The sequence below is a fragment of the Sminthopsis crassicaudata genome, chromosome 5 (assembly GCF_048593235.1).
Source record: "Sminthopsis crassicaudata isolate SCR6 chromosome 5, ASM4859323v1, whole genome shotgun sequence".
Classification (NCBI taxonomy): Eukaryota; Metazoa; Chordata; class Mammalia; order Dasyuromorphia; family Dasyuridae; genus Sminthopsis; species Sminthopsis crassicaudata.
In genome coordinates, this window is record NC_133621.1 from 233,567,379 (window position 1) to 233,639,467 (window position 72,089).

General features: G+C 35.3%; 1 protein-coding gene and 2 non-coding genes across 7 annotated transcripts; all 3 read left to right on the forward strand.

The window, feature by feature from the left end:
* Positions 1 to 10,465: 10,465 nt before the first annotated feature.
* On the forward strand, positions 10,466 to 43,385 carry LOC141544406 (KAT8 regulatory NSL complex subunit 2-like). 5 transcript variants are annotated; one of them, XR_012482596.1, is made up of 11 exons: positions 10,466 to 10,560; positions 11,381 to 11,639; positions 18,144 to 18,322; positions 18,982 to 19,096; positions 22,979 to 23,146; positions 23,381 to 23,543; positions 24,550 to 24,646; positions 28,868 to 29,121; positions 35,752 to 36,025; positions 39,955 to 40,074; positions 42,690 to 42,707. XR_012482596.1 is itself a non-coding variant. In XM_074270523.1 (9 exons), exons 1-9 carry the CDS (start codon positions 11,308 to 11,310, stop codon positions 42,825 to 42,827), a joined length of 1,566 nt encoding a protein of 521 aa, XP_074126624.1. In that variant the 5' UTR covers positions 11,188 to 11,307; the 3' UTR covers positions 42,828 to 43,385. The 5 variants fall into 5 exon arrangements, 1 of the variants encoding a protein (XP_074126624.1); XR_012482597.1 differs by having other exon boundaries at positions 10,555 to 11,133; XR_012482595.1 differs by lacking the exon at positions 10,466 to 10,560 and adding an exon at positions 10,563 to 10,917.
* On the forward strand, positions 24,743 to 24,879 carry LOC141545254 (small nucleolar RNA SNORA2/SNORA34 family). The gene has a single exon (XR_012482940.1). It is a non-coding gene; the product is annotated as a small nucleolar RNA SNORA2/SNORA34 family (small nucleolar RNA).
* Positions 38,556 to 38,691, forward strand: LOC141545253 (small nucleolar RNA SNORA2/SNORA34 family). The gene has a single exon (XR_012482939.1). It is a non-coding gene; the product is annotated as a small nucleolar RNA SNORA2/SNORA34 family (small nucleolar RNA).
* Positions 43,386 to 72,089: the final 28,704 nt, after the last annotated feature.

The following is a 72,089-nucleotide window of genomic DNA, read 5'->3' on the forward strand; positions in this document are numbered from 1 at the left end:
TTATTTCAGCCACCCTTCTAATCTCTGCCCATTGGGAGAAGTAACAGACTCTTGGGGTAAAACACTCAGGGTGCATGTACCTTTTTCAATGCCAGACCTTTCCCAGATTAAGGAAAAACTTGGTTGTTACTCTGAGGACTAAATATATTGAAGATTTTAAGCCCTTCAATTGATCTTACCTTGGGATATATTAATATCATTATCTCCTCCTGCTATACCAGAGAGGAGAAAAACTGGATTTTAGCCCAGAAGTTTAGGGATGATATGACTTGAGTCCTCCTCCTCCTCCTCTAATAGATACCTCCCAAAGGCTTTTGCTATCCAAGTTGCCAATCCTAAATGGGATTACCAGCAGGGAAGCAGATATATAGAAGGGATCATTTTCTAATATGCTTCACTGAAGTCATGAAAAAGGCAATTAAGAAACAGGTTATGAAAAATTGAAGGAAGTTACCCAAGTTGCTGAGGAAAATCCTGCCCTCTTTCAGGAGTGCCTTGTAGGTAATCACTAACCTGAACCCCATTAATCCAGAGGGGACCAGTGTCCTCAACATGCATTTTGTTAGTTATTCTGCCCCAGACGTTTGGAAGAAGCTGCAGAAGTTAACCATAAGTCCTCAAACTCCCAGACACAACTGTTGAAGACAGCGTTTGGAATTTTTAACAATAGAGACCAAGCTACAAAGGATAGGCTCAATTTTTAGCCAATTCCAATTTGTGCTTCAGATGCTCCTGCCAAGATATCTCCTACCCCCCAGGTCCGTATCCTAACTGCAAACAGGAGGAGCACTAGAAGGGAGATTATCCACAGAGGGGTCTAGTCATCTCTTCCCAATATCCTGTCCTCCAGTTTCTTCAGCACCAGGAATGACAGTGCTCCCCTTTACTGCATCAAAATGTCCAACTGCAGGGTAATTTTGTATTTGATAGATAAGTCCACTGATTTTCTTCTTGACAGGGGAGCCTCATATTCTGTTCTGTCCTGCTACTCTGGCCCCATCTGCTCCTTCTCTACATAGGGTGATGGGAATCGAAAGAAAACTTAGGAACTGTTTGGAGACCTTCTCTTTGCCTTGCCAATTTGGTGACCTGTTCAAACACTCTTGTTATCTCCTCCTATCCTGCCTCTTTTGTTGGGGTATGATGACGGTGAAATTGGGGACCCAATTTTCCCTTCCCAGAACTCTGGGTGCACTTTTTGTGCTTTTCTCAAAGCCCTCTTGAAGAGTACTAGATAAGGGGCACCTAAATGAAAGGTTTAATTGAGGTCTAGTGGCAGGTTCAGGGTACAGGGAGTCAAATAGAGCTGCAACCCCTTTGGATTCAGCGGGGCAAGAGTCCTCTGTAAAGGAAAACCTAGATTGATAAAAGAGGTTTATTATGGATTTTGGAAGTAAGGTTAAAAGGCAGGAAGATACCAGAGCCAGGGTTGGCTCCAGTGGATAGAAATTCTTGACATGGCTGCCGTAAGGATGCCATGTTTGGGACTTCTGCAAAGAGTAGACTCCAGTTTAGCCCTTTTTATAATAGGGGGGCTTTAGACCATCTGAAGGGGCCTGTCCCAGGTTGGCTTCCAGCTTGAGCTTTAGCCAGAGTTAGAATTTGAATTCAATGTTTTTTTGGGTTTTTTTGCTTCACTAAAAATTTTTTTAAATTAATTTTATAATTATAAATTTTTTTGACAGTATATATGCATGAATAATTTTTTAATAACATTATCCCTTGTATTCATTTATCCAAATTTTCCCCTCCCTTCTTCTACTCCCTCCCCTAGATGACAGGCAATCCCATACATTTTACATGTGTTACAGTATAACCTATATACAATATATGTGTGTAAATCCAATTTTCTTGTTGCACGTTAAGTATTGGATTCTGAAGGTATAAGTAACCTGGGTAGACAGTAGCACTAATATTTTACATTCAATTCCCAGTGTTCCTTCTCTGGGTGTAGTTGTTTCTGTCCATCATTGATCAACTGGAAGTGAGTTGGATCTTCTTTATATTGAAGATATCCACTTCCATCAGAATACGTCCTTATGCAATATTGTTGTTGAAGTGTATAGTGATCTTCTGGTTCTGCTCATTTCACTCAGCATCAGTTCATGCAAGTCTCTCCAAGCCTTTCTGAATTCATCCTGCTGGTCATTTCTTACAGAGCAATAATATTCCATAACCTTCATATACCATAATTTACCCAACCATTCTCCAATTGATGGACATCCATTCGCTACAAACATTTTGGCACATACAGGTCCCTTTCCCATCTTTAGTATTTCTTTGGGATATAAGCCCAGTAGTAGCACTGCTGGATCAAAGGGTATGCACAGTTTGATAACTTTTTGGGCATAATTCCAAATTGCTCTTCAGAATGGCTGGATTCTTTCACAACTCCACCAACAATGTATCAGTGTCCCAGTTTTCCCACATCCCCTCCAACATTCATCATTATTTGTTCCTGTCATCTTAGCCAATCTGACAGGTGTGTAATGATACCTCAGAGTTGTCTTAATTTGCATTTCTCTAATCAGTAGTGATTTGGAACACTCTTTCATATGAGTGGTTATAGTTTCAATTTCATTATCTGAAAATTGTCTGTTCATATCCTTTGACCATTTATCAATTGGAAAATGGTTTGATTTCTTATAAATTAGGATCAATTCTCTATATATTTTGGAAATGAGACCTTTGTCAGAACCTTTAACTGTAAAAATATTTTCCCAATTTGTTACTTCCCTTCTAAGCTTGTTTGCATTAGTATTGTTTGTACAGGAACTTTTTAGTTTCATGTAATCAAAATCTTCTATTTTGTGATCAATAATGATCTCTAGTTCTCCTCTGGTCACAAATGCCTTCCTCCTCCTCCACAGGTCTGAGAGGTAATCTATCCTATGTTCCTCTAATCTATTTATGATCTCATTCTTTATGCCTAAATGTACCCATTTTGATCTTATCTTGGTATATGATGTTAAGTGTGGATCCATATCTAATTTCTGGCATACTAATTTCTAGTTTTCCCAACAGTTTTTTTTCAAATAATGGAATTCAGTGGGTTTTTAGATAAGGAGGAAACTGTGCTTGGGGGTGAGGTCCCTTCCCTGAGGCAGAGTCCTAGGAGGTTTTAAGAAATCTGGGAGGGGAAGTAGATTCCTGTGTCTGGTTCCATGGAACCTCTGGGTGGGCTACTCATGCTAATGAGGGAAAGGAAAGGGGGAACCCTGTTTCTCTGCGCAAAGATCCCATGAGGCTGAGCTGTTAGTGGGGACTGGGCCTGGATATTCAAAGGGTGCTTTTGACCAGGATTTGTGAATCAAGATCAGTCATGGGCAGTCAGAGAGGAATCTTAAAGAGACTCAACTCCACTCCAGTTTTAGCGCACCTTGGGAATCCAGTGTTCCCTCATAGGCACCAGTATCAAATGAAGCCAGAGGCCAGAGAAGAATTGCAACCTCTGATTGAAAAATTTCTTAAGCACAAGCTTTTAGTTCCTTTTTAGTCTCTCTGTAATACTCTTATCCTCCCCTATGGGAGGAATTCCTTATGGAATAGGACTGTTAATGAGGCAGTTATTCCTATTCATCCCATTGTTCCTAATTCCTATACTATCCTGACTCAGATCCTAGGGAACACACAATGGTTTTCTATTTTAGATTTTAAAGATGCTTTCTTTTGCATACCACTCACAATTTCTTTTTGCCTTTGAATAAGCAAATCAGAGGGAACCTAATTCCCACTAATTAACATGGACAGTACTATCTCAGGCCTTTTGAGACAGCCCCCACTTCTTTGGATAGGTACTGACTAAAGATTGAAGAGATCTAGAGCTGCCTTAATAGCAGCCTCATCCAGTATGTTGACATCCTGATCAACCAGAGAGGATTTTCTGCTGCTGCCATAAAATCGGTTAGCTTTCTGGGCTCCTGAGGCTATAAAGTATCTTTGTCTAAGGTCCACATTGCCTGTCAGTCTGTTAAGTATTGGGGAATACTTAATGAATTAGCTCCTACCCCTCCTTTGCTCACAGTGGAGAGGAAACAGATGATCTTATCACTCTCTGAAACCCGCCTCAAAGAAACAACAACTACTTTCCTAGGTATGGATGGATTTTGTAGAATCTGTATACCTAACTTTGGGATTATTGCCAAGTCCCTCTGTGATTCTATTCATGGTCCTGACACGCTTTCCTTTGACTGGGTCCCTGATTAGATCAAGGCTTTTATGACCCTGAAAGCTAAACTGACCTCTGCCTCAGTGCCAGCCCTGCCTAATTTAGAAAAGCCTTTTATTCTGTATATTGATAAAAGGTGGGGGCAAGCCTTAGGAGTCTTAACTTAGTCCCTGGGATCTGATCCCAGGTCTATTGCTTACTTCTCAAAGCAACTTGACTTGATGTCCTTGGGGTGGCTCTCCTGCCTTAAAGCAGTGTCTGCTACAGCCTTTCTAATTGAGGAAGCCTCCAAGCTTATCCTAGACCAACCATTGTAATGAGTCAAAGGAAAGGAGAAACCCCGTTTCTTGGCACTAAGATCCCATGAGGCGCAGTGTCTCCTGTAAATGAATTTATAGGCCCGAAAACCTAGATTGATAAATAAAAGGTTTATTGTAGGAATTTGGAAGTAAAGTTCAGTTAGAAAGCAGCCAGGGCCAAAGGTGGCCGTTGGGCGGGCAGGAACCCTTACATGGCTGGAAGGATACCATGTGTTGGGGGGGAGGGGCTCCTGCAAAGAGAGAGCTCTGGCTGTTTCTTTTATACTTAGAAGATGATGGGCAGTACCCCAAGTTCTTGGCGGGCTTTTCAATTAGCTCAGGTCAGGTGAGGGCTGGGGGAAGCTGAGCTGATAGTGGGGCTGGGCCCAGATATTCAAAGGGTGCCTTTGACCAGGATTTGTGAATCAAGGTCAGCCATGGGCAGTCAGAGAGGAATCTTAAAGGGACCTCAACCCCCATCAATTGGAGATTCTAACTCTCCACTGGGTTCAAAGCATTCTAGAAGCCAAAGGTTATCAGTAGCTTGCTAGTGGGAGGCTTACCAGCTATCAGGATCTCCTTTTAGACACCCCTGACTTGACTCTCTGGGTGTGCCACACTCTCAACTCTGCCACCCTGCTCCCTGACAGTAGTTAGTCAGTTGATGTCATTCACACAAGAGTCTATTCCAGTCAATCTGACTTGAGGGACATTCCTCTGGACAACCCAGATAGTGAATAATTTACTGATAGATTCAGTTTTCTTGAAAATGGGGAAAGGAGGAGTAGGTAGATGGCATAGTGGATAGAGCACCAGCCCTGAAGTGAGGAGAACCCGAGTTCAAATCTGGTCTCAGACATTTAACACTTCCTAGCTGTGTGACCCTGGGCAAGTCACTTAACCCCAATTGCCTCAGGGGGGAAAAAAGAATAAAAAAATGGGAAAGAAAGGCAGGTTATTCTGTGGTAATCTTCAATAGCACCTTGGAGACTAAGTCACTCTCCCCTGAGACGTCTGCCCAGAGGATCTGATGAGAACAAAACTCTGAATCTCTGCCCTGTAAAGTTATGTAAAATTACCAACAAAAAGTTATACAAACTCAAATGGTCTTACATCCTCTGGAGACAGGTTGAGTCTCCAGAGAATGTCTCTTTTCATATACAAACTCAAATGGTTTTGCCTATTCTTAGATTCCTGTATAAAATACACCTTCAGAAAATGTCTCTTTGCAAAATCACTTCTCTCTTGAGAATGATGTTGCCCACCAAAGAATCCTTTATCTTGGTGTCTCTTTAACAGTAAAAGCCCTTTTTATCACAGCCTTTGAGTAAGCGAATTTCCTTCCCTGCTCCTTGGAGAGCAAGAAAAACTCTCAATCCTGCCACACCTCTCCTTCCCTACCCTGTCCTCATTAGATTGAACCCATTGCCCTAACTGGAGCTTTAGAATTGGGGAAAGGAATGAGTACACAAGGGAAATTCTACAATTACTACAAGCTCTACATGGACCTAAAGAGGTTTCTCTTATGTTTTGTAGAATTTTTTGAGAAGGGGGGCTCATTCCAGGCCATGGGTAACAGGCTTGCAGATTTAGCTGCTCATGCTACTGCCTGACACCTTTGATTTCCCCAACTCCTTGAGGCTTACACTCCCTCATATCACCCAGGAACAGACCCCTGCTAAAGAAAGGGGATACATTCTTCCCTCTTCTGTGTGGTTTCAACCACCCTCAGACTACCTTTGAATCCCAGAGGCCAGTCAGTGGAAACTACAGAGTAGGGAAAGAATGCCTTCTAAATCCTTTTTACTGGTCACAATCTGGAAGAAACAATTAGACAGGTCTGCTAGGCCTGCTTGGCCTGCTTGGGCTGCTTGGCTTTGCCCAAATAAATCCTGAAGAGGCTTTTAAACCCACCCACTCCCTCTTCTGAGGCCCATCTGGAAGAGGAATACATACCCAGGGAAGGATTGGCAGATAGATTTTACACATATACCCCCTTGCAGGGGCTTCAAACTACTTTTGGTTTTTGTTAACACTTTTACTAATGAATAGTGTCCTTTCCGTGTAGAACTAAAAAAACCCAAGAAGTATCAAAGTATTTACTAAAAGAAATACCTCATTTCGGCCTGCTCAGCTCTTTATAGAGCAGGAATGGTCCAGTCTTCACTTCTCAAATAACCCAAGTTATAGCTAAGACATTTAAGATTACTTATTTCCATTCTTCTTGGCATTCTCAGTCTTCTGGAAAGGTGGAGAAAAATGTAATTACATCTTCAAGCCAGTCAAACTGTACCTGGAGACTCATGAGAATTGGGTGAATAATCTTCAATTAGGACTATTTAGAGTCCACATTGCACCTCAGGAGAATTTTAAGTTTATCACCCTTTGAATTTTTGTGTGGGAGGCCCTTCTTAACCTCTGAGAATCTTGTAGATTCAGACCAGTATCTTATTATTCAGTTTGCCACACAGCTTGGTCCAAGTCCCAAGATGTTTATTTGCATATAAACATCTCCCTAAACCCACCAATGCTCATGCTCACACCCCACTAAATCTGGGAGACATGGTATAATTGAAATCTTAGAAGGCCCAAGGTACAGACTTCTTGAATAAAAAATGCAAGAATCATATAGGGTCATTCTGACTATTACAACTTCAGTTAAACTCCTGGAAACACTGAAAATATCCTGGATGAATAATGGCAAACTCACTCTAGGTCATAAACTTCCAACTACTTGTTCAATTTGAATACTACCATCTATCTAATTCTGAGGCTTGGCACCCTAGTATGTCACTGCCACCATCTTCAAGTTCTATGTCTTCCCTCCTCAGTCTCTGGACTCCACTAGGCAGGCTAGCTTTACACCATTTATTAGCCTGAAGCAGCTTCAGAAGATGAGACCTTTGTTACTTTGCCCCAAATGAATTTAGGTCCCAGCTTCTTGAGAGGGAAATGGTGTGGTATAGCTCCTGGGGAGGATATAGCAATAATCTTCAGGCCACCTGGTTTTGGGAATGCTGTAGTTCCACAAACAATGTTGGTTGTCAGATAACAATCTGTTGGTCAGTAATAACAAACTTTCTGAGACAATATGAGGTGTATAACAGATCATTCCTCAACTCTATCTCTAAGACCACCCCTCGTTTCTACCTCTAAACCATAAAAAATATTAGTATGTGAAGCACTTGATCTCTAACTTTTTCTTATAATTTATATTCCTGCTTCTGATGCTTTTCTAACTTTTTTTGGAACTTTGACAGCTGTTAGCAGCTTTAAAATTTTTTTTGCTCCTTAACTTGGAGACAAACTGAGTTTGCAAATTCTTTCTCTATACCTGTAACACCAACCTGGGGACCCTAACACTGTTGGAGTATCTTACTCAACAATAGTGGTAGAAAAGGTGGAAAGTATAAAGGAAAGTGAGTATTCAAATTTTTGCTGCATTATGGAATATTATTGTTCTGTAAGAAAGGAACAACAGGAGGAATACAGAGAGGCTTGGAGAGACTTACATCAACTGATGCTGAGTTAAACGAGCAGAACTAGGGGATCATTACACACTTCAACAATGATACTGTATGAGGATGTATTCTGATGGAAGTGGATATCTTCAACATAGAGAAGAACTAATCCAATTCCAATTGATCAGTGATGGACAGAATCAGCTACACCCAGAAAAGGAACACTGGGAAATGAGTGTAAACTGTGAGCATTGGTTTTGTTTTGTTTTGTTTTGTTTCTCTTCCCAGATTATTTTTACCTTGCGAATACAATCCTTCCTTTGCAACAACAACAACAACAAAATTCGGTTTTGCACACATATATTGTACCTAGGATATACTATAACATATTTAATATGTATGGGAATGCCTGCCATCTAGGGGAGGGGGTGGAGGGAAGGAGGGGAAAAACTCGGAACAGAAGCGAGTACAAGGGATAATATAAAAAAAAAAAAAAAATTACCTATGCACATGTACTGTCAAAGAAAATGTTATAATTATAAAAATAAAAAACAAAATAAAATATAAAAAAAAATTTAAAAATTTTTTTGCTGCAAAGGATAGGATCTTGTCTTCAGGACATAGCTTCTTTCACTGATGCCTATTAAAATGAAGATAATGAGGCTCCTCCTCTCACTAGATTATTGTGAGAACCAAATGAGGTAATATATTGTGCTATAGAAATATTATAATTGCTATTAAAATAGTTTGCATTCTTTTTTTCTTCCCATGGGGTTTATTCAACCTGCCTTTGAGTGTCCATGGATCTTACTTAAGACTTGTAGCATTTGTTCTGAGATTTACAGAACAATACAAGAGAATTCGTTAAAAAATAAAAAACAAAAACCCGAGTACCAAAATGGATGGAAACTTTTTCTGTGGCTTATTCAGTTGTAGTTGCCTAGAGGGCTGAGAGTTTGGGCGACTTGCATTAGCTCACAAGCAATATGTCGATGTTGAGGAATAAAACATCCCAACAACGTTTGGGGGTCCCCAGGTCCTTGTTGCAAATATGGTGAAAGAATTGGCAGACCCAATCTCCAAGTTAAGGGGCAAAGGTTTATTAAGGAGAAAAGAATTAGCAGAGTGCTAAGAGGCAGAGGACAATTTTATCTAGCTTTCTATCATTGGCATGCTGATTTTATGGTCCAGAGATAGGACAGAGGTTACCAGGATTCAATTCTTGCTAACCATGACGAGGGGAGCCCCGAAATTCTTTCTCCCTCTCTCGGATTTTGGGGGTAAAACTTGGGAAACTCCCTCAGAGAAGCTCTCCCCTGAGAGATCTGTCCAGCGAATCAAGAAACAGTGGTTTCTTTCTGTTATCCGGGTGGGACTAGTTGAGTCCAGGACTACTACTTAGACCGAGCTGGAGATTGAGATTTCTATCCAATTCTATTGAGTTGGAGATTAGTCCAGGGACACTCATTCAATTCCAAATTTCTCTATTCTGATTCCAACTCAAACTGCTCCCAGCCCCCATCAAGAGCTGCCCATATAACATGCTTTCTTCAACTCAATCCCTTACAGAAGACCTACAAGCTGGAATTATGCCAAGGAAGCTCTCTCTCTCCTTGGCATAGCTGCGACCCTCTGCCCCCTGAAAAGGCAATCTTTCAGGGTTACTCCCTCTACCTCTCTATCGGGTTTTCTCTGCTGTTGCCACTAAGGAAGTCAGCCTGAAAAAGCTGATTTCTCAGTTCTAATCATAAACTTCTTTTGGCAGTTTAACTTTTTGAATTCCCAAATTCATTTATAAAGGACGCGTCCCAACCAGAAGGAGGTTCACACAACTCCCTGCCCTGCACCGAATCTCATCGTTTTTTGGCTCTCTGACCGGGAATCGGGCCCAACCTCATCAACCAGGGAGATTATTAGTCAGCAATGAATTGAGGGATGGTCTGAATTTTATTATCATTGACCAGAGCAATGAACTGAGGAGTGGTCTCCAGAATTAAATGGTTGTTTTTAGATTGGGAGTTGTGAAAAGTCCCTGAGGCAGACTCCAAAACCAGAAGATCTAGGATTTACTCATTGTTAGAACAGAAGCCCCCCTAAAATCAGGGTACCACAAAATCATATTAAATCATCAGGAATTGCTGCTTACTCCCAGGTCTTCCGGGTTTTTAGGCAGGCTCACTGAGTCCTACTCGAGGCTGCTTATTTCTGAGTTCAAGCCAAGAAAACATTCAGACTTTTATTAAGGCTCAAGTGGCGCCAAGGTAGTTACAATCTACAGCTCCCCGTTGGGAAATTCCAAACGGAAGTCGTAACTGCAGCCCTGAACCTGGTTAAAAACGGCGCGGCCTCAGCAGGACTATTAAAAGCCCGCGAATCTTTGATCCTCCCGTCACTCCCGCCACCCATAAACTCTCAACTGCAGAGAGACATCCGTTCCAGTTACTCCTCCCATGCCCCCCCCCCCGCTTATTTATTCCCGGCGCAACACCCTCCCAGTCTGATGGACGTGAGCATTCTGCCAATGGTGTGGCCGTATCCTCTTGCTAAGAATCCAATTGGTGTCTAGGGGGCGGGGTGAGCAAGCTAGAGGTAGGTGGGGATCCACAAGAGAGTTATCTGCAAGGCCGTTGAGGTAAGATGGCGACTCTGGCCAGTTTGCTCTTCTGGTGGCCGGGTGGCGTCTTTGTCTTTTCTCTTCGGCTCCACCGGGGTCTGGGCGATTGACTTCAAGTGGCGGTGGCCTTCGACGGGGCTTTAACTTTTTTTTTCCTCCCCTGCTTGTCCCCTTGCCCATGAAAAGGATTTTCTGGACGCCCCGAGCCCTGGGTCAAAATGGCGATCGCTGGAGTCTTCGTGGGCTGGCTGGACTCGGGGTTGGGGGAGGGTTGGGCTTGGTTGTGTGTGTGGAACAAAGCTTCGGGGAGGGAGTCCGACGGCGCGGTGAACTAAAAGGCCTCGCGCGGCCGGGAGAGGGCAAGCCAGGGCGGAGGTAGGGGGCATACCCTCGAGAGCTTCCTTGGCTTTTTCCTATGAAAGGAACGTGGGAAGAGTGAGGGCAGGGGAGCAGAGCCAAGCCGAGCCCTGGTTAAGTCTCTGCGGAGGCCTCCCCCTTTTCCCCCGAGAAAGGGAAGCCACGGCTATACCGAGCTCTCAGGGAATTCTTTGGAGACTCCTGGGCAGGAGGCCCTTAGTAGACCGACATAGAGTAGGTGAAACTTCCCTTTCCTTTTTTTTTTTTTTTTTTTTTTTTTAAGGGAGAGAGACAGAGAGAGATTGAGGTAGAAACTCGGAGAGAGGGAAGGAGAGAAAGAGAAAGGGTGGTTCTTGGAATGTGAATGCGGACGCTTGCCCGGGTTGGGCGGCGAGTGGGGGCAGGGCTATGAAAGATCCCTGGCCTCCCCGACCTCTCAATGTAGAGTCTCTCTCCCCCCTTCCCACCTTTGCTTTCGAAGGTGTTGGTATGAACAGAATTCGGATCCACGTCCTGCCATCGAATCGGGGGCGCGTCAACCCAGTGCCCAGATCTCAGGAGCCCCAGTCTTGTTCCTTCACACACCGCCCATGCTCCCAGCCCCGTCTCGAAGGGCAAGAGTTTTGCATTAAACATATCCTTGAAGACAGGAATGCGCCTTTCAAGCAGTGCAGCTACATATCTACCAAGAATGGAAAGAGATGTCCTAACGCTGGCCCTAAGCCCGAGAAGAAAGATGGGTATGTGAGTTTTTTGTTTTTTTTCTTTTTCTTTTCTTGATTTTTTTTTTCTTTTTTTAAAATAAGGTTTCATTTTGGGATAGGATGGTGCTTTGAGGAAGGAGCCTTGTGGTTTTTTTCATTGTGGTACATTGGGTATAGAGAGACTGGGAGCTGAAGGTGGTGCATGCTGGCTATTGATTATGATGTTATTTTCTAAGTGACAGTGGAGCTGTTGAATATTTTATTAGGTAATGCAAAGTGTTCTGTAAAAGCAGAATGGATCGAGTACTCTTAAAAGTATCTCTTTTACTTTTAACATTAATAATGAACTTTGAACTAACATTCATCTTTCTACATTTCTTAATGTCAAGGTACCACTTATTTCTTAGCCTCAAAAAAACGATGTGAGGAAGTACTTTGAAAAACACTTTCCCAAAAAAATGTTATTGTAAATATATTAGTGAGCTTGTAACAGCTTATGGTAAAAATAAATTTTACTTATTTTTCTGTTCAGGTTTTGTAATTCCCTTGTTAGATTTTTATCCATCATACTAGGAAGTCGCATATAGGGGTGGCAAGCTGATTAAAAGAAACAATACCATATTATTGAGACAATTTTAGGTATTTTTCTTGAGATTGAACAATCCTCAGGTTGATAGTTACACAGTATCTTTTATGAAAGAGAAACCGAGTGCAATGAAATTAAATATTGCCCAAAATGTTTTCTATATACACCTGTATAGTACTTCATTTGTTAATGTTGCTAATGCTGATTATCTATTGAGACTATCTTTTCAGAAGTTAGGCTTGAGATACCTTAATTGTATATATTGATAATGTTCTTTATCTATATCAAGACACATGCCTTTTTTTCAGAAGTCCTAATTGATTTGCATGGATTCACCCATATAGTTCATTCTGTCTCTCTTTTGACTAGTTATTTATATTGACCTTTGCATAGAGCTTCACCATTTTCAGATGAAGTTAAGTGATCTTTATGAACATTAACCTTTTGATTTTGTTTTCCTTATTGCCTTTTTTTTTAGGGACTTGGCACTTTTTTTTCCCCCTGAGGCTGGGGTTAAGTGACTTGCCCAGGGTCACACAGCTTCTTTAAATATCTGAGGCCAGATTTGAACTGGGGTCCTCCTGAATTCAGGGCTGGTGCTCTATCCACTGCGCCACCTAGCTGCCCCCTTGGCACTTTTTTTAAAGCAATCCTTGAAAATTACTGGCCTCTCACCCATAACATAATTTCATTGAGATGATAACCTTTTTTTCTAATCAAAAGGCCCTATTTTGTCCTTTTTCAGAGATGCTTTTTACTTTTCCTTCCCTGCTTAGCATGGTGGGGTGGGGGCATTGTCTGAAGTTGTAATAAGAACAAGAAGCAAGTATGTTACAGGAATAATCAAAGCAAGAAATATCATTAAGGTTTTTTTTTTTTTTTTTTTAAATCAAGGAGTGGAAAAGGTTCAGAAGTCACGAACTAATGTAAACTAATGTACAGTTTTGTGTAAACAACAAAGTGGATAAAAACAACATTGTAGGGCACTTAGTTGCATGGAAATAATGGTATAAATAAGGCTTTGAATGTCTCAGAAAAAGTTTCATGAATTTTAATGGATTTTATATGGAATTAACTAAAGTCACCTTGCAGTGATATTTTCAGTCAATCAGGAAGCATATTATTAAATGTCTATGTGGCAAGGACTGTGCTGAATATTGTGGATGCAAAGAAAGGCAAAATTAATTCCTCCTTTAGAAGTGTACATTTTAGTAGAGAAGATGACATCTAAATAATTAGGTATCTGGGAGGTATTTACTGTTCATAGTAGACAGAAAGTTATCTCAAAGGGAAGGTAGCAGTAGCTGAAGGATTTTGAGAAAACCTTTAAAAAAAAAAAAAAAAAGGACTTTTAAAGGAAGCCAAGGAAACTAAGAGGCTAAGGTGAGAGGGGCAGAGAATTCCAGGTATGGGAAATAGTGAATGCAAAGGCACAAAGATAGGAGATGGAGCATCACCTTGGAAATAAGTAGGTAGGTCTGGTCAGTGAAAGAACTTAGGAACAGAGGAAGGAGTCTGATTATATATGAGTTGATGCTTTATATGTCAAATAAAGAAGTTTATATTTGATTGTGGAGTTAAATAGGGATCCACTGGAGCTCATAGACCAGGCAAGGGGAAAATGATAATGGTCATATCAAATTTGTGCTTTAAAAAAAAAAAAGAAAATGTAGAATGGGAAGAGATTTGAGGTAAGGAGATTGTAATTAGGAGACTGCAGCACAAATTGGGACCATGTCTTTCATCGTGCATAGGACATGTAAGGGAATCTTGAAGGACTGAGGACCTTTATGATATTTTTGTCTTTTTTATTGATTACTGGCTAGTTGAACATGGTCTTGAATGTGACCTCAAAGCTTTTCCAATTTGAAAGACTTATTTTGGAAAAATCAGAATCAATGAAGTATTATTATTAGGAGTTATTACTAATAATATCTCTTGATTCTCATATTCTTTCATAGTGTAATTTAAGATAATTTCCTCTTATCTTTTTAGCATACTTCTATAATAGTTAATTAGAAATTGAGTATCTGCTGTGTGAGTAATGATATACTTTGGATAGGATATACTTATCTATAAAATGAAATGTAAAATCTGTAAAATGATCTTTTAATATAATTTTCAAGGAATCTATTAGTTGAATAAGGTTTTGTACCTTCTGTATTGTTATTCTCCTTTCCTTGCTTTTTATTTATATGTTCTTCCTTAAACTTAATTTTTTTCTTCCAGGAATTCCTATAAAATATATGGCAAATCTGATGACTTTTCTTGTAGATGGTAGTGAAATTATTAGTTTTTTCTTCTGGACTTACATCTTGAATAGCTTGGCTCTGTGGTATTTATCATTTGTCCAAAATTTTTCCTAATTACTGTGTTCCTAGACCTAGCTCTGCAGGTTTCTGAGTGGGGATGTTAGTCACAGTTGTACTCTCTTGGCCATCTTTGACTACATCCTGCTTCAGTAAGAGCAGGAAGGGCAAGAGGATATTTTAATGCTTAGATTAGGAGAATCCTGAACCCAGGGCCTCTGAGATTCCTGATACTCCATAGAGGGCCTTTAAGCTCCAGAACACTAGAATCCAGTTTCTTAAATGTTTTTGACCTCATGTGGGGTCTTGTTAACTGGGGGTTGTGAAATTATGATTTGTTTGTGTATTGCTGTTAAGGTTTGTTTTTTGGTTGAAGCAATTGGAATTAGTGACTTGCCTAGGGTCACATAGCTAGCCAGTAAGTGTTAAATTCTGAGACAGGATTTGAACTCAAGTCTTCCTGACCCTAGGGCTGGTCTATTCACTGTTCCATCTAGCTGCTCTCATGATTTATTAGCAGTAAATGTTTGATTTGTATATCTATTTATATTTACTATAAATAATTTGTCTTATACAAGTTTCTCAAGCAAAAAGGGGTCCTGTGAGTAGAAAAAATTTAAGAAGATCTGCTTCAGAATATCAAAGATCATTGAGAATGATGGACAGAGGTAGCTACACCCAGAGAAGAAACACTGGGAAGTGAATGTAAATTGTTAGCACTAATATCTGTCTGCCCAGGTTACATGTACCTTCGGAATCTAATGCTTATTGTGCAACAAGAAAATGATATTCACACACATGTATTGTATCTAGGTTATATTGTAACACATGTAAAATGTATGGGATTGCCTGTCATCAGGGGGAGGGAATAGAGGGAGGGGGGGATAATTTGGAAAAATGAATACAAGGGATAATATTTTATATATATATATATATATATACACACATATATATATATATTAAAAAAAAAAAAGATCATTGAGAGGGGCAGCTAAGTGGTGTAATGGATAAAGCACCAGCTCTGAAGTAAAATCTGGCCTTAGATACTCAATATTTCCTAGCTGTGTGACCCTGGGTAAGTCACTTAACCCCAATTGCCTTAATCAAAAAAAAAAAAAAAATCAAAGAAAGACCTAACCCTAATAACTAGAGATCAATTGACAAACATTGAGGGTCAGCCTCAATAAGAGTTTAGCAAGGATCAAAACCTGGTGCTGGCACAAAGTCAGGAATTAAGAGTGCTGAATCAAAGAAGGCATTGACCAGCATGTAAATTATGCTAAAAGATCTACCAAAAAAAAAATCACTAATTGCATGGAAAGACAAAAAAAAGTTATGGATTTTCCACAAGGATATCTATACCTAGAAGAAATAAAGCAAGAGATTGGAAAAAAATTTCTGAAGTAAAACTCTCCCTTTCCCCAAGACAATAAGCAATTCAATATAGGTTAATATCTCCATATTCATCATGCTGCACATGGAAGTCTGATCAAAAGGGATAAAAAAAACTAGAAAGAAAAAGCAAGCAAGCAAACTATAGTAGTAACAACAAAGATGAAAATACTATGCTGAGATTCATTTTTCAGTCTTCATAGTTTTCTCTCTTCTCTAAATAGCTCATTCTATCACAAATCTATTAAAATTGCTTTGAAGCAGAACTAGATCATTGTACACAGCAACAAGGTTATGGGATGATCAATTCTGATGTGGCTCTTTTCAACAATTTTAAGTCTGTTCTAATGATCTTGTGATATTAACAACCATTTATGTCCAGAGAGAGAGGGACTGTGGGAACTGAGGGTAGATTACAACATAGCATTTTCACGCTTTTTGTTGTGGTTTGCTTGAATTTTATTCTCTCTCTCTCTCTCTCTCTCTCTCTCTCTCTCTCTCTCTCTCTCTCTCTCTCTCTCTCTCTCTCTCTCTTTCTCTCTCTCTCTCTCTCTTTCTTTGTCTTAGGTGTGAGGTCAGAATTGTTTTGATTAGCATCTTTTTTTTTTTCCCTTTTCCCTGAGGCTGGGGTTAAGTGACTTGCCCAGGGTCACACAGCTAGGAAGTATTAAGTGTCTGAGACCAGATTTTAACTCGGGTCCTCCTGAATTCAGGGCTGGTGCTCTATCCATTGCATCATCTAGCTGCCTCTTTGATTAGCATCTTTAATGATGATTATAGATAGCTTTGATTTCTAACATTCACTTTTTAAAAATATTGAGTTCCACATTCTCTCCCTCCTTTTCTTCCTATCCTGAGAAGGTACTTTAACATAAGTTATATATGTACAAGCCATTTCCATATTAGCCCTGTTGTGAAAGACCACCAAAAAACCCCCCCCCAAAAAACCACGAAAAAAAAAAGTGGAAAATAACATGCTTCAATCTGCATCCAGGCTGCATTAGTTCTTTCTCTGGATGTGGATAGCATTTTTCATCATGAGTGCTTTAGAAATGTCTTGGATCATTTCATTGTACAACAATGCTGTAATTGTGTACAATGTTCTCCTGGTTCTGTTTGTGTCAATTTCTGAAAGTTCTCTTCTCCCTCCCTTCCCCCAGGCAATTGGGATTAAGTGACTTGCCCAGGGTCACACAGCTAAGGAAGTATTAAGTGTCTGAGACCAGATTTGAACTCAGGTCCTCCTGACTTTAGAGCTGGTGCTCTATCCATTGCATCATCTAGCTGCCACTAATTTATGAAGTTTTTCTAAAATCATCTGGTTTGACATTTTTTTAATAGCTTAGTAATATTCCATTACAATCACATGCCGTAAATTGTTCAACCATCCTCCATTGATGGGCATTTTCTCGGTGTCCAATTCCTGGTCACCACCAAAAAAGCTGCTATAAATACTTGAATGCAAATAAGTACCCACCCTTTGTTTTCTCTTTGTAATACAGACTTGGTAATGGTATAGTGAGATAGCCCTTTTGGGCATAGTTCCAAATTGTTCTATGTAATTTTTGGACTTGTTCATAATTTCACCAACAGTGCATTAGTGTCCCAGTTTTCCCACATCTCCTCTTTCCTAGACATTTATCAATGTCTTTTCTATCATATTAGCCAATCCATTAGGTATGAGGTGCTACCTCAGAGTTGTTTTAATTTGTATCTCTAATGGTGATTTAGACCATTTTTTAATGACTATGGATAGCTTTTCATATCCTTTGTCTACTTACTAATTAGGAAGTGACTTTTATCCTTATAAATTTGACTCCGTTTTCTATATATTTGAGAAATGAAATCTTTATCAGAGATACTTGCTGAAAAAAATGTTTTCCAGCTTTTTGCTTTTGTTCTAATCTTGGTTACATTGTTTTGTTTGTGCTAACCCTTTTTAATTTAACATAAAAATTATCCATAGTACTGTTTATTTCTTGTTTGGTCATAAATTCTTCCTTTCTTAATAGATCTGACATATCCTTGCCCTCCTAATTTGTTTATAGGATTACCCTTTATGTTTAAATCATGTACTTGTTTTGACTTTATCTTGGCACATTGTGTAGTTTCTGCTGTGCTGTTTCTTAGTTTTCCCATTAAGTTTTGTCAAATATTAAGTACTTTAAGGATTGTGATTTTCAAGGACTTAATTCTGAAACTTTTGGAAGCTATAAAGGTAACTTTTTCTCCTTTCTTGTTTTATCTCTTCAGTGTATCTTTCTGTGCAGAACATGCCCGTAGGAATGCCCTGGCACTTCATGCTCAGATGAAGAAAAACAATGCTGGACCCATGGGTGAAACACTTTTGTGCCAATTGAGTTCATATGCTAAGACCGAACTGGGTTCCCAGACTCCAGAGAGTAGTCGCAGTGAAGCCAGCCGAATTCTGGGTGAGGGTCTTCCTTCTAGTAGATTCGTTAAGAGTGGAAAAGGAGAGCTCATACTATTAGTTTAGTACCTTGCACATAGACTAGCAAGTATTTGGTAAGAATTCAAAAATTGCTCAAAGATTATTGATTCAAAGATTTTGAATTTAAAGAGACATCACTTGTGCTTAAACTAATTTTTCAAAATTTCTATTTCATTAAACTGATAAAGAAGTAGCTTTTTAATGCTTTACTGGTTTTGTTTAAAAAAACATTGTTTAGGAAGTTGGCTTTCCTGTGCTTTTCAGAAAGTGGTTGATACCCTTCCATGATAAGCTATTAAAGGCTTATTAAAATATCTTGAAGGTGTTAGTGGATATTTCATGATCTCATCTATCTTGGAGTAAAAATATAATGAAAATTATGAGACAGCTTAAGTGGTGCCATAGAGTGCTGGGCCTGGAGTTAGACTCATGTTTGTGATTTCAAATCTATGATTTGTGATGTATTTTTGGTGGCTTTCATTCACTCATTTCTAAAATAATTAAAGAGTATCAATTCTAAAAAGCTGCTTATTTTGTGAAATTGAGTTGTTAAAATCATTTAGACCTTTTGGTATTACAGTTGCAGTGGAATTATAGAGGGGTGAAGTTTTAATGACTATATTCCCTTTTTTGTCTCAGATGAAGACAGTTGGAGTGATGGGGATCAGGAGCCTGTGACTGTGGATCAGACCTGGAGAGGTGATCCTGATAGTGAAGCTGATAGTATAGACAGCGATCAAGAAGATCCCTTAAAGTAAGTTGCAACTCTTATTATTTTTGTATGTTTTCTGTAGTTAATGACAGTTTTCTAAACTATAAAGCAGGCCCTACCATGAGGCCTGTAAGGTTACTTTTGCTAATTATTTCATGCCTGAGGAATGAACATTTCTCTGTGGAAATCTTCCACTCAGATGCTTAACTAAAGCATTTAAAAAATAAAGTACAAAAGAAGGAAAACAAGAAAGGCCAGAAGGAGAAACAGAAAAGAATATCTTTGAAAGTTACATTTTGAGTTTATTATATACTTATTCCTACTTATTTTTGACTGTTATTAGGAGGTGGTGGATAACGTGGTTAGTCAATGGGTTGATCAGTTTCTTAAGTCTTTCAAAATGATTTGTCTTTATGATGCTATTGTATTTCCATTTCTTTGCTATTACAACAAATGCTTCTATAAATGGTAAGTTGCTCTTTTTTTTTTTTTTTTTCTTTTTTTTAAATAAATGGAGAACAATGTCAAAGGTTTATCAATATCTTGAGGGTGTTAGTGGAGATTTCATGATCTCATCTATCTTGGAATGAAACTATAACGAAAATTATGAGACAGCCTAAGTGGTGCAATAGAGAGAATGCTGGGCCTGGAGTTAGACTCATGTTTGTGATTTCAAATCTGGCTTCAGATGTTTTTCTCAGTTTTCTCATCTATAAAATAAGAAGAAAATGGAAATGGCAAACTGCTTCAGTATTTTTGTCAGGAAAACTCCAAATAAGATCATGAAGAGCTGGGCATAATTGGTATAGCAACAAATGGTATCATTACTTGCTTTATGGAATGGTAATCTGTAGAATACATTTGAAAAGTGCTTTTTTTTTGGGGGGGGAATACTTAAACTTTTTTCAAAAACTAGAAAAGCTTAATATCCATTCATGGTAATCAGGACACATGTAAAATGCTTAGTAGATTCCCAAAAGACACCAAAAATGAAGTAAAATTAATGATTCCATTTTACACAAACTGTAAAATTAAAAAGTCAAAAAGGAGGTATGACATCTGTATAAACTGAAAAGTTGCAGAGGCTGTGCAGAAGCTGATCTAGGCTTCTAGCTGGCCTGTGGAATCATTGCTATTTAATCTATTAAATCATTAATATATTTTTTAAGCTTTATGTTTATATACTATATACAAAAATAATTAGAAATGTGCAAATCTTCAACATGAAAGATCTTTTTCAATTTTAAATAAAATGCCCACTGAATAAGACTTATAAAGTTTGCATAATTAATTTTAATGTCCATCTAATGCATTTCCCTGTAAAGTATTTGTATTATTTCTATATGCCAAATCTATTGTTGCATACCCCATAGAACCATCTTAATGTTGTTTATTTTTATTATTCTGATAACACAATCAAGTGTTGAAATCTTTCCATTCTGCTCTGACTATAGTTGTTACCTAGTTAGTTCTTTGTTATAAAACCATAAGAGGAATTTGAATTTGCTGTAACCCCTTGCCTTGATGATATATCCCTGGTTGCCTTTGAATCCTTGATTCAAATAGTTGTCATAATTTTGATTTGATTCCATTTTTGACTTTGACTTAGTTGTTAGTACTGTCTCTACTTTCTCTGTTGCTATCACTACTTCCCAATTCCCTCTGCTTCAGCCTCTTTGGCTGTCCCCACAGCTGCATTACTGCCACTGATAATACTTAGGTTAATTGGGATACATTGCATTTACTCTTACCAGCATTGTGGCATTTCTTTTCTAAAATCTTAATGGGATCTTTTAAAAAAAGAAATTCTTTGTTTTATTATTTTTATTTTCCCTAGTTACATGTGAAACATTTTTTTACATTTGTTTTTAAATGTTTGAGTCCAGATTCTCTCCTTTCCTCTCTTCAACTCTCATTCAGAAGACCCATGTAAAGTTGTACAGAACATTTCTATTGCAAAAGAAACAGATTTCTTCCTCCATACCCCCCCCCCAAAAAAAAAAGCCTTAAAAAACAAGTAAAAAAATTAAGTATACTTCTTTCTCTATTCAGACACAAACAGTTCTTTTTCTAGGTATGGATAACATTTTTCATTATAAGTCCTTCATAGTAATTATGATCATTGTATTGCTGAGAATAGCAGTTATTCACAGTTGATTATTACACAACTATGCTATCACTATGTATGTACACAGATTTCACTTTGCTTGAGCCATAGAGGACTTTCTGGGTTTTTATAATAGCATTCTTCTCCCAAAATTCAATCCTTTATGTAAAAATAAACAAGTACATCCATCTCAGTCTATGAGTTTGGAACTTGAATGTCATCTTCACTGAAGTCATAAGTTTTTCCACTGTTTCTTGTTTACCCAATCCTTGAAGATTGTTTTGACCTCATTTTCCTTCTTTTAATCATGACCTAGTTGAATTGTTCAACTCTGCACTGTTCTGCATCCTTAAATTACTTGCCCCTGTTTTATTTTAGAGTTCATACTCTGCCACTATTCAATCCTGGTTTCTCCTCTCCATATGCCGCCTTACATATGGAAGAACTTAAGATAATTCTTATCAACCAAATCTAGTATAAATTCATATTGTCTAATTTTAACTGGATCCTCAACCCTCAGTATTACACAAAAATCCTTTCTTCTTTGTTTATCACTATTCTTTCAATGATTCAATTCTCCTTATACTTCAGATGCCCATTTCTACTCCCATATCATGTTTCTTATGCAATGATGTAACTTCCTAATTTACTGGGAAAATTATAGCCATTGGATCTTCTTTTTTTTTAGATCTATTGTGTCTGATGAATTCAATCTCCCTAAAGTCTCTGAGAGACTTATGGATTTTATCTTCTGTGAGATTCAGAATTCAGTCTTCCAACAAAGATTCTATTTATGGAATGTTTCTTTTCATGGCCATAAATTTTTTGGGTTCAATTATTTGTCTATCAAGCTGTGTTCTTTCTGATACAAAGCACTATCATCATTAGCAGATAAAGAGGATAAACCCCAAATTTCTAGATGTTATTGCATTAAAGTTCATTTTTGTTGTGCAAATACCTCACCAAATGTGGTGAAATAGTTTATCAAGTCGTTTTTACTTATTTTCCAACTGAGGTCATCTGCATCCTCCTCATTTTTACTAATATTGATTGGATCATTGGGTTTTGGTTTCTTTCTGGGGCTGGTCATGCAACTTTCCTTGGCTTCTTTTTAAGGATGGTTTTGTGACTGTTCTCTGTAGGGTCTATTAACTGTTCCTCCATTGCTTCAGTTATGGTGGTCTGATAGTATTGATGGAGTGAAGTCTCAGGATTTTTTGCTTGTATTCCAAGTGAGACTAACTATAAACATTTGGCAGGTGATGGTGCAGAATTCCTATTCCTCTCATTCTTTTCTACCTAGTTTCTCTTTGATTGCCTCCTTTTTTTTTTTTTTTTTTTTAAATTAGAGAAGACTGTTTCATAAAGATATCTGAATTTGCCTTGAGCATTTGAGACTTTCTACCATGCTCTAAAATATTTTTGTTTCAGAATCCCTTTAGCTCTGGAATTTATATCTTGGCAAGTACCTTCTCCACCCTTTTTTTCTCCATCCCTTTTTATTTTTCACTGAATCTCCTCCATCATGGTCCTCTCTTTCCCTTTCAGGGCAGGGATTGTCATTCTTTTTTGCTTATATTAATCATGGTCCCAGGGCTTGCAGTGCCTGGCCTACAATTTATTTTATATTTAATAAATTCTTGTTGGATGACTGACTGACTCATTAAAATGACATAATTCAGATAAAGAGATAAAAAATTCTTCTAGTTGTGCTTCTTCACCTTTCCTCCCCTCAAAAAAAAAAAAAAAAAAAGATTATTGGGTCTTGCTGGTTTGCCACTCTACCCATTCTCTACTTGCTTATTCTTTTGTTCTAGACATGCTGGTGTCTACACAGCTGAAGAGGTGGCCCTGATCATGCGTGAGAAACTGATTCGTTTACAGTCTTTATACATTGACCAATTCAAACGACTTCAGCATCTATTGAAAGAGAAGAAACGTCATTATTTACATAACCGCAAAGCAGAACATGAAACTTTAGGCAAGTAGTGTGCCAGCCCCTTTAAGTTGACTCTCTTTTCCAGAAATGTGATTGTGATCAATTTTGTTGCTTTTTGGGTCTTATGAGGCAGAATAACTTTGTTTACATACTCTAGTTCATCTTTGTCAGAGAATTTTGTTTGTTTATTCCTGCTAGGTTAGGATCGTGTCTTCCAAGGTACACCAGGTTGGCATTATCAGGGGGAATATATATGTCTTTTGACTGTCTTTCCAGGTAGTAGCCTTTTGACTGGTCCAGAGGGACTTTTAACGAAAGAGCGAGAAAGCTTGAAACAGCTGAAATGTCTTCGGCGCTACCGCCAGCGCTATGGTGTGGAGGCCCTGCTACACAGACAATTAAAAGAGCGAAGAATGCTGGCCACAGATGGGACTGCTCAACAGGTACTTGACTCCTTGATTAGAAGTTCTATTTACATGTGGTTACCATTGTTCAACCTTATTGCTTTATTTTTATTTACACATTTTTCATATCATGCAACATTTTCTGGTTTTGAGAAATGATAATCTTAAGAAGTATTTCATTTTAATCTTGGTGATGAAATTTGACTTTATAGACAATCAATGAGCTTCCTGACCTGAAAGCTGAAAAGCTGAAAAGCTATATATCTTTTTAGGTTTGTTTTATTTAAGCCTGATGTTAATGCCATGATGTGTTTTAGTAGTAAGAACAATACAGATTTTGTCTTTGTAATTGTCAGATACATAGTAGTCTAAATTAGCTTCAGTTTACACGTATTGAATGAAAGAGATTGAGCAAAGTATGCCATAGTTTTATTATAAGGATATGTTAAATTTTGTGTGTACTTAGGCAGTTAACTCATCTGGGTCTGTTTCCTTAATCTTATACAAGATCTTAAAAGTCCCTTTCAGTTCTTTTTTTCCCCCCTTTCAATTTTATGATTTAATATTTAGACTTGAGGGCCAAACATTTTAATCTTATTTTTAAAGAATGTTAAGAACTATAGAAGTTTGGAACAGTTTTGGACTTAAGTAACTTCTTTACATCTCCAAACAGTTGTCTGTCTTTGTCTTCTTAACTTGAAATTTCCCCTAGAAGTTGTCTTTAGCCCTCTTGTCTTCTTTGTTTATCTCCTTGGCAATATCATTCATTCATTTGCCTCTTTGCTTTCCAGAGGGAGTCCCAATTCTTTTATTTTTAGTTCCTGATTTGTTTATTGCCTTATTTTGAGGGAAAGAATCCATTTCTACCAGTAGTGAGCTTAAATGGAATAACACAATTATTAACCATATTCAGAATTTTTAAGTGTCTGGGGGGAACATTTAATTTAATTCATATCTGAGGACTTCCGTTATAATTATAATTTTATTCTCTTTCATTATGACCTTGCATTATTTTCTTGAATGACTCATTCTTTTTTCTTCTCAGGCACATACTACTCGTTCCAGTCAGAGGTGTTTGGCTTTTGTTGATGATGTTCGCTGTTCCAACCAGTGTCTTCCTATGACCAGGCATTGTCTGAATCGTATGTTTTTACCTTGTCTATTTAGCTTATGATTTGCCAGATTGAGTGAGCCTTAGTGTTTACCAGCTTTCTTATTTTCAAGATTGCTGATTTCCATTGTCCCTGAATCAAGACCAACAGATTGTTGGAACTGTTGGTTTCAAACAGCAGTCTAAAAAAAATGTCATCCTATGGTTTTCTTGCTATTTCAGAATGATAATAGAGAATGGTCAGTTCATTAGAAAGAAACACTTGAATTAGTGAAAATGAAATGGTTTATGTATTAGTAAAAGAATTATTCATTTTTTAATGGATATTAGACCTGTTATTAAATGGAGAAGTTACAGCATAAAATCAATGTGGATAGATAAAAACCTCTAAGGTGTCATTGAACTGCACAATCAACTTAGGGAAGCCATTTTATCTTTATGTAGCAGAGGAGTAGAAAACTGTCTTTTCTTATTATGTTTGTAAGACTTATATGGTTGAGAACTTCCTGATCCAAAAATTATGAGATAGAATTTTTTTCCCCTCTTTTGTAGTTTTTTTTGTTTCCCAAAGAATATGGAAAATGGACTAGTGAAACTGTTTCTCAGTGTTCCTCCATTTTAACTCTTCACCCAAAATTCTGAGCTAAATTTTATTTTTTTTTGGTGTGTATGTGGGGAGATACATCTTGAAATACTTGGGTATGGAAACTTCTGCTTTATAGTTTTATTTTTATGTATAAGGAACAAACTGCTAGAAACTGGTGATATAAAGGCTGTCAAGACTTATTTTAAAAATGAAATGGAATGTTGAGCAATTTTATTTTTGTAGTCACTATTCTTTTTTAGCTGCCCTAATGCTCTTTAACAAGAAGTTATATACTTAATTTTAACCTATGTACTTAATTTCTCATCCTCTGGAAACATGTAACTGTTTTTGATTATGAGTTAACTTTTTTCACTCATCTGATGGGGTAGAGCATTAAATCAAAGGTAAAAGAAATTAAAATTATTCAGTACTTGTACAAAGGGTAGGTATTCTCAGGATATTGTAATAAATAACAGATAGTGATGATTTTTTTTTCCATGCTATGAAAGAAAATCTTTTAGCATTATGACATTTGTTGTTAATGAAATTAGTTTTGCTTAAATACATTGCCTAGAAAGAAATTACGTAGTTTTTTATACCATGTTTGCAAATCTCATTGCCAAGTCTAAGATTATAGCTTGCATTTTGAACAGTCTTTGTATCTTAGCCATCTTCAAGCCTTTGCCTAAGATGAGGTGAATTAGTGAGGTGAAATACATAATGTAGTATATAATGTAGGCAGTTGATTTGGTTTGTACTATAGAAAGAAATTTTATTTTAAAAAAGTAGTATAAATAATTAAACATGACATGTATTTTTCAGTTTGGGAAAAAAGTACCCTTTAGTTACTTAAAATCAAGCAAGAATAATGTAGCATTGCATTGATTTAATGACAGTTTTGCTTTTATCAACCAGTTAGACCAGTTTGGTTTCACTTTTTTTCCCCCTAAAGTTTCATTGCCAACTTAGGTGTGTACCTATCATCTTTCACCTCTGCCTGTAGCTTTTAAACCTTGATTAAAAATAAAATTACCAAGCATTATTTTCTCTTCTTCCCACTTTTAAATTGAAAGAAAGAAGAAAATAAAACCCCTGTTACAGATAGGCAAAACAAATCAACATAGAACTCATGTCCAAAAAAGTATGTCCATTATTTTTCTGTTATAGAAATATTTATGTTTCAGAATAGGTCTTAAGAGAAATTGTTAGTCTCTGCATTGATAGAAATTCTTAGTCTTTGAAAGTTGGTTTTATTTAAAATGATGTCTTTGCACAAATTGTTCTTCTAGTTCCACTTATTTCCCTTTGCATTAATTCATACTACTAGGGATTCTCTGAAGTTGTCTTTTTTTGGATAGCACAATAATACATATTTTTCTGTTGGTTCTGCTCATTTCTCCCTTTCATTTCATGTAAGTCTTATCAGGTTTCTCTGAAACCTGATTCCCCCCCCCCCCCCTTAGGTATAACACTAATAGTACTATTACATTTGTGTGCCATAATTTATTAAACTATTCCCCAATTGATAGGCATCTCTTTAGTTTCTAGTTTTTTGCCATTATAAAAAGACCTGCTTTTAATGTTTTTGAACATATAGATACTTTTCTTCTTTCTTTAATCTATTTATATTTTTGAGTGTTATTGTTGATATAAGTATTATTGAGACCTGAGTTCAGGTGTGGCCACAGACACTTAGTGACCCTGGACAAGTCATTTAGCTTCTGCCTCAGTTTCCTCATCTGTTAAACGGGGTTAGTGATAGCATCTGTTTCCCAAGGTTGTTGTGAGGATTTGTAAAGGTATTTGTAAAGTGCTTTGCAAACCTATATAAATGTGTTTCAACAACTACTACCATTCTAATAGTGGTATTGCTAAGTTAGCATCTACACAATTTTTTTTTTTTTTGTCTGTCTGCAACTTCATAAAATGTGATTATGGTGAAAGGCAATGGTAAAAAAACATTTCCTGAAATTACAGACTGTTGCTATTCTAGATTTTTTTTTATTTTAAAAGAACTTGGGAATATAGGCTGATATTTAAAATTACTGTCTGTGAAATATGGCAAATTTTAGTGTTATGCATAATTTTAGAAAAAGAGACATTATTTAACTCTTTTGGTTGAAACAAAAGTGAAGAACATATTGTTAATAGATAATTGAGTTAAAGCTACAAGAGAGTAGTCCTAATGGTGGCTCTGTTCTTCATGCAGACAAAAGAAGGGAGAAATTGTACCCATAACATAATAGTACTCGGACCATAATCAAGGCTCTCCTATTTATATTTATACTTAATACTATATTTATAAATATATTTATATTTTGTTGATCAAAAGGCTAAATAATTAAATGTGATTTTAATTTTTGAATTTAAAAAATTTTAATAGCTTTTTATTTTAAAAATTATTGCAAAGATAGTTTTCAACCTTCATCCTTGCCAAAACCTCGTGTTCTGAATTTTTCTCCCTTCCTTCCTGCCATTTCCTTCCCCTACACAGGCAGTAATCCAATATAGGTTAAACATGTGCAAGTCTTTTATACATATTTTCACATTGTCATGTTGCACAAGTAAAATCAGATCAAAAAGGAAGAAAAGAGGAAGAAAAAAAAAGGTGAAAATATTATGTTTGTGATCTACATTCAGTCCCTATAGTCATCTTTCTGGATCAGATGGCACTCTCATTTTTGAATCACCTCATTTTTGAAAAGAGCCAACTCCATCATATTTGATCATCACATAGTCTTTTTGCTATATACAATGTTCTTTTGGTTCTACTTACTTCTCTTAGCATCTCACGTCATCTGCTTTCATTTCTCAATCATCCTGTTGAAAGTTTCTTATTGAACTATAATGGAATGTGATTTTTTTTTTTTTTTTAAATCTTTTTGGTCTTTTTTTCTTGAAATAAGATAAATTAAAAAAAAAGATAAATGAAACTCATTTCAAACCTTAAAAGGGCTGCATAGTTAGCTACTAATCTATATCATATAGTTAGCTAATACTACCATGATTATTACTATTACTAGCTATTAATACGAATGACTGCTTGTTATTAGCAGCCATTTTAATTTCAGATGAACATTTTTGAGTTTAGTGGAGAAGTACATAATAGTGGGAGCTTTGTTAGCAAAAGCACTATGTAAATATTAGAATTGCTGTCATTGCCATTTTAGATTCTGACTCTCAACCTAGAGAGAGAAATAATATGGAATGATATCCTTTTGAAATTGTTCCCATTTACGGTAATGCCTAGAAACAAATTTGCATATATGCTTTGAATAAGATTAAATTTTTAGAAATATTAATTTCTTTTTACCAAAATTTTATTTTCTGAAATTGAATATTGATTACTTTTTGTTTGTCTTTTATGAATTAATTTATGATCAAATATCATTTATGTACATCTGAGATCAGAAACCTTCCATTTGACAAGATAGAATCCTTAGAGAGAAGTTGAAAATTAAGTTCTAGCAAAATTTTATTACTTAATTTGAAAGCCACTGCTCATGTCATTTGATGTCTTGTATCGGATGTAATAGTACTGGTTACTGTATAGCCCAGTTTTTATCATTTACTATATGCCTGGACAACTTTCAACTTTTTAAGGGATACATTTCTGTCTTTTGAATATTGTTTTCTACTTTGTTTCTTTCTATTGTTTTTTCACAGATATCTGTCAGGATACTAATCAGGTTCTCTTCAAGTGGTGTCAGGGCTCTGAGGAGGTACCCTGCAATAAACCAGTTCCTGTCAGCCTTTCTGAGGATCCCTGTTGTCCCCTGCATTTTCAACTGCCACCTCAAATGTATAAGCCTGAGCAGATTCTCTCTGTGCCAGATGAACTGGAAGCTGTCCCCATGGATATGTACTTGAGTGCTGCTGAACTTCAGCCCACAGAGAGTTTACCTCTGGAGTTCAGTGATGTAAGTTGGAGAAACTATTTGCTTTTCTTGGCCATTTCTCCATAACTTTGGAGAAAATCTTATCCTTTGTGGTCAAAAAAGTGGTAACAAAATAGCCATTAAATTTTGATGGCTGATTATTTGAGTTATTTACTCAAATACCAAAGAAATAATGAGTAGATATTAAGGGAAACTTTGAGTTGTATGAACATTTTCTGCATTTGTCTTTAAGCCATGTGAATTAGGCCTTTTGAGACTAGGAATCTGGGCAATATTTTTTTAGTTGTTTTTTTTTTTTAATAGCCTGATATTTATAGGCTGATATGTATGAAATTCAGGCAACTGCCAAGATTGATTGTTACAGGAAGCACTTAGAAAATGTTGCCAGCTACTTGAATATATTGTTTGTATGCTTTTTTAGTTGGAAGGAGGAATAATTTTAGATTTGAGGGAGTTTGAAAAAACCAAGTATATAGAAAGGTGAAAGAGTCACTGGAATTTTACCAATATAATGCCTCTAATAAAGATTATAGTAGTTGAATTCAAATTGCCTATAATAATAATAAAAAATTGTAGTAGTTGAATTCAAACAGCATTCAGACTTATATGTGTGTGTATATATATAATTTTAGTGGTAATGGATTTTATTGTGTAGATTGATCACCTAGAAGTTGTTTCACTGAAACAGTTCAGTTTCAGTTTGTTCGTTATCTTAAATTTGTTGCTACACTTTTATATAGTAGAGCTCTGGTTTTGAACCTATTATATCTGTTTCATGAACATGTCTCCATGTGTTTGCTCCTACTTTCCAATTAACTCACATTCTTACTGTTATCATTTACCAGCTGCTTTTAGGTACTACCTGTCCAAGTAAGCCATTTTTCTGACTAAATTTATAATTGAGTCTAAGGATCAGTATTCCTCCTTAAACTAGTTTGCTTCTGTGCTCCTGTTCATTGATAAATTTGATCCTAAGTTGATCAACCTAAATGAACTTTCATTCACTTTCTTCATCATATTTTCCTCTATATACTCTGGTTATGTAGTTTTTTTTTTTTTAAGTTCATAATAAAGGAATTTGTTTTATAACATGGGTTTCTGCTGTTTCCTGTGATGAAGATTTTTATACTTATTGGTGTTTTGTGGGGGATGAAGTGGGGATGGGCATTGTTTATGTAGATCTGTAGGATTGTCTGATGATTGGGAATGCTTGATAAGTAGAAATCTAGAAAATATGCTTGTTTCTGCCAAATTTTTGAAACTTAACTGAAACTTCTTTACATCCAGTACTTTTATTTCAGCAATTTAAATGGATGGTGATATATTAATTATATATTAGCCGATATTAACTATTCATTTAATTTTACTTTTGGTTTCAGGATGATCAAGAATAATCATTTTTCTTCTGGTATGTGGTCATGAATTTATATTTGGGATCTCAGTGGTTCTGAAAAATGATTGAGACAAATCAATTTTATGTGATTTGTAAACTAAAATGACAATTTACTAGTCTACCAGGAAATTGGTGTTAGTTGAATTCATATTTACTTTTCTGTATGTTCCTAGTTCCCTTAACTTTTGAATAAGACAACTAATTTAGTAGTTTTTCCAGTTTTTTGTCTTACATAATGAACTATTACCCTGTCTTTCCAGGAGGCAAATCTAAATCCTATCTGAATTGGAAAGAGTTTTATGTTTTATTTATTTTTTTTTTTTTGAAAGACAATGGGGTTAAATGACTTAGGGTTACAAAGCTGGTGAGTGTCAATTGTGTGAAGCCAGATTCGACCTAGTCTACTTGACTCCAAGCCTTTGTTCTATTCATTGAGCCACCTAGTTGCTCTAAAAAGATGATTTTCTTTAAAAAAAAAAAACAAAAAAAAAAAACTTTGATTTTTTTTTTTTTTTTTGTATTACTGAAATTATTCTGTATTTTCTCCATCCTAAAGTTATCCCTTATGACAAAGAATATTTTTTAAAAGGAAAAAGATGAAAAAGAGGAAGAGAAAAAAAGTTAACAAATTGATCACATTGAAAATATCTGAAAATATATGTAATCTTCCACATCCGTAGACCTCAATTAAATATTAAGGTCCTTCAGTTTGCCAGGAACTGTGCCAAGTTCTGGGGATAAAAAAACAAGCATATCATAATCTAATGGGTAAACGAATACATATAAAAATGAGCTATATGCAGTATGAACTGGAGATAATGAACAGAGAAGGCATTAGAGTTAAGGAAAGATTTCTGTAGAAGGTTAAATTTTTGCAGGGACTTGAAAGAATGAAAGGAAGCCAAGAGAGGTGGAGGTGAGGAGGGAGATTCATTCCAGGTATGGTAGACATCCTTTGGAAATGCTTAGATAAAAAGCAGAAGAGTTGGGGAGAGAAGTATCTTTTTTTCAACATTCATTTTCACTTGTTTTTCAGTTCTTTCCATTTACAGTGTTCTAGTTATATATATATATATATATATATATATATATATATATATATATATATAGTTAACTTGACTCACCTTATTTTACTCTACATCATTTAAGTCTTTCCATGCTTTTCTGTAGTTAGCGTATTTGTGTCATTTCTTATAACACATTCTGTTACATTTGTGTGACAGTTTATTCAGCCATTCTCCAGTTATGAGCATTTACATTGTTTTCAGTTATTTGTGTGACAGTTTATTCAGCCATTCTCCAGTTATGAGCATTTACATTGTTTTCAGTTCTTTGCTACCACAAAAAGTGATGTTACAAATATTTTGATGTATATAAGAACTTTCTTTATCAGTGATTTCCTCCTTGATGTATATGCCTAGTAGTGAATAGTTATTTTGTATAATTTTATATTGAATGGTTATACTAAATTTTGGAATTCATTTGCTCCAAGTAAGATCTGATTTCATTTTAGATAATTACATGGTGATGATTCCGTCAGCATGTACCATTTGTGTTTGAGGTTGCATAATACATGTTCTAGGAGGAATGGGAATAATCACTAATATCCACACATAGAGAAATCACCCCAAAACACAAAAGCTTTTTGCAGGAATTTGGTTCTCTCCATATTCAGAATAAAATTTTAACATCCTACATAAATGACACCATTTCTGGTAAAATGTTCATTTTAAATGCTCATTTCCCAGATGAAATTAAACCAAAAACGCACGTGTACCTTTCTTTCAGCAATCTCTAAAACATTGATTATTCCCATCTTTTGATTGCTTTTGTTCTCATTCTACATACATTAATTTTGTTTGTGCATTTCAGTTTCATGTAATTTAAAATTTGTCTTTTATCTAGTTTATCTTGTAATTGCTTCTGTCCTTTCGTTAAGAAAATCTCTCTATAGTTGTGAAATTGTGAAAAATATATGATCTGCTTTTAATTTTTATGACCTTTACTATTAAAGAAATAGCAGTTTTGTAAATTACTGTAAGAGGTTGGTCTAAACTCAGCTTGTGCAAACTATTTTCAATTTTCCCAGAAATTAAAAAAATTTTTTTTTAATAATGGCCTTTTATTTGCAAAATACATGGAAAGATAGTTTTCAGCATTTATTACTGCAAAATTTTTATTCTCCAACTTTTTCTCCCTTCTCCTTACCCTTCCCCTAGACAGCTAGTAATCAAGTATAGGTTTTCACATTTGTCATGCTGCACCTAAAAAAAAAAAAAAAAAAAAAATCAGATCTAAAAGGAAAAAAAAAGCAATCAAATAACAAAAATGCCCAAAATTTTATGTTGGGATTTACATTGTCTCCTTAGTCCTTTTTTCTCCAGAAATTCTTAATCAAATAGGGAATTCATTTTTAATTAATTCATGGTTTCAGACATGAGTTTATTGAGTTTCATTATTTTTGATTCTTCCTTCAATTTGTTGCTTTGATCTACTTCTGTATTTTTTTTAAAACCAATATGAAGTGATTGATGATTTCTGTTTTATCAAATCAGTCAAACATTTTTTAAGTGCCGATTTTCTTCAAGTAAGTGTGCTAAGTTGGCTACAACAGATAAAAGACAGTCCCTTTCCTCCAGGAGTTTACAATCTAATGGGGTAGACATTAAGTAATACGTATGAACAAGCCACATATATGAAAAATGGGACATAATTAAAAGGGGGAAGACACTGTAATTGAGAGGGCTTGAGAGGCTTCATGAAGAAGATGGGGATTTTGGTTGGAAACAGACCAGAGCATGGGGGACAGCCAGAGAAAATGTGCAGAGGTGAAAGATGGAATGTCTTGTTGTAGAATAGTAGAGGCCAGTGTGGATGAGTAGTATATAATAGGAAGAATAAATTATACATAAGCTTTGATCCTGGTAATGATGGGGAGCCACTGGAGTTTTATTAGTAGGGAAGTGCATGGTCAGTCAAACCTGTGCTTTAAGAAAATGACTTTGGGAGCTAAATGGAGGAAGAATTAGAATGAGGAAAGACTTTAAGGTAGACTGACCCATCAAGAGGTTATTGAAAATAGACCAAGTGAAATGACAAAGGCCTGTATTAAAATGATGGCAGTGTTAGAAGAGAAAGGGGAATATTGTAGTTGTAGCAAAAGTGAAATCAAAAGGACTTGACAACAGCTTGGATGTTCGGGTATGAGAGTGAGGAGTCAAGGATGACATCTAGAATATGAGGTTGTTTGAGGTATGGAAGGTATGATTCATTATTTCTGCCTTTTAAAATTATTTTCCTTGGTTTAAAAAAATTATGTGTATATTATTTTAGCCTTCTACCTAACTCCCTCTTTAGAAAGGCATCTTATAATACAGGAAGGGGAAAAAAGTTCAGCAAAACTAACTAGCACATTGAAAAAAGTCTGAAGTTATTTATAGTGTTGGGTATAACCAGGAGCCCTTCAACTTTTAAAATCTCACCTTTGTGTCCAGACTTGGTCATAATTCCACAGCATTCAATTTTTAAAATCCTAATAGCTTAGAACTGAAACTTTTGGAAAACATTATATATTAGCAGAATGCTGTGTAAATTGTATAATGCTTGTATAAATTACCCTATTCCTATTAATCCAGATTAAAATATAAATTAAGAATCAGACAGTATTGGAAATACCTTTAAAATTACTTTCTAAATATACTTCTTTCTATATTTGATGTTACTGTCAAATCAGGTTTACTACAATTTTCATTTTTATTTTACTTCATTTTTAGCTATTGTTCAGTAGTTTCTCAAGCACATAGTCTAGCATCTAGTATATATTAGTTGCATATTAAACTCTTGTTGTTTGTTTAATTGACAAACTAAGGATAAATATTTAGAGACAGCTATCTTATTTCCCTCTCATTTTTATTTATCAAGCTAATCTTTAGCTGGTACTCATGAACTTGATCTCAAAGCCCTTTTACTATTCTGGTTGCTCTCTTCTGATTGCGCTGAAGTTTAGTTTTCTTTCTAAAAAAATATGCTCTGAACTGCATATAACCAGCAGACTTATTCTGGCCATTATGTTATTCAGAGTAAGCTGAAATCTCATTTGTTTTTGGGGGGTGCTGCTGTAGGCAGTGTAGTCATTTAAGTAATATAATAGTCCCTTAAGACCTACAAATCTTTTTCAGATGAACTGCTGTTTAATATCTTTCTTTAACTCATATATGTAAAGTTGACTCTTAGAACCCAAGAATAAGATTTTTACAACTCTCCCTCTTACATTTCATGCTATTAAATTTGGCCCAGTTGTGCTAGCCTCTCAAGAATGATTTGAATCATGATGATGTTTCTTATTATATTACTTATCTCTCAGTTTTGGGTTATTTGAAAATTTGTTAAGGTTGCATATATATCTTTTTACATATTCAGTTTTCAAAATAGAGGGTCAGACACAGATCCCTCTTCTTGACAAAGTCATCTCCCTGCTCCCTTTTCAAGATCTCAATAATCTTTTGTTTTTACATCACTTTTATTTACAGATTTTCTCCTCCTCTATCCATTGAGCCATCATTATAAACAAAATTTAAAAAAGAAAAACAGCAAACAAAGCAGATATTTTCTGTATTTGAGAGTACATGATATCCTTATACCTGCAAGTCTCTCATCCCTGCAACAAAGGAAGTGAAGTAGATTTTCTTTTCTAGGATTGGTATTTGTTTTTTGTTTTTTCCATTATACTATTGTCATTATTTATATGATGACTTTTCCTGTTGTTTTTCTTTTCATTTTTCATTAGTTTATCACATGCTTCTCTTAGTTATTTATACTTTTTGTTTCCTGTGGTGTAATGTTACATTTACATTCAACAAATAGTCATTCCCTAATTTATGGGATTCTAATTTTTCACACCAGTTTCTTGCTATCACAAAACTGCTACATGAATATTTTTGTGTATATATTTTTTAAAAGGAAAAAAGGTCTTTGACCTCCTTTGGGTGGAAGACCAGAATTGAGTTCATATAGTTGTTACAAGTTTGCAGATCTTAAAAGAATTGTTCAAATCCTTTGAACTTATTTCTTTGGGAGAATGGCTCTTGGTCTTATAGTGTGTAAATTCCATATAAATCTTGAGTATCTAAATCTTATCAGAGATTTGATGCAAAGATTTTTTTTTTCCCAGTCAACAGTTTGATTTCTTATCATACTTGGATTGATTTTGTTCCTGCAAAAGCTTTTTAATTTCATATGATTGAAATTATCTATTTTAGTGACTTAATCCACTCAGCTTTGGAACCACGGCCCTGGGGCAGTGCTGTCCTGATTGGTGAGTCAGTCAACGGCAACGTACATGGCCCATATTATCTAGTGGCCCCAGACTCTAGACCATGCTTCACATCCCATCTGACCGTCTATCCTGGCCATCTCCTTGCCATCTGTCCTGCTGCTGCTCACTGGACCACTGGACCTCCTGAGACCATGCCCTGGGTGACTTAATCCACACTGCTTTGGAACCACCACCCTGGGGCCATGCTGTTCTGATTGGTGAGTCAGCCAGAACCAATGCACATGGCCCACTATATTCCTATCTAGCCACCTCTAGATCTTAGATCTTGCTCTGTATTCCATCCAATCTATACCCTGGCCATCTTGTCCTGAGGAAATGTGTCTCCCTTCCCTCCTTTCTATCTCTTGCTGTGGGAATAGTAATTAGATGTTTCAATACTATTCAATACTGTTATTTTAATAAAAGGACATGTCTTTGACTGCCCTGTGACTCCATTTCCTGTTATTCCTGTTATTTCCCATACCAAATCATCTTTATATGGTCACTACCTTATATACGTTATTTTCATTTACCAGAATTAGGCTTCTTGAGGGGAGGAGCTGTCTTGCTTTTGTATTTGTATCCTCATTTAATGCTATTCATTGATTTATTCTTTCATTCTGTTTTGTGTTCTCTATTCTTATTCATATCTTTGAAAACTACCCATGCAGGGTCTTTAAAAATCTTTCTTTCCTCTTTTAAGTGTAAGTATCCAAATAATATATTGGAGGATTTAACCAGGAATTAACGTCAGGCCCATTAGCCCGTAGTCTACAGACTCTGTTCTTTTAAAAAAAATTGGCAATTTGCTCTTTTGCAATCCAGTGGTATCTCTCCTATTCACAGATCACTTGACTTTGATCTGACATTGATCACAGATCAATGACTTACCAGCCACATCTTTGATTTTTATTGGTATTTTAGGGTTAGTTCCTGTGGACATACTGACTAGAGTTTGAAGAAAGATTTAGTCATCTTCAAACTCTAGTCAGTATGTCCACAGGAACTAACCCTAAAATACCAAAAAAAAGGCTTTTACTGTCATTACTTATCTTGAGTACCAACGCTTAGTAGCTATTCTTATGATGTCCTTTCCTAACCAAAGTTCATATTCCTTGGCAAGAAAAAAAGAGTAAAATTAAGAATTTAGTATCTTTTCTCTCTAGTCTTATTTTTTTAATCATCCTCTTTCACTGATAGCCAGTTTTATTCCTTTGATCCCAATTTCCCCTCAGTATGGGTTTAAAAAAAAGCATTTTTGCTGTGTATTTTTTCATCTACCTTAATCTCATTCTGACTTAGACACTTTCTCTTCAGATCTGTGGCATTCTTTTATATTTGTCTTGTTATCTTCCTTTTGTACATTTTGAAAAAAAAATCTTAAGTTGCTGAGTTCCTGTTCTTTTACATGTCTTTATACACACTTCTTCCTTTTTCTCTTAATCAGAATTATTCCTCTTTGTGTCTTAGAAATTTGTTTTGAGGATCTCACTTGAGCACTGACTTCCCCTATAAAATTTTAGTCTGTGGGATCCTACCCATTCTTTTGATATGTTACCCAAAAATATAAGCTGTACTTTAGATTGTGCCCAGTTTTCTTCCTCTCTTCTGCAAATTCTTGAGCTTTCATGTCAAGGTTCATTTCCATCATAGCAACCAGTTTCTTCTTCGTTAGAATCACATACTTGCAATCTGCTTCCTGAATGCTTTTTTTCTATGTGATTGGTCGTATGCTCTAAAGATATTTCTATTGCTATCTTAATCGATTTTCCTCTCCTCTCCATTACAGTTGTAACTCTCCATTGATTTCTGAATTTCCTCATATATCTGCCTAACATTTAACTTGTTCTTTTTTTTTTTTTTTTTTTTTTTACTGAATAACATTATACTTGTGAAAGTTCTATTCTGGTCATGTCAACTCATTGCTCCAGTGCTATCTGTGAGGTTAAATATGATCCCGTGGGCTAGATTCCCTAGTAATTTTTTTTTTATTACTCATACTCTCTTTCCTTCCCCTCCCCCAATTTGTGTCTAAAGCATCTGATGCTTTAGATTTAATTGCTGGCTCCTATATTTTTGAGTGTGCTATTCTTTACACAATGTTTAATCTTTATGCTTAGACACACTGAAAAAAGCAGGGGAAAACTTATAAATTATATAAACATAAGGCCAACATTTCATTATGTCATTCACTAACTAGGAGTCCTTTTGATCCATTAAAAAAATATCTTTGGCAAAATGACTTGTGAGCTAAAAGAATTATAGATCAAAAGAAATTGGTTCTTTTCAGTCATTTGGGATAAAGAAATTAGAAAATGCATCTCCCTTTGCAAAGGTGGGTGATTATTGGTATTAAATTTTGCATATAATGTCAATCTTGAATGCTGTTTAATTTTGCTGAACTTTCCCTCCTTTATTTGTTAGAAGGAATTGACTCCCTGAGCAGAGAGGAATATTTTCAGAAATGAAGGTGATGTAAAATCAAGGACCAGAAAGTAAAAAAGGAAAAGCAACAATAATGACAGAATAAAGTTACCTGAAAGATAGAGCATAGAAGTTCATGACAAAACTAGAACATTACATTTTGAGGGACTAGGGATACAGGGTGATTATAAATATGTGAAGACCCTTGATTTGTTTTTTGCTTCCATTATATAAAGGGAAAAATTTACTCTTGGAATGGAAATCTTGGAGAAAAGTGGCAAATAACTTTTCTTCTTAATATCTTAGTCTTTGTAATGTCTGTGACAGGCCCTGAATCAAGACCAATGGTTTGTTATAACCATTGGTTTCAAACAGGAGCCTAGATAATTGTCTCCCTATGGTCTGTTGGTCATTCTGAATCTTTAGTGGGGAATGACCAGTTCAGTTGGAAGAAACAAAATCTGTGAAAATTGATGTTTGGATCAAGATTAAATGATTAAATTAAAATTAAATGAAGATTAAAGATGATTAAGAGAAAGTTCAATTTTATTCAGCAAACATTTATTCTTATGCAGTGCCATCTATATGAAAATATTTTTTCATTTTCTTTTTTGCTTTTGTTACCATCATTAAGACAATGTGTTGTAACTACTTTAATTTTTTTTTTTGCAAATTTTCCCCTAATATTGCTTTTCTTTTTCACTCTAATTTTTTTTATCTTAATGACACTACCATTCAAAACAAAATCAAACCTGGGTTTTGAACTAACAATCTTTAGAATTCTTGTTCACATATCTAATCAATTACCTAGGCCTTTCATTTCTACCTAGTAACACTTGCATCCTCTCTTTCTGCTACCACTATTCCAATATATAACTTCATGACTCCTCCACTTTGGCTTATTTCAATAGGCTCTTAATTTATCTTTTTTACCTTCTATTCTCCCTTGCCTCAGAGATCTTCTTTGGCCATTGTTCTTTTTGATATCCAATAGAAACCTTACCTTACTTATGTATCCTCTCTATTTTACCTTGCTGTTTTTTATTCCATGCTTTTCTCTGTACCATCCAATTTACATACCCCTTTTTCTCTACCTCCATTTCTTTTGTTTATATTTTTTCTGTGCCAGTAATTTTCTCCTTATTAAAGTTCTGTTGCTTTTCTACACATAGAAACTCAAATGGCATTTCCTTTAGGAAACTTTTTCTGAATATTGACTTTGATCTCACTTCATACTTATTTTTATCCAAAAAACTTAAATTTTTTTGTAGCATAATATTTGTGTCATCTAATAAGATTATAAATCTTCTGTGGACAAGGATTATCAATAGATCTATAAACTTTGAATCTTGCCTAGTACCAAGGACAATATACATGTGAGGCACTTAATACATGTTTGTTGAATTTACTATTTGTGAAATGTATATGTTTTGAACCAAAATCACAAATTAGAAAAGTCAATTCATTTTCTAATCTCCAGTACTTCCTGTTTTTCTTCCTTTTAGCCTTTTGGTTTATTGCTGATTGCCATCTTTGTTGGGAAAAAGAATCAGTATTGAGTAAACTGGAGGTAGATTTTTAACAAATTCTATTTCTTGTTAAAAAAAAGTCAATGAGAATAATTAGGGGTTGACTAAAATTGGTTTTATTCCCTTTAAGATGATATCATTTCCCCTGGTTTTACTGATAGATTTGTCTGTGGTATTTTTCCCCCCTCTCCTAGGACTTGGATGTAGTGGGTGATGGAATGCAATGCCCTCCTTCTCCCTTGCTCTTTGACCCTTCACTAACTCTGGAGGATCATTCAATCAAAGACATTGCTGAAGCTCCTGTGGATATTCTGGCAAGTGAAAAATACCTTTAGCTAAGTGTCCCAGTACAATAATAGTGCTGGCCAAGCTGTACATTGGGGAGTGGGAATGTCATCTTGATTCTAGGGCTGATGCTCTGTCACACTGCACCATCTAGCTATCCTGGGGATGTCATTACTAGTAGGTTACAAAGCTACCTCGAATGAATTTTACCTCGTTAATTGTACTTGCCTTTCTAATCAGTCCACAAGACATACCAACTGCTGTACTAGACACTGGAAGCCCAAAGATAAAAATTCCTGCATTCAAAGAACTTAAATTTTATTATTTTTATTTATTTTTTTTAATCAGCCAAAAGGTATTTAAGTGTACTTCTCAAATTTGTATATGAGTCCTTTTTTTAAATGATCATTTCTTATAAGACTTTTCCTCAAACTTTTTCTTATTGTGTCTTTTTATTGGGTATTCTTTCTTTAGTCATCTAGAAAAAGATTGTGGAGAAAGTTTGTGGGCAACTGAGTTTTCCCCACCTTTTACTTAAGTATGGGTAGTGAGATGGTACAATGCCCACTTTCTTAAACAGTGGTTCACTTGTAACTGAATGTGGGGGTCATGAAATTATGATTATCAATAAATATTTGATTTGTATACCTACATAGCTAGGGTCACTTAATTTCTCAGGTAAAAGGGGGTCATAAATGGAAGCAATTTAAGAAGCTCTAGAATGATGGACTTTGTATATTGTACTTGGAGTCAGAGAGATCAGAACTTATACCCTGCCTCCAACTTCTATTAGCTCTGTGACCTTGATCAAATCTTCCTTCCACCTCAGTGTTCTCCTTTTGGTACAGTGGGCTGACATCACCTTAACTCATTGGGCCATTGTGATGGTCAAGAAATTATTATAAAGTGTTTTGCAAGCCTTAAACATTAGGGCTTTATAAATATTGTTAATACTTTTATTTAACATAGAAACAAATAAAATGATAACAACAATGGGATTTACCCAGTACTGATTCATTAATTAGCAAACGTTTATTAAGCTCCAGGCATTGATGATGATTAATGGTAGTAGTGAGTTTCTCAAGTTTTTAAGCCTTTCATAGAAGATATACAATAGCCAGAGATACTGTAATAGCTGTTGTTTTCAGACAAACTGCAAAGTGGTGTGATTGATATTATAGGATATTGAAAAAGTTAGTTATCAATTAACAAGCATTATTAAACACTTAAAAATCCTGGAATTGGGAGTGGCTAAATGGCATAGTAGATAGAGCACTAAACTAGGAGTCAGAAGGACCTGAATTCAAATCTGGTTTCAGACATTTAACACTTACTAGCTGTGTGACCCTGGGCAAGTTACTTCACCTCAATTTCCTCAAAAAAAAAAAAAAAAAAAAAAGAAAAGAAAAGTACTGGAATTTAAGAACAACTTGAAGAACCAAATTACATTAACATAGTGGGGATTTTTATATTCATGAGGTAAAGAAAACAAAAGATAGGATGAACATTTTTATTTTAAAATAAATTTCCAACAACATTTTTGTATCATTTGATGTACTTGCCTACTGTATATCCAGAACTCTGCTTAGTCCTTAGGATACAAAGACAGTAAATAGTCTCTCAAGGAGCTTACAGTCTTTTTTTTTTTTTTTGCTGAGGCAATTGGGGTTAAGTGACTTGCCCAGGGTCACACAGCTAGGAAGTGTTAAGTGTTTGAGACCATATTTGAACTTGGGTCGTCCTGATTTCAGGGCTAGTGCTCTATCCAATACACCACCTAGCTGCCCAGAGCTTACAATCTTATCAAAGGAAACAATGGGTACATATACATTCATGTACATGTAAAATGTCACTTAGTATATATAGATGTAAAATAAATTAAGAGCTGGGAAAATCAGAGAAAACCTTGCATAGAAACTGGTATTTGTGCTGAGCTCTCAAAGAATTTAGGAATCTATGAAAAAGGATCATCTACCAATCTTGATGGTGAAGCCAAAAAATCAAGGAATGCAAAAGCCTTTATTGACTGTCTATTCTGTGTCAGGCACTGTTTTAAATACTATAGATACAAATAAAAAAGCAAGACAGTCCTTGATTTCAAGGAGTTTATAAGCTAATAGAAACAACACACATAGGGAAGTAGTGACCTTAGAATTTTGGAGTTATAGAAGGCACAGGCAATTGTGAAGTTGATTGACTTTCCAGAAGCAAAGGTAAACTTTAATTTACTACTCTTCCCAGATTAAGAGATAAAGAAAGGTAGAAAGTAAGAAGGAAGTGAAGGAATGTCTGTGATGGCATGGCAAGGAAAAATGGCTGAGGTGAGGCATGGCCTACATTCTAGGGCTCACAGGGTATAATTAAGTGGACTTTTGCTAGTCATGACATCATAGCTCTATGGTTGGAATTCCACAGTTAAGTGATTTAGTTCCTCCAGCATATTGTAGAGATTAAATCTGCAGAGTTTGGGGTGGTGTGACAGAAAAATGGCCAAAAGTTGTAAGGGCTTGGGGTATAGATTGGGTGTGGAAGATGTTTTGAATTTTGGTGCAGTATTTTTTGTTATTTGTTAATTTTATTAAGTCAATTCTCCATCTCATTAAGAGACTGAATTCTTAACCAAGTTGTGTTTTTCTATTAATAGAATCAAGTACAGATCGCAGTAGGTGTGCCCAGGTCACAGGGATCCCAAAATCCTGAAGAAACCACAGTTTCTGCACCATTGCCTGGATGTGAAGTGGTTGCCACCAATGGGAAGCATGAACATATTTCTATCAGCTGATAGTTGCTACTGAGAACAAGTTGACTTTGGGAGAGGGCGAATTCTTCATTTCCCTAAGAAAATTTGACTGTTCCTCACCAAAAGAGAGGATCCAGGCTGACTTATTTTCCCCCCTTTGGGTAGCTGATATGTATAGTCAATCATAAAGCAAAATTGTTTTGAGAATAGAGTTATAATTGTCTCAGCGGTGGGTGACTCTTTAAATTGAGCAAGTTGTACGTAATTCTGCCTCTTGGGGATCAATGAATAAGTTTGTGTCCAAGGGGAAGAAAATATCTTAATAATGGAATCCTAAAACATTGATTAGGAAAACCCATTTGGGTAGCCAGTATGACAAGCCTGAAACTGGAAAATGTACCCTATATTCTTCTAGCTTCTTTTGACATTTCATCAAAGCTAAACTGGGCATTTCCAACTCCCTCCACCCCAAAAGGAATTCTGGTGTGGACAGTTTGCAGGATCAAACCTTTCTTACCCTTCCAGCTTCCTGCTTCTAACGTGTCTAGAGTTCTGCAGTGGTCACCTTATGTAAGATAAAATATAAATTTTCTGTATAGAGTTTCTATCAAATGATCTAAAAAAGGAAAAGAAAGAAAATGTATTGAAAATGAAAAAGTCTTATACTTGAAATGTGAGTTGTGGGTTTAGTTGAATAATTTTGTATTTAAGAAGGCTACCTACCACTGATGGAAAAAGAGGTACTGGCATATGGCCTTTGTGAGAATCTTACTGTACAGAAAATTACTCTTTTTCTAAACCTGTTTTTATATAACACACACACAGACAACAGAATTATATCCGTATGTAATTATAGTATTGAAACTACTTTGGGTTGAGAGAATGGCTATGAGAACATTGGCCTATGGGATCTACTAAAAATTGTCAGTGTTAGAAAAGGTTGCAAAAGCAAAAAGCATATGTTGCTAGGGAAAGAGACAACATAATCATTTTCTGTTCCCCTTTCTGCTGTCTACTTGTTGGGGGGGGGGTTCTTTCCTTAATTTTCTAAGTCTCTATAGCCAACAGATAGTAATGACAGTTGGAAAAGACATTGTTTAAAACAGGGGGAATTCCGTCTGGCCACAAAAGGCTTGTGAAATTATTTTGTCTGTCCCTGCCAAAGCAACCATGGATGGTGATGACCTGAAAGCTTGGTATAATATCCCATTGCTTGAGTTTTTAAAGTTTTGTTTATTAAAATTTTTTTCTGATTAATACTTCATTTTTCCAAATACATGTACATATAATTTTCAATGTACATTTCTGCAAGATTTTGTTTTCCAAATTTTATCTCCCTCCGTTAACCTCCTTCCTGTCCAGTATAATATTTTAAAATATTTCCATATTTGTCATGTTATGTAAGAAAAATCAGACCAAACAGGAAAGAACCACCAGAAAAAAGCAGAGAAAAAAAGGTGGTGACCATATTATGTTATTGAGTCTACAGTTCTCTGGATGTGAATGATATCTTCCATTCCAGGTATCTTGGAATTGTCTTGATCACCACATTGTTGAAACGAGCTAAGTATCATAGCTGATAATCATGTTGTTACAGTGTACGTTCTGGTTCTGCTCACTTCACACTGCTGGAATTTTTAAGTTGATAATTTTGTATGTCCCACAAATGATATTAACAAAAAGTTCTTTGGTAGAAAAAAGGTTCCCTACTCATTTAAAGAAATTAACTACATTTAAAGAAATGTAGTTCCCAAAGTAAATGTGGTCATTTCCAGTCCCCTGCCTTATCCCTAGTACATGTTATACATAATACTATTAATGGTTCTCTGTTTTAATGATATATATGAATGTTAAGGTGGTTCCAACTGCATTTATTCCAGCCTTGAATATAATTCTGAATTTATTTTAACCCCATCTCTTTTGACTATTGCTACTAAAATTAATAATCCAAATAGACCTAAAACTTTCATTCTTTTACCAGCCACCTTTTCTACAGCTTAGCTTGTTTACATAACTGAAAATTGAGGCAAAGACTGAGAATTTCTTGGCACTTAAAAGAGTGTCATTTTTTTCTGTCTGTATGAAATATTTTGGGTATCCTGCTTATCCACATTTATGCAAATATTCTTGAGTTGACATTTATCTTGGTTCTGAGATACATCCCATTCCTTACCAATACAACTTTGTCTTTGGTGTGATCTATTTTTAAAACTATCTCACTTTCTGATCTTGAAAACCTGATTGGATCTACGATCCTTTTAAAAAAAAAAATTGTAGTTTAATTTTTTTAAGAGTGAGAATGTTATGTTATGATCCACATTTAGTTCCTGCAGTCCCCTCTCTGGGTGTAGATGACTCTCTTCATCACTAGGTCATTGAAATTGGCTTCAAACATCTCATTGTTGGAAAGAGACAATCAAAATTAATTGTCGTATAATACTGTTGCTGTGTACAGTGATTTCCTGGTTTTGTTCATTTTTACTTAGCATCATTTCACATCATTCTGTCCAGCCTTTCTCAAAATCATCCTGCTGATCATTTCATATAGAACAATAATGTTCCATAACATTCATATATCAACTTATTCGATCATTCTCCAACTGGTGGGCATCCATTCAGTTTCCATTTTTTTTTGCCACTATGAAAAGGGCTGCCACAAACATTTTTGCACGTGTGGGCCTAGTAGAAATCGATCAAAGGATATGCAGAGTTTGGTGATTTTTTTTTTTTTTTTTTTTGAGCGTAGTTCCAAATTGCTCTCTAGAATGGCTGGATCTGTTCACAGTTCCACCTACAATATATTAAAGTGTCCCAGTTTTCACACATCACCTCCAACATTAGTCATCTTTTTCTGTCACTATGATCCTTTTTATTTAAAAAAAAATTTTTTAATAAAGATTTTTATTTTCAAAGCATATGCATGGATAATTTGACAACATTGACCCTTGTGTAGCCTTGTGTTTCAGATTTTCTCCTTCCCCCTCCTCCCCTAGATGGTAGGCAATCCAGTATGTGTTGAATTCAATATGTATAAATACTTAATTCTTTTACTACACACACAAAAAAAGTAAATGAGTAAGAAAATAAAATGCAAACGAACAACAAAAAGAGTGAGAATATTGTAATCCACATTTAGTTTCCACAGTCCTCTCTGGGTATATATGATCTCTTCATCACAAGATCATTGGGACTGGCATCAATCATCTCATTGTTGGAAAGAGTCACATTCATTAGAATTGATTGTCGTATAATATTGATGTTGCCATGTACAATGATTTGGTTCTGCTCATTTTATTTAGCATCAATTCATGTAAATTTCTCTATAATCATCCTCCTGATCATTAATTATAGGACAATAATATTCCATAACATTCATGTAACAAATTACTAACTTACTCAGCCATTCTCTAACTCAGGGCATCCACTCAGTTTCCAGTTTCTTGCTACTACGAAAAGGGCTGCCACATTTTTGCATATGTGGAACCCTTTAATTTGGGATATAGATATAGGTCCATTAGAAATACTGCTGGGTCAAAGGGTATGCACAGTAACTTTTTGACCATAGTTCCAAAGCTCTCCAGAATGGCTGGATGTGTTCACAGTTCACATTCGTCCTTATCCTGTGGTTTTAGCCAACCTGAGAAATGTTTATTATCTCAATAGTTGCCTTAATGTGCATTTCTTTGATCAATAATGATTTGGAGAACCTCATTTGATTAGAAAGTCATCTAAAAATTGACTTAATGATTTGAGTCAATTATATTTTAGAAATGACCTTTATCAGAACCCTTAAATGTAAAAACGATTTCCCAATTTATTACTTACCTTCTGATTTCATCTGCATTAGGTTGTACAAAAACTTTTAAACTTAATATAATCAAAATTACCTATCTGGTGTTCAATTATGAGTTCTAGTTCTTTGGACTCATTCTTTCCTCCACACATCTGAGACGTAAACAATCCTGTGTTCTAATTTGCTTATATCACTGTCTAAATTACGAACCCATTTGGATCTTATCTTGGTATGTGGTGTTAGGTGTGAGTCGAGCCCTAATTTCTTCCATACTAGTTTCCAGTTTTTCCAGCAGTTTTTGTCAAATAATGAGTTCTTATTCCAAAAGCTGGGGTCTTTGTGTTTGTTAAACACTAGATTGCTATAATTATTGACTATCTTGTCCTGTGATCCTAACGCATTCCACTCCACTGAAAGATTATTTCTTAGTACCAAATAGTTTTGGTGACCACTGCTTTGTAGTACAGTTTTAGGTATGGCACAGCTAAGCTACTTCATTAGCACTTTTAAAAGAAAAGTTACTAATTTTCTTTTTCTTTTTTTTTTAATTTTATAATTATAACTTTTTTTTGACAGTACATATGCATAGGTTTTTTTTTTTTTTTTTTTTTTTTTTTTTACATTATCCCTTGTACTCCCTTCTGTTCCAAATTTTTCGCCTCCTTCCTTCCACCCCTCCCCTAGATGGCAGGCATTCCCATACATATTAAATATCTTATAGTATATGCTTGGTACAATATATATGTGCAGAACCGAATTTTGTTGTTGCAAAGGAAGAATTGTATTCGGAAGGTAAAAATAATCTGGGAAGAAAAACAAACAAAAAAAATGCTCACAGTTTACACTCATTTCCCAGTGTTCCTTTTCTGGGTGTAGCTGATTCTGTCCATTGATCAATTGGAATTGGATTAGCTCTTCTCTTGTTGAAGATATCCACTTCCATCAGAATACATCCTCATATAATATCATTGTTGAAGTATATAATGATATCCTAGTTCTGCTCGTTTCACTCAGCATCAGTTGATATGTATCTCTCCAAGCCTCTCTGTATTCCTCCTGTTGGTTATTTCTTACAAAACAATAATATTCCATAACATTCATAATACTATAATTTACCCAACCATTCTCCAATTGATGGCATCCATTCATTTTCCAGTTTCTAGCCACTACAAAAAAGGGCTGCCACAAATATTTTGGCACATACATGTCCCTTTCCCTTCTTTAGTATTTCCTTGGGATATAAGCCCAGTAGTAGCACTGCTGGGTCAAACGGTATGCAGATTTTGATAACTTTTTGGGCATAATTCCAGATTGCTCTCCAGAATGGTTGGATTCTTTGACAACTCCACCAACAATGCATCAGTGTCCCAGTTTTCCCACATCCCCTCCAACATTCATCATTATTTGTTCCTGTCATCATAACCAATCTGACAGGTGTGTTATGATATCTCAGAGTTGTCTTAATTTGCATTTCTCTGATCAATAGTGATTTGGAACACTTTCATATGAGTGGAAATAGTTTTAATTTCATCATCTGAAAATTGTTCATATCTATCCTTTGATCACTTTTCAATTGGAGAATGGCTTGATTTCTTATAAGGTCAATTCTCTGTATATTTTGGAGATGAGATCTTTATCAGAACCTTTAACTGTAAAAATGTTTTCCCAATTTGTTACTTCTAATCTTGTTTGCATTAGTTTTGTTTGTGCAAAAACTTTAATTTGATTACATCAAATTTTCTATTTTGTGATCAATAATCTCTAGTTCTCCTTTGGACACAAATTCCTTCCTCCACATGTCTGAGAGGAAGTTAGAGTTTTTCTAATTTATTTATGATCTCGTTCTTTATGCCTAAATCTTGGACCCATTTTGATCTTATCTTAGTATGTGGTGTTAAATGTGGATCCTTGCCTAGTTTCTGCCATACTAATTTCCAGTTTTCCCAGTAGTTTTTGTCAAATAATGAATTCTTATCCCAAAAATTGGGATCTTTGGGTTTGTCAAACACTAGATTGCTATTTTTATTCACTATCTTGCCCTATGAACCTAACCTATTCCACTGATAGCTGGGGTTTGTTGAAGAGATTTATGTTATATTTTGAATCATCAAAAGCTCATCCTATTTTCTTACAGCTGCAAAGTTAAGTTTCAGGTCATTCAGTCCCTCAAACTAAGAAACAGACTAGCTCAAACAGCTTTTTTTTTTTTTTTTTTTTTTTCCTGATTATATATGTACATTAACTTTTTTTTTTTAATTTTATAATTATAAAATTTTTTTGACAGTGCATATGCATGAGTAATTTTTTAAAATAACATTATCCCTTGTATTCATTTTTCCAAAATTTCCCCTCCTTCCCTCCACTCCCTCCCCTAGATAACAGGCAATCCTATACATATTAAATATGTTACAGTATAACCTAGATTCAATATATGTGTGTAAATCCAATTTTCTTGTTGCACGTTTAGAGTTGGATTCCAAAGGTATAAGTAACCTGGGTAAAAAGACAGTAGTGCTAACTTTAAAAAAAAAAAACCAAAACAAAACATTTCTTTATGAATCATTTTGGGAGGAAAAAATCAGAACAAATGGGATAAACCATGAGAGGAAAAAACAAACAAAAAAGTGAACATAGCATGTGTTGATTTTCATTCATTCTCCATAGTTCTCTTTCTGAATCAGATGGCTTTTTTTTTGTTTGTTTTGTTTTGTTTTTTTTTGGCAAGTTCATTGGAATTGGCTTTGACTGCTGAGAAGAACCAAATCTTTCACAGTTGATCACTGCACAATCTTGCTGTTAATGTGTACTCCACCAACAATGCATTAGTGTTCAAGTTTTCTCACATCCTCTCCTGTAACGCGCTGTTGTCTCCAGAAGCTGCAGATCACTCTCTGGGAGGAGATCTGCTGTGTCAACTCAAATCTCTCGGACAGATTCTTCTTCCTGTAGAGAGCCGACTTCCCTTCCTGCAGAGAGCTGCCTCAAGTCTCGTCCAGACAAAACTCTCTCTTTCCTCCAGAGCTGCCCTCTTTTATCCTCTCAGAGAATGGGCGTGGGATAATGCAAGGGCTTCTGGGAAAAATTACTTCAAGCAATGAACTTGCTCCTCCTAAGCATGCAAGCTCTTCCCCAGGAATTCACAAGTAAAACTCCCAGTAAAGGCCGGAACTAGAGAATTGTCAAGTACTGACTTAGCACTTAGTAAGAACCTAATATCTCATTATCTCATTAGCACTTAGTAAGAACCTAACACCCTCCAACATTTATCATTTTGTTTTTCCTGTCATTTTAACCAATTTGAGAAGTGTGAAGTGGTATCTCATAGTTGTCTTAATTTGCATTTCTCTAATCAAATGGTGATTTAGAGCATTGTTTCATATGCATTGTTTCATATTGATGGGGGCGGTGGCCCCTTTAAGATTCCTTTTCTGATCTCCAACTTCCTTTGGGACTGACCTTTGATTTACAAGATCTGGTCAAAACAACCTTTTTGTATTCCAAGGGGAGAGATCCGTATCTGAACTAATTTGGACTTGTACCCAGCCCAACTGGATCTGAGCTGGCGTGGGTTTTCAGCCCCCATTCTAATGATCTCAGATTTCCTTCCCAACCCTCACCTGGGGGGGTTCTGGCCCTCAAGTAATCAACCTGGAACACCATCCTAGGCCCCTTCAAGCAAATAAAAGAGCCAAGCTGGAATCATCTCTTGGCAGAGAGTTGAAACCTGAAGCAACATGCTTTGCATCACAGACTCTCTGTCCGCCACTTTTGGTGTATTTCTTCCTCTAATACCTTTTACCTACCAGACTTTAATCTTACTTCCAAACCCTACAATAAACCTCTTTTTATCAATCTAGGTTTTCAGGCTTGTAAATTCATTTACAGGGGACTCTCATGCTGCCAATAGAACTCATTTAACTTTGTATCCTTGCACCGAATCCAAGGGAGTTGCAAGGGAGCTCCATTTGACTCCCTGTACTCCGAACCTGCCGCTATACCTCAGTTAATCCTAATTTTATTTAGGTATCCCTTATCTAGACCTCATTTGGTTATACCTCATCAATATGACTAGAAATGGCTTTAATTTCTTTGAAAATTGTCTATATCTTTTGACCATTTAATCAATTGAGGTATGACTTGTATTCTTATAAGTTTGACACAGTTCTTTATATATTTTAGAAATGAGGCTTTGATGGTGGATTTCTTTGGATAAACACCAATGTATATGTTAAAAGACAAAAACAAAGACAAACTTCAGTGCCTCTCCATTATCTTTTGGTTCAAATATGAACTTCTTGTTTGACACTTCAAGCTTTTCACAAATTGACCCATTCCTACCTTTCTAATCTTAAACATTGCCTTTCTCAATACCTTATTTCTCATTATGAAAAAAGACATTATTTTTAGGAAGACTTAGAGGGAGATCTTTTCAATGAAGAAACTTTTTTCTTTCTTGTTCCATGAGAGTGTTAGGGACTTTAGAAGTATAAACTTGTATCCATTAGTGATACCATGCTATTGGCAAGGAATTTCTCATTTATGACCTTGTAGTGGGCCTGAATATTTTAAAAAGAGTTTTTACACAAGAAGAAAGATTAGGGTTTTTGTTTTTTTTTTTTTCGTACATATATCATGTTCCAAATAATGTTCTTTGAGACAGCATAGCTCTATCTTTCTCTTCAAGTCTTTTGGAAGATTAGGAAGAAGAAATTGTGGCAAGATTAAGAATACCTACATGAATGAACCTAATAGAAGAAAGTGAGTGTCATTCAGTCTACTATTTGGTCACCCCTTCTCAATCTCATGCCTCCAATGCATAAGGAATTATAATGTCAATTTTATCTTTGTTTCCTTTTATCTGGTGTCTATTTTTTTCTTTAAAAAATTCAATTATATGTATTTTTCCAATTACATTTAAAGATGATTTTTAATATTTTTAAAATTTATTTTTAACAGAAAAATCTTTTATTCAAAAGTAATAGGGAATTATGGAAATTTTTTTTACATTTATATAACACTTAATATTTGCATGTCAACATTTATTTATTTATTATTATAGCTTTTTATTGACAAAACATATACATAGATAATTTTTCAACATTGACCCTTGCAAACGTGTCCCAACTTTTCCCCTCATTCCCTCCACGTCCTCCCCTAGATGGCAGGCAGTCCCATACATGTTAAACATATGAAAAGTATATGGTCAACATTTATTTTTGTAATATTTTGAGTTTCAAATTTTTTTCTTCTGCTCTCTTTTACCTCCCCCCTTTCCAAGACAGTAAGCAATCTGATATAGGCAATCAAATCAAATATATACAATCATTTTTTAAAACTTATTTCCATATGAGTCATGTTGGGGAAAAAAATCAGAACAAAAGGAAAAAAGTCTGGAGAAAGAAAAAAACCCAAAAATATAAGGTTGAAAATAGTATGCTTTGATCCACATTCAGTCTCCATAGCTTTGGGTGCCGATAGCATTTTCCATCCAAAATCTATTGGAATGATATTGGAATTTTGCTGTACAATGTTCTCTCAGCTTCAGTTTATGTAATTCTGGTTTTTCTAAAATCAGGCTGCTCATAATTTCTTATATAATAATAATAATATTCTATTACATTCTTATACCATAACTCTTTCAGCCATTCCTCAACTGATGGGTATCCACTCAATGTCCAATTCTTTGTCACCACACAAAGAGCTGCTATAAACATTTTTGACCATGTGGATCCTTTTCCTTCTTTTATGATATCTTTGGGATACAGACCCAATCATGGCACTGTTGGATCAAAGAGTATACACATTTTAATAACCCTTTGGCTGTAGTGTAGTCTTCTTGTTGGTTTTCTGTAGGTCTTCGGACCAGCCTTCATTTCAGTTCAATAATCTTCATGAGAATAGCCAGGGATAAAGTCCAAATTCTTTATTTTCTCCTTGCCTGGGACTGGGCAGCTTTCTAGAGAGCCTTTCAGATAAGCCTTGGTCTCAGTGAGGGAAGTGAAGGAGGACAGTCACCAAGGTAGTGTGAGGTGAAGATGGAATGAATGTCTCTGAGTCCAAGGGCTTGTGCTTCAGCCTCCAGTCACCACAAAGCCAGATAATGGAATGACTCTGTCTCTGAGTCTGTCCCAGCTTATATGCTCTATTCTAGTTACATTATCATAGGTGTGAATCTTGTGAAACTATATTAAGTACATATACTGAACTAGAGAACTATTAATCACCCCGCTAAACTAGATAACCATTGTCTCATAAGTTCCACTGTCTTAACACCCTGTAAGAATCCTTGTTTTAAGTATAGAGTTCTGGCCCATAAGATCTCCTGCTTTCTTTTGTTTTAGAACATAGATGGTCATGCCCTCCCTAACTTCTCAGGAAGGTGACAACCCCAAAAAGGAGGTGATTACGCCCTCCATGACATCTCAGGAAGGGAGATGAAAACACCAAAGGAAATGGAGAATAAAATCAGATTAGTGGGTTTCTGAAGGGTCTCATTTGATACAGGTATACATAAATCCATCAACATGGGAGGTATTACATAACAACATAAATCAACATGAGGAATTATACATGTCCATAAGTCCATGGTCCAAAACTAATCTATTGCCCATTACTTCATGTATCAGGGAATCCAATGATTCTTGCAAGTTTTGAAGTCCTGCAATAGTCTCATCATGTGTCAAGGAATACAATGATTTTTGCAGATTTTGAAGTCCTCTATCAGTCTTATCATGTCACAGGGAATCCAACGATTCCTGCTGGTTTTGAAGTTCTGTAACAGTCTTATTATCAGCCATGCTCTTTCAGTGTCAGATGTTTTTTAGGTCTTTTTTGTTTCGAGGTTTTTCTTTTTTTTTTTTTCTCTCTCTGATGGACAAGGCGAATATGGCTTGTTGGCATCCAAATGATTCCTTCTCCATCTGTAGAGATACAAGCAAACCTTTTCCCCCAAGCAGTTAACCTATCTAGTCCCTTCCATTCACCACTTTCTGGACTTCTCCACATTACTTGGCAATTACATTGGATCTGCTTGCACTGGACACTGCCCTTCTGTTGAGTTAAAAAGCCTGTATTCTCCCCAATTGTAATTCCCTTTTCCCATCCGATTGCTTCTCTGCTGATTGATCATATCAGAATATTGAATTTCTAAAGACTCTCTGGATATAACCATAGCTGCCATCATGCCCATGTTTTTTGTTTGAGGTCTCAAAACTGGGCCCCACTCTTGTTTCCCTGGGTCATTCTACAGTCTGAGGCCCAGTGGAAGCCCTTGTTGCATTTTGTACATGGGGTTTTGGGTCTTGTTCTCTCACCCTGTCTTCTCTGTCTCTGTACCTACATTGAGCTTTCAGATGCCCTACTTTATCACACTGAAAGCATTGAAGTCCCTTGCCAAGAGGGACCCTGTCTTTCCATGTTCTGCATCATAGCCTGGGTATAAATTTGTGCCCACTGTTGCACAGCGACTTATGATCTCCTCTAAAGGAGCATCCTTGTATAGTCCCCATATAATTCTTCTACAAACCTCATTAGAGTTTTCTTTAGCAAGTTGTCTTATCATAATTCCTGTAGCTGCATTTTCTCCAATAGTTCTTTTGACAACTGTCTGCAGACATCCCACAAAATCAGCAAAGGATTCATTGGACCTTGCTCTATTTTTGTGAAGGCTTCTCCTCTATCTTGTACTGGGAGGGTACCTCATGCTTTGATAGCAGCAGCAATTTGCTCATATGCTATCAAAGGGTAATTAATTTGTGCTGAAGCACCTGCATACTGACCTTTACCTGTTAGTTGACTAAAGATGATTTGTATATTAACTCCAATTTGCCTGTTTTGTTGGGCTTGTATCCTACACAGTTCACTATACTCAGAAAGCCACAACAACTTTTGTCTAGGTTCTAAACATGTCCTTGCTATAGATTTCCAGTCACTAGGGATTAAAATTTCATAAGCCAAATTCTCTAATATCATAACATAAGATGATGTATCCCCATAAAGAGTGCAATCCTTTTTCAGGCCTTTGATTGTTTCCAGATCAAAAGAGTGTATCTTCTCCTTTGCTGACGTGAAGAATAAAATTCTTCAGTCACAGGGTATGAATTTATTTGTAAATCAGATATATCCTGTCCTTTTTTAGCTTGTCATAGGCTGCCTCATAAGTGATGCTGATTGTGTCACTGCCCCTCCCTCTCCTCCTCCTTCCTCCACTCATGAAGGGTTAATTGAGGAGGGTAGGTCAGGGGTTGGGGAATGCCCTAATGACTCCTTGCTCCCAAGTTACAATCAAACCTTGGTTTGTTTTTTTTTTTTTTGAGTTTGACAATCTTTTCAACACATTTTCCTTGAAGTGGAAAAGGCTCTTTCTAAGCATTTGTCCCATTTCAGCTGAAACACTATTTTAGCCCTTAACCAAGTTTCCTTCTTGTCTGTTTTTGTACTCATCCTAATTTCTGGGTCACAGATGTAAGTCCTTCGATCCATGTTCGGACACCAAAATGTAATGTTCTTGTTGTTTTTTTGGGACCAGCCTTCATTTCAGTTCAGTAATCACATGAGAATAGTTAGGGATAAAGTCCAAATTTTTTATTGTCTCCTTGACTGGGGCTGGGCAGCTTTCTTGACAGCTTTTCAGACTGGTCTTGGTCTCAATGGGGGAAGTGCAGGAGGCCAGCCACCAAGGTGGTGTGAGATGAAGACGGAACAAATGTCTCAAGTCCAAGGGCTTGTGCTTCATCCTCCAGTCACTACAAAGGTGGACAATGGAATGAATCTGTCTCTGAGTCTGTCTCAGCTTCTATGCTCTATTCTAATTACATTATCATAAGTATGAATCTTGTGGAACTATATTAAGTATTAAGTACATGTACTGAACTAGAGAACTATTAATCACCATGCTAAACTAGATAACCATTGTCTCATCAATTCCACTGAGTCAACACTTAGTAAGAACTTTGTTTTAAGTACAGAGTTCTGGCCCATAACAATATAGTTCCAATTCTTCTCCAGATTAGTTCACAATACTACCAATAATACATTAATATTCTATTTTCCCACATCCACTCCAATATTTATCATTATTTTTTCCTGTCCTCTTAGTCAATCTGATAAGTATTAGGTAGTACCTCAAAGTTTAAGTTGTATTTCTCTAATCAATAGTGATTTAAAGCATTTTTTTTTCATATCACTATAGATGGATTTAATTTTTCATCTGAAAACTATCTGTTCATACCCTTTGCCTATTTATCAATTGGGGAATGATTTGTATTCTTATAAATTTGACTCTGTTGTTTCTATATTTTAGAAATGAGGTCTTTATCAGAAACACTGGCTGTAAAAATTCTTTCCAGCTTTCTGATTCCCTTCCAGTCTTTTTTTTTTTTTTTTAAATTTTTTATTTTATTTTATAATTATAACATTTTTTGACAGTACATATGCATGGGTAATTTTTTACAACATTATCCCTTGCACTTACTTCTATTCAGATTTTTTCCCTTCCTCCCCCAACCCCCTCCCCCAGACGGCAAGCAGTCTTATATATGTTAAATATATTACAGTATAATTTAGATACAATATATGTGTGTAGAACCGAATTTTTTGTTGCACAGGAAGAATTGGATTCAGAAGGTAAAAATAACAGTTTACATTCATTTCCCAGTGTTCCTTTTCTGGATGTAGCTGGTTCTGTCTATCATTAATCAATTGGAATTGGATTAGTTCTTCTCTATGTTGAAGAAATCCACTTCCATCAGCATACATCCTCGTACAGTATCATTGTTGAAGTGTATAATGATCTTCTGGTTCTGCTCGTTTCACTCAGCATCAGTTGATGTAAGTCTCTCCAAGCCTCTCTGTATTTCTCCTGTTGGTCATTTCTTATAGAACAATAATATTCCATAACATTCATATACCATAGTTTACCCAACCATTCTCCAATTGATGGACATCCATTGATCTTCCAGCTTCTAGCCACTATGAAAAGGGCTGCCACAAACATTTTGGCACATACAGGACCCTTTCCCTTCTCTAGTAGTTCCTTGGGGTATAAGCCCAGTAGTAGTATGGCTGGGTCAAAGGGTATGCACATTTTGATAACTTTTTGGGCATAATTCCAGATTGCTCTCCAGAATGGTTGGATTCTTTCACAACTCCACCAACAATGCATCAGTGTCCCAGTTTTCCCACAGCCCCTCCAACATTCATCGTTATTTGTTCCTGTCATCTTAGCCAATCTGACAGGTGTGTAATGATACCTCAGAGTTGTCTTAATTTGCATTTCTCTGATCAATAGTGATTTGGAACACTCTTTCATATGAGTGGAAATAGTTTTAATTTCATCATCTGAAAATTGTCTGTTCATATCCTTTGACCATTTATCAATTGGAGAATGGCTTGATTTCTTATAAATTAAAGTCAATTCTCTGTATATTTTGGAGATGAGGCCTTTATCAGAACCTTTAACTGTAAAAATTTTTTCCCAATTTGTTACTTCCCTTCTAATCTTGTTTGCATTAGTTTTGTTTGTGCAGAAACTTTTTAATTTGGTGTAATCAAAATGTTCTATTTTGTGATCAATAATGGTCTCTAGTTCTCCCTTGGACACAAACTCCTTCCTCCTCCACAAGTCTGAGAGGTAAACCATCCCATGTTCCTCCAATTTATTTATGATTTCGTTCTTTATGCCTAAATCTTGGACCCATTTTGATCTAATCTTAGTATGTGGTGTTAAATGTGGGTCCATCCCTTCCAGTCTTGAATGCAGGGGTTTTGTTGTGCAAAAACTTTTTAATGTAGTCAAATTTCATAATGTTTTCTACTTCTTTTGATCACAGATTCCTCCTTTCTTCAAAGATCTGATGGGTAAAGTATCCCTTGCTCTCTTAATTTGCTTATAGTATCACCCTTTATATCTAGATAATGTACCCCTTTTGGTCTTATAGCATGTGAGATATTGGCTTGGGCCTAGTTTCTGCCATATTATTTTCCAGTTTTCCCAGAAATTTTTTTTTAATTTAATTTTTATTTTATTTTATAATTATAACTTTTTTTTTGACAGTACATATGCAGGGGTAATTTTTTACAACATTATCCCTTGCACTTACTTCTGTTCAGATTTTTTCCCTTCCTCCCCCAACCCCTCCCCCAGATGGCAGGCAGTCTTATACATGTTAAATATATTACAATATATTCTAGATACAATATATGTGTGTAGAACCGAATTTCTTGTTGCACAGGAAGAATTGGATTCAGAAGGTAAAAATAACAGTTTACACTTATTTCCCAGTGTTCCTTTTCTGGATGCAGCTGATTCTGTTCATCATTAATAAATTGGAATTGGATTAGCTCTTCTCTATGTTGAAGATATCCACTTCCATCAGCATACATCCTCGTACAGTATCATTGTTGAAGTGTATATGGTCTTCTGGTTCTGCTCATTTCACTTAGCATCAGTTGATGTAAGTCTCTCCAAGCTTCTCTGTATTTCTCCTTTTGGTCATTTCTTACAGAACAACAATATTCCATAACATTCATATACCATAATTTACCCAACCATTCTCCAATTGATGGACATCCATTCATCTTCCAGCTTCTAGCCACTATGAAAAGGGCTGCCACAAACATTTTGGCACATACAGGTCCCTTTCCCTTCTTTAGTATTTCCTTGGGATATAAACCCAGTAGTAGTATGGCTGGGTCAAAAGGTATGCATATTTTGATAACTTTTTGGGCATAATTCCAGATTGCTCTCCAGATTGCTTGGATTCTTTGACAACTCCACCAACAATGCATCAGTGTCCCAGTTTTCCCACAGCCCCTCCAACATTCATCTTTATTTGTTCCTGTCATTTTAGCCAATCTGACAGGTGTGTTATGATATCTCAGAGTTGTCTTAATTTGCATTTCTCTGATCAATAGTGATTTGGAACACTCTTTCATATGAGTGGAAATAGTTTTAATTTCATCATCTGAAAATTGTCTGTTCATATCCTTTGACCATTTATCAATTGGAGAATGGCTTGATTTCTTATAAATTAAAGTCAATTCTCTGTATATTTTGAAGATGAGGCCTTTATCAGAACCTTTAACTGTAAAAATGTTTTCCCAATTTGTTACTTCCCTTCTAATCTTGTTTGCATTAGTTTTGTTTGTGCAGAAACTTTTTAATTTGGTGTAATCAAAATTTTCTATTTTGTGATCAATAATGGCAGAAATTTTTGTTTAGTTCTTATCCAAGAAGATGGAGTGTTTGAGTTTATTAATATGATAATATGAGTTATGATAGTCATTGACTATCTTGTGTACCTTATCTAGTCTACTGATCTCCTATTCTACTTTTGGTGTCTATGTTTCTTATAGATTAAATTAAAAAATTTTATTTATATTTAATTTAATTTAATTTAAATTTAAAAAAGGAAACTTGATATTGGAAATATCTGCTCTATTCTCAGAACTTTGTTCATATAGTATGGAATCTATCCTTTAGAGATCTATGATAGCTCTAAATACTATTGACATTTCTAACCAAGAAGTTCTTTATCCTTATTTGGAAACCTTGATTATTTCATGGATTCCATTTCAGACAATTTTCTGAGTCCTTCACCTATAAAATCTAGGTTGAGATGTGTCAGATTATATTATTTGCTACATATACTTGTCAAGAGTACCTGATGTTTCTTTTGAAAATGAAATCATTTGAGCCAACAGCTTTTGGCTACCCTTCTCTACTCCTCAATTTTCTCAGGGAACAGAAAAAATTCTTCAAGGTATCACTCTCTCTCTGACCTTAATGTGCCAGTGAAAATGTGCAAATCTGACTTGTCTACCCTGTCAGGATTAGATTTAAATCCTTAGAAACCTTGACTCTTAATTCCAAAGTATCCTAAAACTAGAAGCTGCAAAAGTATCCATCTAGTAATAATTTCACTATTGTAACTGTAGCAAGACATTGTGATTCTTATCAAGAACCCTTTCTATAGTCCTATGTAGAAAGAAGCCTAGAAAGGAGTACACTGGAAAATATAGATCAGGAATAAAGAATTAGAGTCTTGTAAACTACACTGAAGTTTCATGCCTATCCTATGCATAATGGATACTTAAAATTTTATTGGAAGGCACAGGACATGAGCATTGGATAATATCTCCTCCAAAATGAAAATTTCAATGGACAAGAAAACAGTCATTATTGCTCTGGGAGTCATCCTTGAAGTAGTTACACTCCAGACCTCTTTGAAAAAAAGGCCCGTGTTTTTGAAGTTTTGTTTCTATATTTCTTTTTTATCACCTTCATTTCTGTACATGTCCTTAACTCTTTCTGTCCCATTCTTTGGATCTTTGTAAGAATAGTTTAGAAAAAGGAAAAAAATAATTCTCCAATATTAACTAATGTATCAACCTATATAAATGACAATATTAGCTATGTTTCATGCTAGTCTCCCATATAAATTGCATAGCACTAAATTTCCTTCTTTCCTTCTTTTCTCCCTCCCTCTCTCTCTCCTTTCCTTCTTTCTTTTCTTTCTTTTTACATTGTTGTAGTAATTTTCTTTCTTTTTACATTGTTGTAGTAGTTGTGAATATTGTTTTCTCAATTCTTTCTTGCTCTACATTAGTTCATATATATCATTTTTCTCCTTTCCCCCCAATATTATAATTTCTCTTTTTAATTGCCACAACTTCACCCTTCCCACATAAATAAAAATAACAAATATGTATAGTTATTGAATTACTTTGAATTTGTAGTTGATTCATTAGGGTTGTCTAAGTAAACTATAATATCATGTGTAAAAATGATAATTTTTTCCTAATATTATTTTTTCAATTTTTATAAAGCTTTTATTTTAAAAACATTCACTCTTGCAAAAACCTTGTTCCAAAATCTTCTCTTTTTCCTTTTTCCAATTCAATATTTGAATATGTATTCAATATATGAATTCAATATGTGCAATCCTTATATGTATGTTTCCACAATTATCATGCTGCACAAGAAAAATCAGATCAAAAAGGAAAAAAATGAGAAAGAAAACAAAAAGCAAACAAACAACAAGTGAAAGTACAGTCTTGTGAATGTAATCCACATTCAATCCTCATAATCCTCTGTCTGGGTGCAGATGACTGTTCATCACAAGTCTATTGAAACTGGACTGAATCAGCTCAATGTTGAAAAGAGTCATCTATATCCCAGATGATCTTCACATAATCTCGTTGCTTGTCCAGGCCTTTCTGAAATCATCCTGTTAATCATTTCTTATAGAACAATAACATTTCATTTCAATAATATGGTAATAACATATTGAACAATTCTCCAATTATTGGGCATTTATTCAATTTCTGGTTCCTTCCTACAACATTTTTGAAGTGTTCTCGAGATCCTTTGCATTTATTATTTTTCATGGCTCAATAATACCCTTTTGTGGGGCAGAGCCAAGATGATGGAGAGTAGACAGGATTTTGGTAAGCTCTTCCTGGTTTTCCTTGGAATTAACACTAAAGCATGACTCTGAAGTGGTTTTGAAGTGACAGAATGCACAAATATTTGGAGTGTAATAAATTTCCAGGAGAAGATATCTTGGAAGGACTTCAGGAAAGATGTATCTCAATTGGGCAGGTGCAGTACAAGGAAACTGAGGGCAAAGAAGTCCCATGCACGGAATCTAATGGAAGTCAAAATACAGCAGCGTTGGCTACTCTATACAATATTCAGAAGCCAGATCAGCAGACTAGTTGTGGGACCTCCAATGCAACTATAGAAGGCAAATAGTGAGTTCTTGAACTCTAGCATAACAGGCAAAACTTGACCAGCCCCACCCATCACAGTGGAAAAGTCTGCAGTATTGGCCCCAATGCAGTGTGAAGCTGTTGTCACCTTCTAGAGGAAGCTCAGGATAATTTCCCCTGTGCCCTAGGAGCAGACCTCAAACTTGAAAAATGAGCAAAAAAGCAAAAAAGAGCTGTGACCATATATTGAAGGGAAGAACAGCACTCAAACCCTGAGGACATTAAAGGCAACATGCCTCCAGATGAAGCCTCAAAGGGGACTTTGAGTTGCTCTCCAATTCAAAAGACTCTCTTGGAAGATTTAAAAAAGGATTTTAAAAGAAAGTTAGAAGAAAAAAGTGAAGAAAGGAAATGAGTATTTTGCAGGAGGATTTGGAAAAGGAAACATAGAAATTAGATGAAGAAAACAACTCCTTAAACATACACTTGGTAAAATGTAAAAAGATATATTGAAGAAAACCACTTCTTAAAAAAAATAGATTTGGCAAAATGAATGGCAAAACTCCTTGAAAAATAGAATTGCTGAAATGGAAAAAAAATCCAATGAATAAAGCAACTCCTTTAAAAGTACAATTTACCAAATGCAAAAGGAGGTTAAAAAAAAACAGAAGACAGTAATTCACAAAGAATTAGAATTGGATAAATAGAAGTGAGTTATCAATGAGATATCAAGATTCAGTCAAAAAAATAGAAAATGTAAAATACCCCATTCAAAAAAAATTGACAGGAGAGAAAAATCTAAGAATTATTGGACTACCTAAAAACCATGATGAAAAAAAATTCTGGACAACATCCTTCAAGAACTCTTCAAGAGAAACTGACCTGATATCCTAGAACTAGATGGTAAAAAAGCTATTGAAAGAATCCATGAAATCCCCTGAAAGAAACCCAAGAAAATATTGTATCTAGATTTTCAGAATTATCATATCAAGGAGAAAATACTGCAAGCATCCAGAAATAATATCCTTTTGGATTCTTCACTGGTCAAACTTTAAGTATTAAACTTTAAAGCTAATTATAATGATTAATTATGTAATAATATATATTATATCTTGGTGGTCAAACTGTATCTTTAAGATAACCTGTTAATAGTAGCTCATTTTCACATAGTGTTCCTTAAAGATTTCAAATGACTTGACTTACATTACCTCATTTGAGGCTAATCACAATCTTGTGAAGAAGATATTACAGGGATTATGCCCATTTATTAGTAATAATACTAAAGCTAGGAGAAGTTAAGGAATTTGTTTTAGGTCTTCCAGAATGAAACCGATTCTCATATCTAGGTCTTCTGACTTCAAGCTCAGGAGTGTTTCAATTATAATATTATAATGAATTATTATAAGAATTATTAGAAAATGGACATGGCTCTTCTCAACAATGAAATGACTCTGGCCAATTCCAATGATCTTATCTGTACCCAGAGAGGACTGTAAAAACTGAATGTGGACCACAACATAATATTTTCATTTTTTGTTGTTTTCTTGCATTTTGCTTTTTTTTCTCATTTTTCTCATTTTGATCTGTTGATCTTTTTGATCTGATATTTCTTGTGCAGCATGATAATTGTAGATATATGTATAAAAGAATTGCACACATTTAACATATTGAATTATTATCTAGGGAAGGGAGTTGGGGAGAGGAAGGGAAAAAATTTGGAACAATATTTTGCAAGGGTGCAAGGGTGAAAATTATCTATTCATATGTTTTGAAAAAAAAAGCTTTCTTTCTTTTTTTTTTTTTTTTTTTTTAAAGAATTGTCAGAAAAGGCTATTTAGCTGGTTTTTTGCCCTTAGGCAAATGACTTCTCAGTTTGAGAACACTGGGAAATGAATGGAGTCAGTTCTGAGAGTTAATCAGAATTCTATTAGAAGGAGGGATGTATTATTATGTAGTTTGTGGTGCATAGGATAGATGATTAGCCTTGGAAATGAGAAGTCTTAGTTTCAAGTCCGAAATCTGTTATGTGTGATAATAGCTAAGTTACTTAAACCCTCAGTGCCTCAGTTTCTAAGACTATGCAAAAAGTAGGAGTATTCCTTTTCATTGGAGCAGTGGTGTTGCAATCTCACTAGAGGTAGGTAATCCAAGGATAGATCAAACACATGTGCCTTCTTTAGTGTCAATTGAAAGATATGGTGATATATTGTGATATATTATGATAGTAATAGCTACCAAATGGTGTTTGAAGGAAGATACTGGCAGCATGTCACTGGTCTAAGTGTCCTTGACTTCATTTTTTCTTTTTTCTTTTTTTAATTTTTCACTTTTTTCTCAACATAATTTTATTTTTTTCAAATACATATAAAGACAGGTTTCAACATTTTTTCTCTCTTTTTAAATTAATTTATAATTATAACATTTTTTGACAGTACATATGTATAGGTAATTTTTTACATTATCCCTTGTACTCCTTCTGTTCCGAATTTTTCCCCTCCTTCCCTCCACCCCCTCCCCTAGATGGCAGGCATTCCCATATATATTAAATATGTTATAGTATATCCTGGATACAATATATATGTGCAGAACCGAATTTTGTTGTTGTTGTTGCAAAGGAAGAGTTGGATTCAGAAGGTTATTTTAACCTGGTTAAAATAACCTGGGAAGAAAAACAAAAAAAAAAAATGCAAACAGTTTACACTCATTTCTGAGTGTTCTTTCTCTGGGTGTAGCTGATTCTGTCCATAATTGATCAACTGGAACTGGATTAGATCTTCTTTATGTTGAAGATATCCACTTCCATCAGAATACATCCTCATACAGTATCATTGTTGAAGTGTATAATGATCTCCTGGTTCTGCTCATTTCCCTCAGCATCAGTTGATGTAAGTCTCTCCAAGCCTCTCTGTATTCATCCTGTTGGTCATTTCTTACAGAGCAATAATATTCCATAACATTCATATACCATAATTTACCCAACCATTCTCCAATTGATGGGCATCCGTTCATTTTCTAGTTTCTAGCCACTACAAAAAGGGCTGCCACAAACATTTTGGCACATACAGGTCCCTTTCCCTTCTTTAGTATTTCCTTGGGTTATAAGCCCAGGATCAAAGGGTATGCATATTTTGATAACTTTTTGGGCATAATTCTAGATTGCTCTCCAGAATGGTTGGATTCTTTCACAACTCCACTAACAATGCATCAGTGTCCCAGTTTTCCCACATCCCCTACAACATTCATCATTATTTGTTTTTGTCATCTTAGCCAATCTGACAGGTATGTAGTGGTATCTCAGAGTTGTCTTAATTTGCATTTCTCTGTTCAATAGCGATTTGGAACACTTTCATATGAGTGGAAATAGTTTCAATTTCATCATCTGAAAATTGTCTCTTCATATCCTTTGACCATTTATCAATTGGAGAATTTCTTATAAATTAGAGTCAATTCTTTGTATATTTTGGAGATGAAGCCTTTATCAGAACCTTTAAGTGTAAAAATGTTTTCCCAATTTGTTACTTATTTTAAATGGAATTTCTCATGGACCTACACTTAACACCACATACCAAGATAAGATCAAAATGGGTCCATGATTTAGGCATAAAGAATGAGATCATAAATAAATTAGAGGAACATAGGATAGTTTTTCTTTGAGACTTGTGGAAGAGGAAGGAATTTGTGACCAAAGAAGAACTAGAGATCATTATTGATCACAAAATAGAAAATTTTGTTTACATCAATATTAAAAAGCTTTTGTACAAACAAAACTAATGCAAACAAGATTAGAAGGAAAGTAACAAACTGGGAAAATATTTTTACAGTTAAAGGTTCTGATAAAGGCCTCATCTTCAAAATAGAAAACTGACTCTAATTTATAAGAAATCAAGCCATTCTCCAATTGATAAATGGTCAAAGGATATGAAGAGACAATTTTCAGATGATGAAATTGAAACTATTTCCACTCATATGAAAGTGTTCCAAATCGCTATTGATCAGAGAAATGCAAATTAAAACAACTCTGAGATACCACTATATACCTGTCAGGTTGGCTAAAATGACAGGAAAAAAATAATGATGAATGTTGGAGGGGATGTGGAAAAACTTGGACACTGATGCATTGTTGGTGGAGTTGTGAAAGAATCCAACCATTCTGGAGAGCAATCTGGAATTATGCCCAAAAAGTTATCAAAATGTGCATACCCTTTGACCCAGCAGTGCTACTAATGGGCTTATATCCCAAGGAAATACTAAAGAAGGGACAGGGACCTGTATGTGCCAAAATGTGGCAGCCCTTTTTGTAGTGGCTAGAAACAAGAAAATGAATGGATGCCCATCAATTGGAGAATGGTTGGGTAAATTATGGTATATGAATGTTATGGAATATTATTGTTCTGTAAGAAATGACCGGCAGGATGAATACAGAGAGGCCTGAAGAGACTTACATGAACTGATGCTGAGTGAAACGAGCAGAACCAGGAGATCATTATACACTTCCAACAATGATACTATATGAGGATGTATTCTGATGGAAGTGGATATCTTCAACAATGAGAAGATCTAATCCAGTTCCAATTGATTAATGATGAACAGAATTAGCTACACCCAGAAAAGGAACACTTGGAAATTAGTGTAAACTATTTGCATTTTTGTTTTTCTTCCCAGGTTATCTTTACCTTCTGAATCCAATTCTTCCTGTGCAACAAGAAATTCGGTTTTGCATACCTACATTGTATCTAGCATATACTATAACATATTTAACATGTATGGGACTGTCTGCCATCTAGGGGAGGGAGTGGAGGGAAGCAGGGGAAAAGTTGCAACAGAAATAAGTGCAAGGGATAATGTTGTAAAAAGTTACCCAAACATATGTACTGTCAAAAAAAAGTTATAATTATAAAATTAATAAAAAAGTAAACTAAAAAAAATGTAATTTCTCTTTGTATTGCTTGTTGTTGGATTTTGTTGGTGATGTATAAAAATGCTCAGGACTTATGTGGATTTATTCTGTATCCTGCAACTGTGCTAAAGTTATAGATTATTTCTAATAGCTTTTTAGTAGAATCTCTGGGGTTCTCCAAGTATATCATCATATCATCTGCAAAGAGTGATAATTTGGTTTCCTCATGACCTACTCTAATTCCTTTAATCTATTTTTCATCTCTTATTGCTGTAGCTAGCATTTCTAATACAATATTGAATAGTAGTGGTGATAGTGGGCAAACTTGTTACACTCCTAATTTTATTGGGAATGGTTCCAGTTTATCCCCATTAAATATGATGCTTTACTGATGGTTTTAAATAGATGCTACTGAGTATTGTAAAGAAAAGCCCATTTATTCCTATATTCTCTAATGTTTTTAATAGGAATGGGTGTTGGATCTTATCAAATGCTTTTTCTGTATCTATTGAGATGATCATATGGTTTTTGTTAATTTGGTTTTTAATATAGTCAATTATGCTAATAGTTTTCCTAATAATGAAACAGTCCTTCATTCCTGGTATAAGTCCTACTTGGTCATGGTTTATTATCCTGAAGATGATTTTCTGTAATCTTTTTGCTAAGATTTTATTTAAGATTTTTGCATCAATGTTCATTAGGGAGATTGGTCTATAATTTTCTTTCTCTATTTTCAATCTACCTGGTTTAGGCATCAGTACCATGTCTGTGTCATAAGAGGAATTTGGTAGGACTCTTTTAATCCCTATTTTTTCAAATAGTTTATATAGCAGTGGAGTTAATTATTCTTTAAATGTTTGGTAGAATTCACATGTAAATCCATCTGGTCCTGGGGTTTTTCCTTAGAGAGTTGATTAATAGTTTGTTCTATTTCTTTTTCTAAAATGGGACTGTTTAACCAATGTACTTCTTCCTCTGTTAATCTGGTTTAGTTATATTTTTGAAGGTATTCATCCATTTCCTTTAAGTTATCAAATTTATTGGCATAAAATTGGGCAAATAATTCCTAATTATTGCTGTAATTTCCTCTTCATAAGTGGCAAGTTCTTCCTTTTCATTTTTAAGATTAACAATTTGATTTTCCTTTTTTCTTTTTCTAATCAAATTTACAAGGGTTTATATATTTTGTTGTTTGAACCAACTCTTAGTTTTATTTACTAATTCAATGGGTTTTTTTACTTTCAATTTTATTAATCCTTTTAATTTTAGAATTTCAAGTTTAGTGTTTGGGGGTTTTTAATTTGTTCTTTTTCTAACTTTTTTAGTTGCAAGCCTAATGCATTAATTTCCTCTTTATTTTATGGAAGTAGGTCTCTAGAGGTATAAATTTCTGACTATTACTGCTTTGGCTGCATCCCACACATTTTGGTATGACGTCTTATTATGTCATTCTCTTGGGTGAAATTATTGAGTCTATGATTTGCTGTTTCACCCAATTATTCTTTTTTTTTTTGTTTGTTTTTTTAATTTTACTGTTTATTTTGTATATTTTACAATTAGATATGCAACATACAGTTCAGTGAAAAACAAAGAACAATGTTCCAGGCGTTAAACATATAGTTTCATGCTCCATAGAATGATAAAAATGAGAAAAAAAATTCTAAGGTCAATAAAATTTTAAAATTATATATTTAAATGTTTCACTCAAAATGCCAGGAATCTAGCACTAGATGCATAATTAGATACATAATCTCAATTTAGTTTAGGAGAGAGTTCACAGTACATCATTATTTTTATTACACTGATAAAATATCTAAAATTCCTTAGAAGCATAACATAATTCACAAACATTTCCTAAAATAAAGGCAATACACACACACACACACACAATCAGTATGTAGAACAAAAGTATTTGTAAATTTGGATAATTGTAAATCAAACAGGATTTGAACTGTGTAGAAGAGCCATTGTTAAGGATTACTTCCTTCTATGTTCTCAGCTGCTAATCCAGTGTTCTGGATTTATGGATGTTTAATTGATTTTAGACCTCTTTATTCTTCCTTACAAAATCTTCTACAACAGCTTTTAAGAAAAAAGTTAATTATAGAATAGGCTTATATGTCTCTCATTGTCATTACAAGATGATGTAATTATTACTACTTGAGTTATTAAATTTTATAAAAACAAAAATTGTCATAACTCCATTTTGGCTAGCATAACTATTAAATATAAAAATATAAATGTGCACAGATAGATAGTTAAGACTATATGACTGTCAATCTTAGATGTTGATTTTTTGGTAAGTTATGTGCAGAGAACCCCTGGGTACACAACTTTCAAAATGTGAAAGCGTATTTTTAGACTCTCTATTATAGTTAAATTATAACATCTATTTTTCCAACACCTTCCTTGCTATAGAGCCATTTGTATATTTGGACAATGAACTAATTACATTGTTATAATGAATTTAACCGCAATTTTTTATTTGCATTTGAAAAACCAAAGATTTATTTTTATGTAATATCCATTTTAAAGCACATTTAATACCTGTAATGTTGCTCATAATCTATAATTTATAAGCAATCTGCATTTTACTTTACTTTCCATCATTCCCAATCTACTTTCCTCAACAATAGCAAAAGATGATATGTAGAACAAATCTTCTTTATTCAATTCCTCTAAGAGACCACAGTGAGAGTTTTCCTTGCTCAGGCTAGCCATTTCAGTATTCCAAGTGTACGATTCCAATCTCATTCATCTGTAATTTTATATTCATAAGCAGCTAGTTGATCAGCCATATATATATTCTCCATCTGAATTATTATGGGAACAATCCCTTGTGGATATCCAAATTTTCTGAATACCAGGAATAGTTATATCATTTGGTGGATCATCTTCCTCTTGCAAACATTTTTGGGTATTATGTAATTGCATCTTTGGAACAGTACTTTTTCTTGAAAAATATCTGTCACAAGGCTTTGAATCTTTTCTTGATACAATATCTTCTATATCTTCAAGTGGTGAATTCCAAGATGCAGCAGGCATCTTGACTTTCTTTCCATATAGAAGCTATCTATAATTAGAACCTGCTTTGCCTTTTTACTCATTTTGCCAAAAAAACCAAAACAACTGCAGTCTGCTTTTGGGACAGTGTGGTGTTACCAAGCTTCCTCAATAGACAACAGGAAGTAGTAGTGAAGCAGTAGTTCCATCAATGGCTGTGCTGGGATCATCATCTGCATTGGGATTAGGGGCTGCATGCTGAGATTTTGCTGAGTCTCTTTCCGTGCTGGGTGGGTGTGGTCAGGTCCAGAGAGACTCTAGTGTTTTGGGATTATAGTCTTTACCCCCTGTATTTGTAGCTTCTCTACTATTTTTTGCTTTTGCTTGATTTGAGATTAGGATCACTACTGCTGTTTTTTTTTTTTTTTTTTTTAACTTCAGCTGAAGCATAACAGATTCTGCTCTAGCATTTTACCTTTAGTTTGAATGCATTACTCTGCTTTTTTTGTGTTTTTTTTTTTTTTTGTAAACAAAAAATTGTAGGATTCTGCTATCTACTTCCATTTATGAGAGAGTCCATTCCATTCACATTCATAATAACAATTATTCACTCTGTATTTCCTGCCATCTTGTTTTCCCCCAGTTATACTTTATTCTTTCCTTTCCCCATTATTTTGTTTCTGACCATCCCTTCCCTCAAACAGCTCTCTCCTTTTACAGCCCCTCCTCCCTTTTTATACTTTTTCCTTTTCTGTTCTCTCTTAGCCTCCTCCTTTCCTTTCCTCTTTCCCCTCCTACTTCCCTTTAGGGTGAGACAAGTTTTTTTGTGAAGCTAAATGAAAACATGTCTAATGTTTTCTCTTTGAGTCAACACACAATGCTCATCCTCTTCCTTTCTTTCTCTCAATTGCAATAGGCCTTTTTTTGCCTCTTCATGGATGTAATTTATCCCATTTTAACTTCATTTTCTTCCTCTTCCAGTGGAATCACCTTTACTCCTCTAGTTTCTTTTTTATATCATCACAATAAAATCAAATTATACTTGCACCCTCTAAGTATACCCACCCCAGAAATACAGATTTCAAGAGTTTAACATATTATCTTCCATATAGGGGTATTAGCTTTTTAACTTTTAAAACAAAGTTATTTTTTCTTTCCTTTTTATCTTTTTATGCTGCTCTTGAATTCTGCATTTGAAGATCAAATCTTCTATTCAGCTCTGGTCTTTTCATAAAAAATGTATGAAATTCATCTATTTCATTGAATGTTAATCTTTTCCTGAAAGATAACGCTTAATTTTGCTGGATACTTGATTCTTGGCTGCAATCCAAGTTTCTTTGCCTTTTAGAATATCAGATTCAAGGCCCTTTGATTCTTTAAAGTGGAATCTAGGTAATCCTGATTGTGGCTCCTTGGTATTTGAATTATTTTTTTCTGGCTGTTTGCAATATTTTCTCCTTGAACTGAAATTTAGCTACAATACTCCTTGATATTTTCATTTTTGGGTCTCTAAGTGATTAGTGAAATTTTTAATGGCTATTTTACCCTCTGGTTCTAAGGCATCAGAGCAATTTTCTTTGATGATTTCCTGAAAGATGATGTCTAAGCTCTTTTTTTTAAAATCATGTTTCTCAGGAAATCCAATAATTATTAGATTATCTCTCCTAGATCTATTTTACATGTCAGTTGTTTTTGCAATGAGATGTCAGGTTCTACATCTTCGGGCAATCAGGTCTTACCTCTAACTGTCTTCAGTATGCATCTTAATATGCTAGAATGTTCAACAGAGGGAGTCACAAGCCAGGAGAGATGAGATTTTTAGACACTTTTGTTAAGGTGTGTACAAGTAAGAGATTGTATCTTTTTTCTCGTTACTATTTCTTTTCCAATCTCTCTCCCAATCTCTCCTCTTCCCAAGTCCACCACATTTCCTTATTCAACTTCCTCTTTCTCTCTTGCTACATAACTTTTCCTTCTGTTTCTCTTAAAATATTATCTCTCCAAAAACATCTAGCCTGGGCTGGAGATGTTTGTTTTATAGCTTTCTCTAATCCTGATTTTCCCTTGAAACTGGTAAATTCTACTTTTGCTGTAACTCTGGTTAGGGGTGGGCTGGGACAGGTCTTTTTCTTTTCTTCTTTTGTTCCATTTACCCTGTGCTCTGGTTACAAGGCTTCTAACTCTCTCAGGTCTGGTTACAAGTGTTTATTTGAGGGTGCCCTGAGTGGTAGCAGCAGCCAGTGTTCCTCAGGCTCTTTTGAAGCTGTTTGGTGGAAGCTTGTTTTACTTTCAGTTTGGCTTTCTGCAGCAAAGCTGAGCTGTGGGTGGCTAGCTTCCTTTAGCCCTTACTAGACTAAATCCTCTTATCCTCTTTAACAGCCCAGGGTTGTTTTTCTCATACCTAGTCATTTGTTCTCCCACTACCTTCCATTTGGCTTTATCCAAGCTGATGTCTATCTGCCAGCCAAAGTCACAATTTCAACTTTAGAGATAAAAGTACATAAATCTTTTAATGGGAACATAACTCCCTGCTTCTTATTGCCTTACGTAACTAGCTAGCCCAGATCTCATTTTCCTCTGGCTTGATTACAGGCAATTTATTGCCCATCTTCCTATCTAACTTTTATCTACAGGGCATTCTCTATGTCTTGCTGCCTTTTACAGGGTTCTGGTACTCTCCCTGGCGCTCAAGGTCCCTGTTCGGGTGCCACATGTCAGATTCTGCACCTGTGGGCAGTCGAATCTTACCTCTTAACTGTCTTCAGTACACATCTTGACATGCTAGCATGCTCAACAGAGGTAGTCACAAGCCAGGAGAGATTTGTAGGCATTTTTATTAAGGTATGTACAAGTTAGAGATCACATCTTTCCTCTTTTTCTCTGTCTGTCCCCCTCCTTT

Bases quoted from the DNA above. Each gene is read 5' to 3' on its own strand.
- LOC141544406 (XM_074270523.1), top strand. From the start codon at position 11,308: ATGAAAGATCCCTGGCCTCCCCGACCTCTCAATGTAGAGTCTCTCTCC. The intron at 23,544-24,549 runs GTACTTGACTCC...TTTTCTTCTCAG, and splicing joins CAGATGGGACTGCTCAACAG to GCACATACTACTCGTTCCAG. The intron at 24,647-28,867 runs GTATGTTTTTAC...GTTTTTTCACAG, and splicing joins GACCAGGCATTGTCTGAATC to ATATCTGTCAGGATACTAAT.